This window comes from Patella vulgata, chromosome 1 (genome assembly GCF_932274485.2).
Source record: "Patella vulgata chromosome 1, xgPatVulg1.2, whole genome shotgun sequence".
Taxonomy (NCBI): domain Eukaryota; kingdom Metazoa; phylum Mollusca; class Gastropoda; family Patellidae; genus Patella; species Patella vulgata.
In genome coordinates this window covers 20,777,448-20,849,536 of record NC_065879.2, presented here as the reverse complement: position 1 = coordinate 20,849,536, position 72,089 = coordinate 20,777,448, and the positions used below count along the sequence as shown (strand labels likewise).

The following is a 72,089-nucleotide window of genomic DNA, read 5'->3' as shown; positions in this document are numbered from 1 at the left end:
TTATCTTGGTTCCTTTCTATTTTTGTACATATCGAATTGTAACTTCCTGAATTATGGCCCCTGATTGTACGAAAAATCGCGTTTTTAGCTTGTGGCCCCTCTAGAGGTCACAATTATTATCCGATTTAAAACAAACGTTTGAATATATCACCGTTACACCGTAATTTTGTCTGAGGTCACATTTTTTTCCGATTTTAAAAACCTTTTAAATACATCACCATACCACCATAATGAAGGTTGAATTCGTATTTCGGGAAAATCGAAATGAAACTGCCCGACAAAATGGCCGCTCTTTGTACGCAAATTGTGTTAAAGTGTGTAGAGGTCACAATTTTTATTCGATTTTGATTAAACTTAAAACATATCTTTATATACCAAAGATCTCAATCCCTTTTGATATTTTCACATTTCAGGCCATAACTTTCTGGATTTTTGCCCCTGATTGTACAAAAAACCGCGTTTGTTTTTAGCTTGTTCTCTATCCATCTCTTGCATAATGTGGGCGTATCCTGCCTGGCAGCCGCTGGTTAAAACTTTATACAAACATCAAACTATTAAAGTATTTTATTTTCTGGTGTATAAGCTTAATGTTTAACATACAGCAGCTGATTGAGGTAGGCAAAGGTTGTTGTGCAAACCTTACAGGGAGTAGCGACTTTGCCTTGCCGAGCTACTATGATCAGAGTATGAATCTTCTGACTAGTCCCATTGATATTCCAAGAAGTTGTTTTTCCTTATGTCTTCCAAACAAGTTCAAGGGCGCGGGATGGTGATGAATAGTCATCTTGTTTTCTTTGTTTCTACGTTCCAAATATTAACATTGAATTTATCTCTATTTAAATTACAATGTAGACGGAATAAACCTGGCCTATCAGAAACCGACATTCACAAGTTCTGTTGTTACTGGTCGTTCCAGTGATCAATCAGTAGACGGAGATATCACACCACAAGATTTTGGTTCAAGCAATATCTGTTACCAAACGAAAGATGATGATTTTAACCCATGGTTTATTATAGATCTAGAAGATGTTTATATCATCCGAGTAATTGTGGTTTATAATGCTGACGATTATCGTGAGTAATGTAATTTCTTATCTATCAGCTATACATCAAATCGATTACATACTCGAGTGATTACACATATCATCTGTTAAGCGCCTGATTATAAGAGGGAGAGAGAGAGAGTGAGGGGGAGAGAAAGACAAAGAGAGTGTGTGAGAGAGATCGACAGGCGTGTTACGTATAAGAAGCCGCATAGAAGAGAGAGAGAGAGAGAGAGAGAGATGGGGTTTAATGTCCACTCGACACAAACTAGGTCATTTCGGGACTAACACATAGTTCAAAAATTCGCTTGCGCATAGGGGTCTTTAGCAGTGGGAGGAACCGGAGAAAACCCACGAGGTTGTACAGGCGACCCGACTCCTTGTCACGTACAACCGGGGAATCGAAACCACGCCAGTTGACTCAATGACAGACATTATGATACAGCACGCACGTGCTAACCATCCCCCCCCCGCGATTATTACAGACATTGTGGATTACACATATGATCGATTACCCACCTTGTATATAAGATATCTGATCGATACATATCGGGAGTCTCTTACACACCGGGTCTATTGCACATCTGATCGATTACACACCGGGTCAATTATACATAATGGGGTCAATTACACGCGTGATCGATTATACATAATCGATTACGCATCTGATCGATTACGCATCTGATTGATTACACTTCTGATCGATTAAACACCGAGTGAAAACATACACCCCAAGATGTATTTACAGTAAAACGTCCAAATCTGAAATTCAGATTTCATCCATTCAACTTTTAAGTTACCAAGATTTTAAAAACTTTTTTTATTTGTATTCTGTGTATCACAGCTGAAAGACTCCATGATGTCAACTATGAGGTATTTTCAACTAACCCAAACAACGACCCCTCAGCAGTTCCTAATTGTTGCGCTTCGGTTGCAAAATTCAACAAAGGAAAAAACATTATCAGATGCAATCGAGGGGTGTCTGGAAGATTCCTGAAAATTTCTATCCAAAAATCCCGATTTCTAACTCTTTGTGAAGTGGAGGTGTTTGGAAAAGCTTGTAAGTAGTTCTATTTCTTTAGATTTAATATCACATTTCTAATATTCGGCAAGCAAAAACAATCAGTTTTGTCAGTTTTAAAAAAAATCAATTATAACAAGACACGGAAAAATAGAGATTGCATTCCATTTAGGCACTTTCGCCATCTGCGATATGTAATACAACATTTGAAATATAAATCATGCATTATGTACGATGTAGATAAAAGCTGACAGTCCTTGCTATAATATTTAAACCATACATCATAAAATAGGTAAATTTCAGTAAAAAATATTTCATTCGGAGCGGAGTCATTATCGATCACAGACTAGATTAATTTTTCGCTTATAAAAACAGTTGGGCTTATTCATGAATATATATTTAAGATTGATGGAAACCTTGTTGAAAATAGCTCGTCTTCCCCTTTAAGGCCTAATAAAAGACCTGCAATAGGCAGATTTAGAATAATACCCATTAAATGTAACACACGACAGTATCAAACACTAGACTACAACAGGAGTATGAAGACAAACCTTTCGTAAATATAATGATATTTTGTTCTTGTAATTTGGCTTTCAATGTTTAATTGTGGGTTAAAGATCAATAAATTGTGACACATGGTTAAACAACCGTTTTAATAGAACAATGAAAATCCTGACAAAACAAAGGAATATAACTGAATAGATGAGATTGTTTAAAACTATTTATAATATTCAAACAGCGTATCATGTATGTCTATATAATATTAAACCACGACTTATTAACTCTTAAAGCAAGATTCAGTTATATTTATAAACTCTCAGTTATTGTTAATGTTATTGTTTCAGTGAATGCCATAAACCCGTATGATTGTGTGGATCACCGAAGTTATTCTTGTAGACAATTACCAGGTAAGACAAAAGCCATATATATCTCCTGCTGACAATTGTACCAATACAATTGACATGATTGATTTCTTCGCCCATTTGTGCTCGTGGTGTTAAAGGCCCCGGAACACTGCTTTGCCCGGGGGTCTTTAACCCCCGTTAAGGGACCCAGGATATGTGTTGATATATATTTCATCTGTACACCCTATTTACGCAGAATCGCAGACATTACACGGGGTTGTCCAAAATCTGATCAAATTTTAAAAATCTTGTATTGGATCTCAACACAAGTACTTGTGTGAAAATTATTCTACACAAACTTGTGTTCTTTTGCATTGCATTAACACAAACTTGTGTTCTTTTTAATGCCTAGATATATAAAATGTGCCGTCAACAAATATTTTGTGTTTTTAAAATCAACGCAATGAAATAAAAGACTAAATTCGAACCTCGAAAATTAATAATAAGAAGAATTAATTTATATAGTGCCGACAATTCAACCCAGCGAGCTGCTCTCGGGCGCTTTACATAAGTACAGCTAATATAAACTTACAAAAATCAATACACATTAATCCTTAAAAAAAGACAAACAAAAAACAGAAAACGTTATTTAGTACACATGGTAAAAGTCTGTCACAAACACAGCTAGATCCATATTTAATCAGTTGTATATTTGATTTTGAGATCCCTTTTATAACCTTTAATAGAATTTGCGCTTTTGGTTTCGTCTGATATTGAATTTCATAACTTCGGAGCACCGACTGCGAAAGATCTGACTGGGGTTAGTTTTTGAAAAAGGCTTAATTAAGAGGTTGTCTGACTGTGATCGAAATATTATGCGTGGTTTATTGGTGTTGAGGAGGATTCTAAGGTATTGTGGTGAAGAATCGTCATTTAGAGCAGAATACGTAATAGACAGTATTTTAAATTTTTTACGTTGACGCACTAGAAGCCAATGGAGATCTTTAAGAATTGATGTCATATGTCATATATTAATTTGGTTAAGTCTGCTTTATTTTGAAGTTTCTGAAGTCGTTTAATTTTATTTTCATGTAGATTATACAAATGTGAATTTTAGTAATCGACTCTTGATGCAACCATACTGTTTACCAACATTTTAGTCGTGTCACTATCAATGGAAGATCTATTTTTTTCCAATATTATAAATCTGAAAATTAATACTTTTACACATGGCAGAAATTTGTTTATTTATGTCCAGATTAGAGTCAAAATAAACTCCCAAGATTTATTTACAGATCCTGTTGCTGTAATAGAGATAATGCCAATTTGATAGTTTTCTGTTTTAGATTTTAGTAGTTGCTGCCTGATGCCGACTTTCATTATTTCTGTTTTGTCATCGTTCAGTTTTAATTAATTTGAGTTTATAATATGTGATAAACAGGCCTAAAGTTTGCATATCTTAGATGGTTCACAACAAGGCTGAAAAGATATATAAATTTGAGTGTCGTACAGATGGTAGTTAAAGCCATGTTTACGAATGACACTTCCTAAAGATGTCGTGTATGTAGTAAATAATAAAGGACCGAGAACGGAACCCTGTGGCACGTCACACTTTACAGCCGTTGAGTTGGATGGGGAACATTTGATAACAACTGTCTGTGTGCGGTTATCAAGGTATGACTGGAACTATGTAAGGGCTAGTGCACTTACACCAAAGTTGTTCAGCAATCTTTTAAAAATAATTTGGTGGTATTTCGTGTCAACCGCAGCTCTTAGACCAAGCAGGACTAGTACTGGTGTTTGTTTCTTATCTATTTCGTTTAGTAAGTCATTTTGAGCACGTAATGAGGCGGTTCCAGTGCTGTGTTGCTTTCTATGTGCAGATTGGAATACTTCGTTGAGGTTATTATTATGCAACAGCTTTCTCAATAATTTTTTAAAGGAAAGAAAAAAAGGATTAGAAACCATTCTATGATTCTTTAGTAATTCTTTATCAAAGTTGGGCTTTAATAGTAGGGGAAACACTAACGCCTATTTCAGAACATCCGGCATACAGCCAGAAGCCAAAGAGGTATTTATATTATCCGTGATAGCTGGGGACATCACGTCAATACACTGTTTTGGTAGCCGAGTAGGAATGGCACCTAGAGTGCACAAAGCTGAAGATGATGATCTTATTTATATCCAGATTAGATACGGTGCTAAATGTTGAGAGTTGCACGCCAGAGTAAGTATTACTGTCCTGAGAGTCGTATAGTATTAACTTTGCCAAAACTTCAGAGTCTCGATTTACTGGAAGAGCCTGTTCTGGCCCGTCTTTATTTAGGATTTTATTGACAATCTTGTGAATTTCACGGGTATCAGCACGATTCTCAAGAATGCTGTTCATAACATGGCGACGTTTTTCATTTCTTATTGTAGTGTTAGTATCATTTTTACATTTTATATATATGAATCCATAACAACTCGGACCAATAAGTAATAGTTATATACCTTGTTTTCAAGGTGTATGGGTTGATACACCGTCATTTTTTTGAGTGAGGCTCCGAGGCGAAGCCGAGGAGATCTCCACTCAAAAAAGAGACGGTGTATCAACCCATACACCGAGAAAACAAGGTATATAACTGACTAATACCAAATACTTTTTCGAGAAAAAGAGATTTTTTTTCTATTTTTCCCAGTTTCAAAAGCATTTTTCATTTCACAAATTTATCAAAGTTTCCCATTCAGAGCCCCTCAATCATCTCATCGCAAACGCTTATTTCTACTCGGGTAAATGATGTCAGTACATCACACGTGCATTTCACGGTTTAAATCAGGCCAGGGAATATGTTCATAACAGGGCTATTGATTGGTTGATCAAAGCAAACGTCATCCAATCATTTTGTACAATAGCCATTTCTGGTTGTTTTCACAAAATTCAGGCTGCGTCGATTGTAGTGGATGGCAGAAAATGAACGGGGTATTCGACAAGAATCCGACTTTATAATGTCACAGATGTATATTCCGGAGACCGAGAATATCAGTTCTGCCAACTCCCAATCAACGCGAGACCCCCCCCCCCCCATCTATCACAGAACAAGTAATTTAGAACAAGAAATTCAAGCCATATGCAAAGCAGGTGAGTCGAAAAATTCCAATTGGTGTATTAGTATTTATGATTCTTAGGGGTGTTCAAGAAATAGTTCCGTACACAACAATGGAGTGACTACAAGTGAACGCTTTCCCCCGGTTCCAATTCTATCGGCAGACATACCAGCTGATATTCTCGATTATTGGATGTGTAGATGTGTTTGTGAAATCAATAGACAAAAGGTACACCAAATCCAGCTAGTACATTAAAGAATATATGCATAGGAATAGTGACACTTGCGAGATCAGTACAAAAGATTTGATTTGAACTTTTTTGATGATAAGCAAGGTACTTTTGCTAATTTCCGTGCTACATTACATTAGACGCGCAGATGAAATCATTAAATTCGCGAGGTATTGGCATACACAGAAAACAAGCACAGCCATTAAATAAAGACGAGTTGGAATTGCCGAGTTCTCAAGTGTTTAGTGTAGAAAATGTCAAGAGATTAATTTATAATAGTAAAATATTTGGATTACGTGCTGCGGATGAGCATAAACCGATATCAAAATGTAAAGAAATGCGAGACAAAATGTTTAGAATATGACCGAGAGTCGCACACATTCGAAAAGTGCAAAGAAAGTTGAAAATGATGACTCTTTTACCATAACATGTTCAAAACGGGTTGGTGATGTTCAAATAAATATGTAAATCATGATTTTGTTATTTATGTCCCTTTTCAATTGATACACGGCCACTTTTCATCTGATACACCGTGTATACCCTCCCCTTTTCATCACAGAGTCGAAAAAAAGTATGGGTATAATAAAGTGTTATTTTGATCAATTAATAAGTGTGTTTGTTTTAATATGACTACTCGGACCAATAATAAAGTGTTGTCTTAATAAATTGATAATTATAAAATGTGTTCGTTATAATATGCATCTGTTTTCATTGAAGTAAGAAAAAAAGAAAAAGAAAAAAAGAAAGAAAGAAGTAATACAGTGTTATGTACTTTATTGATTAATTCGTATGTAAATGTACTCACCCGTGTTGCAATCTAATCAAAAATAATGAAGCACATCATGGGAAAACAATTTATTTTTAATTGATGTGATTGGAGTATGTCCAAGCGCTGATATATATATATATATATATATCATTCAAACATATTTTCAGGTGTAAATAATTTAATTAAATCAGCCTGTCCATAATATCATTTTTATTGTATTGGACGTTAAATCTGTAATAAACATCAACAGCATATTTGATTTAATAATAAAATAAATAGACACATATTTATTGTTTGTATTTATGTTTTATTGGTCAGTGTGGTCTTTTGGGTTGGTCCGAGAAGCAAAGCTAAATACTGATCCAAGTGGTCTTACATTATAGATTAATTGGTCCCAGCGGTCTTTGGGTTGGTCCGAGTAGCAGAGCTAAATATTGACCCAAGTTACAATATACATTAATTGATATTTTAGGTTTGTTTAATTTAGCATCGATATTGTTTCTATGTATATAAGTATTTCGTTTTGTCTAAAAAAAACCAAAAAAAAACCACCCGAACAATTTCCCCGGAAGTGCGTGTTTACAATAGCGGACAAGGAAAAAATTGTGGTATGTTATGAAACCGGTTCTGTAATTCAGTAATCTGATGAATCTGTCTAATTTTTCTGAAACCGTTCTTAATTAACATTAGTTATTCGGCGCTACGCCGTTGTTCAGATAACTAGAAATCGCTCGACGGGCCAACAAGTAAGAGCCGGTCTTGAAATTGTACCCAGGTTGATTGGCTGCCATCTTCTTTCAAGGTATAATAGAAATGGCAAAAATAGAAATAAACCCAGGCATGGACTAGATATGTATAATAACCTTTTTCACTTTTGTGTCAGTTGCAATGTTATCTAAATCCAGTCAGTGATGTTAATTGGCTCTTCCAATTATTGAGATTTTGCCAAAAACTCCATAAGGTAAAACTGGTAACACTTTCATTTTTTTTTAAGATTTATTTTTAACAATGTCCTATAATTATTAGTATATGTGTAGATATAATTCCACGAAAAGTATTTATAAACCACTCCAAACATGTACTTGTATTGGCCGAATCAAGTAGTTCACGTTGTGTATGCATTGTCCTACATGTATATCGGTAATCAACTACAACGAGTATGGTGGCCTATCGCTATCATTGGTTTCTTATATTAAATAAAAGGAAAATTAATTCAAATTTAGATTAAAAGTAAAAACGAAATTAAATTAAAATAAAAATCAAACTGAAAATGAAAATTAAACTGAAAGAAAAGTAAATTGAAATTGGAAACAAAGTTAAATCAAAATGAAAAGTAAAAGGAAATCAAAATAAAATTATTTTCAAATTAAAAATAATATGAAATGAAAGTAGTTAGTAGATAAAAGTGAAAGTTATTAAAGAAGCAAAACATCTTCTAATGTATCACAGTTATGATCATTCGTTGGCATGGTGAACTACTATTCCTGGTTTCAGCCACACATTTTACATCATATTGCCCCACTTTATGATCTATTAAAGCTTTATAAGAAATGCACTTAGAATAATGAACATGAACTCTTTTTTCAAAAAATAAAATCTATGATGTCTGATGAAATAATTCTTGCTCATTATGATCCTGATGCTGAGTTAGTACTCTCCTGTGATGCCTCGTCGTTTGGAATTGGGTCTGTTCTACAGCAACGAGAGGGAGATAGTAAACTTAAACCCATATCGTTCGCGCCACGAAGCCTTTCCACTGCAGAGAAAAACTACTCCCAGATTGAGAGAGAAGCCTTGTCAATAGTATTTGGTGTACACAAAATTAGGCAATATTTGCTTGCTGATTTTATGTGTATACCGTTATGAAGTGAAATATGTTTCTTCGAAAGATAATCTGTGCACGGATTACTTATTACGCATATCGTTACAAGACGATAAAAGTGATTTTAACTGTCATAATGACGAAGTTTTGTTCGTAACAAACTCTGCATTGAAAGAGGTTCCTTTAACTTCAAAGGTTATCGCCGCAGAAACCCGAAATGACATAATTCTATCAAAAGTTTTACAACTGTCCCGAGACGATTGGCCTAATCATTGTAATGTTGATGAGCTAAAAACCCTATTTTATCAGAAAGGCTGAACTGTCGATCGAACAAGACTTTTTTTTAGGCTACTCTTTTCTGATTTCCGTTGATTCTTGCTCGGAATGGTTAAGTATCGATGTGCTGAAAGAAACAATTGAAGAACTTATGTTAGGTATGCATTGTTAACTAATAGACATGATCAATGTTTGACTATCCAGGATAAAGATTCTAACTACACGTAACTTTAGGCTAGAAGTAACGTACGGGATCAACGCGGCAGATGATCGACATTGGATTGGTACATTTACATGTATGTGTTAATTCATTTAATGTCTTGTTCGTGTTGTTTTAATAAGGGGGGGTTGGTTCGACGGATGCGCGTTAGATTATTAGATCTGTCATGGTCGTCTAGTGGCGTGTATTTGATTTCTTACATGACAAGGAATACGGTTGCCTGTCCAACCTTGTGGGTTTTTTCGATGTCCTCCGGTTTACTCTCACACAGCTAAATACCCATAGACACGAGGCAATATTATTGAAATAAAGTGGATGTGTCAAGTGGATGTTAAATCTCTCTCTCTCTCTCTCCCTCTCTCTCTCTCTTATGGTCAGGTGGGTTGTTTGCAATTCACCTCCTCCCCTCCCCTCCCCCAAATCACATTGATATAAATCTACCCTATTCCATTTGTTAGGATATCGTGCCTACACAAGAAGGTACACTAAGATTGAACGTTCCGCGAGATTTAGTGTATGCAGTAATGACGGAACTAAATTCAAATGATCTTCAAGAAAGGCGATTATTGAACAAAACAAAGAAGGAATAGTGGCGTTGTTATTTAAAAAGACCCAACCGGATCCATTCATTAGATGGACATGATAAGCTGATGGGTTTTCAGAATGATAATTCCCGTTAGCTGTATATGGCTGTATGGATAGTTGCAGTCGAAAAGTGTTATGGCTCAAGATTTGGACATGAAATAAAAATCCAAAACGTATCGGACGGTGGTAAGCAGGGAGGGAGGTGGGGTATTTTTTCATTGTATAACACAATTTTATTAGTTTTGGAATTAACATTGTTTATTAACCTTCAAGGTGTCTGCTTAATATTGAGTTTGAAATATTAATTTAATTTTTCATATCATTAATGAATAAATATTAATTTAACAAAATTATTGTTATGTCATTTATCAAACATTGCAGTTTAAACAGAATAAAATGAGGGGACTGCATGGGAAAGGATGCTGTACTGAATATAAATTAGTAAAATAGAACACAAGTTTTTGTTGGTGTATATACACAAGTATGTATGAAAAAACACAAGTTTCTGAAATTTCAACACAAGTTTAAGTAATTTCAACACAAGTTTAAGTAATTTCAACACAAGTTTAAGTAATTTCAACACAAGCTTCAGAAATTTTAACACAAGTGATGTGTAGATCTTCACACAAGTATCAACACAAGTTTTGTGTTGTTTCAACACAAGTTTTGTGTTGTTTCAACACAGGTTTGTGTTACTCATAAGGTGTTTTTTTCAGTGTATGATTGTCATCTTTTTCTATAACTTATCAAGTTTGTATAATAGTCATAGAAGCTACTTAGAAGCTTAATTCCATGACACAAATCTATGTTGTTAAAACTTGGGTGTAATTTATTACGAAATAACAACATTTCATTTTACGTTCAAGAATGGGTCGACTGAATTTAAAGTTTGTGCATTTCAAATGATTGCCCAATCAGTTTGCAGTCAAATAAATTGATATACGAAGATGACAGAGATGTTAATATATGTTCTGTTCACACGTACTTATTGGTTAAGCCTAACTCACCCTGTACTACGGTCAGTCTACGGGGGAAATTTTAGTAAACATGTGCGTGAGACTTACGCATCACTTGCGTGTGCTCGACACCATAGAAGATCGCAGACTGGCATATACAGAATGTTCACCCGGTTCTCTGTGAGCCGTAGAGACTTTTGTTCCGGCACATAAACCCGGTTCCTTGCGGCTGCTCTGTGAGTTACCGAACCCTACGACCCGTGCGTATCAAAACACGCACGACAGGTTGTGAGATAGGCCTTAACCATCTGGTTGTAAGGCTACCGTTCAAGTTTAATTAATATCTATTAAATTGAAAAATATTGCCTTTGATGAATCAGATTACCGTCTTAAATCTAATCACGTCAATTATAATCCACCGGGATGTGATTTGAGTGATAAAGGATTCCCTTGCAACCTACAATATTGTATCAGTTAAATTTATAACAGGAATATCAGTCCAGAAATCTCTCAGTTCCGTTTGGTATTTACAAAAACAACTTTGGAATACACCTGAATATTCCAACGTACCCTATTAATTTAAGGTATGTTTCTTTAAATCTATAGGTGGACCAAATATTGCGTATGGAAAACTAACATCTGAAAGTTCATCACACTCGGGCCACTATTCTTACCGTGCAACAGACGGATTGAAACCAGTCAAGTACAATACGTGTACTCATTCAGCGGACGGAGACTTAAATCCCTGGTGGCAGGTGGATCTTTCGACCATCTATAATATAACCAGTCTAACTATAGCTAACAGAGTTGATGGTAAACAGTGTGAGTATATACTGTAGTCTAACTATAGCTAACAGAGTTGATGGTAAACAGAGTTAGTATTTACTATGCTATAACCAGTCTAACTATAGCTAACAAAGTCGACGGTAAACAGAGTTAGTATTTACTATGCTATCACCAGTCTAATTATAGCTAACAGAGTTAATATTCACTATAACAAGTAAACTATATTATATTTGATGGTATCCTAGAATTATAGGTAATCTAGTATAGTGAGTGACACGAAACCGGAGTACACGCAGAAAACCTGCGAAGTTGAACAGAAAACCCAACTCCTTGTCACGGGGAATCGAAACCACGCCACTTAATTCAACGATAAACCCTATTATCGGTTTTAAAGGAGCCCTTATGCTTATAGGGGTAACTATATCGAATTTAAATAATTTCAGATGTGGGCAGTCGTCTATCAAACATCAGTATTCTGGTTTATCAATCCTTGCCATCCGCATCAACTCCATCCACACTGTGTAAATTTATACCAGGAGAATTCGGATGTATTATTAGAACCGTAGAATGTGACGAGGTGACTATTGGACGATGGGTTAGAATTACCAAACCTACAGAAATATTAACACTGTGTGAAGTAGAAATAACAGGTAATATTGAATAGACATCAGAAAGTGAGACGAACATTTGATATAAAAAGTGAGAGAAGCATTTTTAAACACCCACTTTGATACAGTTTGATGTTAATTATTGCACTAACATTTCTTATTAATTAAGATATTAATTTACGTATGCTCAGTGTTTGGTGTTTCTTATTAATTAATTTTTATAATCACAATTATACACGTTATTTATATAAAATCTGACTAATTGTTAAACAGCGTATCATGGTTTCGTTAAATGGCTTCCGTAAGCTAATTGTTACTCGTTTGTATCTAGCACTCTATAACATGTTTGCTTGTATCATTTGATTCATGACTGTATCCCCATTAAAACGTTTTGCAGTTAATAAACTTAGTGAATGATATCCATCAAGCGGTCTTGAGAGAGAGAGAGAGAGAGAGAGAGATACATGGGGTTTAACGTCCACTCGACACAAACTAGGTCATTTCGGCACTAACATATGGTTTAATTTTATTTTAATAATTCGCTTGCGCGTAGGGGTCTTTACTTCCTTTTAAAGTATAACTTTAGTTGTGTGGTTTTTGTTTTAAAAGGAAGCATCCTACGTTTCTGAAGACTAATGTTGCCCGGACAGTGGCGCTCCGACCTACTCTCGCTTCTAATTCCAATTGCAAAGGGCTCATTTATACGACATCGATATTTCGCCCCAAGACTGTTCCTTGCCACACCACTAACAAGGGGGGTCACACCCGAAAGTCCGTGAAATTATCGACCAACAAAAGGATTAACGATCCAACATCTTACTACAATATCGCGCCTCCCTGTTTAGAAAGGAACTGAAAACTTTAAACTCAAGATATTGATGTTGTTGTCTTACCGGGACAAGATGGGATCCTAATATATAATATTTAAGACACCGTGAACATTTTCAAATCAATAGACGAAAAAGAATTCTTCAGAAACGACCCAAAAATCAAAAACAAAAATAAATACCAGGTGAAAACATTCACCTTTCAACTTGGACTCTTCGCGGATATCACTCAATATAAGTATTATACAGATTTTAAAATATGAGTGTAAATCACGTTATATAAACTCATGTTAACATTAATATGTGCTTTTAGATCCATTTTCGTAAATTTTAAGGTTTCAAAGAATGCAGCCATACACCCTTTCAAGATCTCTTAAACTTACTACCAACTAATTTAGTGGGCGTATAAAAAATTCTATTGGTATTTTATTGTACTGCCTCTCAAGCGTCTTCTTTGTAAAATTGACTAATTTCATATTCTATTGTTATTAATAATTATAGCGTGATCTTATATGGTGGAAGACTGAAACATGTAAATAAAATATGAAGTGTCCAGTGTTTATTAATAAGTACTAGCTTTCATTGAAAAATAATTTAAAACCACATTAAGAATAGTTAGCATGTAGTCAGACCTTGCTTTATTTCCCTCGTGTCTAGAATATAATAATTATTACAACTGAATATAATAAACTCTTGAGAAAAGAGGAAGATGAAACAATTTCTCATTATCGCGTCCTATATAAAAACAATGGTTATTAGAATTGGATTCCTTCACAACATGTATCCATAATAATGAAATGAAATCTTTTAATATTACACATATCAAATGTCTTCTAGCTTATTTCTCCTGGGGTTCCATCAATTTGGCTTAAAAAAAATATACATAAATATTTTTGTACAGTACTAACATGTTAGAAGCACCGCTCTCAATGCATGACTATTAGCGAACCAATAATTTGGCGAGAATCAGGAGTCTCGCTCTTGACAAGTGCCTTATCCTGAAAGTTAACGTGAGCGCCAATTGATGAAGTTGATGAAGTACTTACGAGTCAAGAGACTTGCTCTTCCAGTAATTAATAAACATGGTGAACGGTGAACCTAATCCAAATTATCCAGCCATACGAGATTGAATTAAGAAGGGTTACTTAAGGAAATTGAGATAATAGAAATACCTGTTTAAAAAATAATGAAGGAGTCAACAAGGATATAATGGCCAGGGTTTACATGCCCAATCTTACTATTTTACATAAACCCAGAGAAGTTGGCCAATAAATCTCTTATATTTCTAGGCTGCATTTACACAAATGAATCGACCATTCCTGGAAGTAATAATATCTGATAAACATATTCTATTTCCCTGATAAAAACTTAGAATCATATAATTGATATATCAATTTGGTGTCAAAGAACTGTTAACCTAACATTAATCTCTTTATCTCAATATGTTCACGTTGCCAACCAACCAGGTTTCCAGAATATAGGCCAGTAACGATATTTGACATCTTAATAAATATGATGTTTATTTTCCAGTTACAAGTATATGAATATGTCTAATAATAGACATAATAGATGGCAGTTTGTTATGAAACTGTGCAGTGTCCATGGACAGGGCTTGCCATTCTGAACTGTAGGACCGAAATGGGAGCAATTTGAACAAATTACCTAAAACCAATTCTAAAACTACTTGCAAATACAAGCAAATATCATTGAATACAGCCATTGCATACGTCAAACTGTAATGCCGTCGCCACTAGGCAACCACAATTTTTGTCAAACCTATGATGAATTTTAACGTTATTGGTGATTTTGTTTTTGATAATCTGGATATTTTGAGATTTACATGTAGTTATAGAATAAAAACAGAACTTAATGACCATTGAATACCGCTCGGGATACACTCGAGTGTATCTCGGAGCCGCATTCCACGAATACTTTCGCAGGGATTCACTCTCTTGAACCATTGAATAACCCGAGCGGTATTCAATGATCATTGAGCTCTATCTATTTATTCTCTATGCTCACATCCAAATACAAGCAAATAGTGTATCAAGAGAGTGTATCCCCGTGCAAGTAGTCCACGGGCGGTATTCAATGGTCATTGAGTTATATCTATTTATTGTAGAAAGAAATTTAATTTCTAGTTTAATGGTTTGCATTTTAATCTTAAATTAGAAATGAAATGGGGTCCTACTTTTCTGCACCAGGTCTGCTGACAAGACTGGTATACAGTATACTTTGCTTGGACCTCTCTGGATTTATGTTCCTAGTATTATAAGCTTTTAAGTAGGGAGGACCTTGTAGCGGAACTTCACGCTAGAAATTTTGGCTGCCGGCCTATAACAGAGTTTTTGGTGCGAAGAATGAAGTCGCACGAGTATCAAATGCAGACGGACTGCGAGGTCATCAACCAGAACATTGGCGGTCGTTAAAGTGCCATTAACTTGCCATATTTTCAAGGGTTAACGCATGCGCTTTGTATCAGGTGGGCTGTCATTGAATCAAATGGCGTAGTTTCGATTCCCGCTTGCACGTGACAACTGACAAGAAGTAGGGTCGCCTGTTCTCCGGTTTCATCCCATTGCTAAAGACCCCTACACGCAAGCCAATTATTAATTATTGAAATAAAATTTTAACAAATGTTAGTCCCGAAATGGCCTAGTCTGTGTCGCTTGGACGTAAAACTCAATTTTCTCTCTCTGTCGCTCTCGGTATATTTATAAACCAGAATGTTTCCATGCAGATTGAGAAAAAAATAGATACGACCCTTTCCGCACAACAGCTCAGAGCTGTTTGTATTAATTGAATTTGGTCGGAATACTGTCTACTGAATATTCAATGGAACGTCCCCAGAGTTGCAAAATTGCATTAAGTTTAACAATCCATGAAGGAACGAAATATTAATGACCTCCTCTTATTTCGAATTCCGACTGTCATGTGTTCTTTTACGTACACGCAAATGTGTACGCGGAAACTTAGTTTTGTTGTTGTTTGTTTCCAAGGACTCCGATCTAAGAATATAGGCGAACGAGGGGAGATGGGCCGGATGGAGGGCAATCAGATTTTTGCGGTGGTAAGATGGGCAAAGTGAACAAGAAAATTAATATGATATTGGGGGGGGGGGGAGCTTTTTGCCTTCTAGTCGGCAAAATAAAGTGCCTCTTGAATTTTTGATCTGACGACACTCTGCATTGTAATAAACAGGGTCTACCGATACTGCATAGAAAAGTCACCAAGCTCTAAGCACGGCATTTGTTTTTCGGGTATCATCATTTGTTCCATCAGTGACATTTCTAATTTCATGTAAATGCAGCGGCATCAGTCTGATCTTTTGATTTGTTGATTTGATTACATGTGGGCAATATTGGGCCATTCACGAGCACACGCGTTTTCGACCGTCTTGTTTTCAAACAAGTCCTGTGATAGATATCACCACATTAACTCCCGCCTGCCGCGGCTTCGACGAATCTGAGCGGTCATTTCATTTCCGAAATTTCATAACCGCCGTCCCCCCCCCCCCTCCGTCTCTCGCAATCACCTAGAATTCAAGTGTGCGCAGAGTGGAATCTTGGTTCCGAATCCACCTAACAAAGCCTTTAATTGGCTGCTGTACCCAACTCGTGCTTCGCCGGCCGCGATGGAACAGTTTTCGTGCCACTCTACCCCCACCCCCACCAGATGATCGGGCTTGTACAGCTATGTGACAGATTGGACAATAGTATACTTCAATTTGGATACATTTTATTTCGTTTCGTCCAGGAAGGCCGGGAACATCTAACCCTGAACATTTCTTAAAGCATCATCAACTTTATCGACAACCTCTACTGCTTCACTTCTGATATCTACCAACTCCCCTTCTATCAAAGTATCATTTCCTTGTTGAGCTGAAAGAATAAACGAGCGTTCTTTTAAATCGTGAAAGGTGGGTTGGATGGCCGAATGGCTATCGAGTGCGCGTGGCATCATAACGCCTGTTATCGAGTCACGTGGCGTGGTGTCGATTCTCTGCTTGTACGTGACAAGGAGTGTGGTCGCCTGCCTAATTCTTTCAGGTACATCCGATGTGTAACCAGAACTTTGGTTATTCGTTCCATTGAAGCGCGATTAGTCACAGTTCCTTCATCGGGCCCTTCGTCATGAATCACTAAAAAGGGGAAACCGCGCCGAAGAGTCCAAGGGAACCTTTTCGGACATTTTGTAGCAACCAATGCTGAGGTTTATTGCGATGGTCTATAAGCATGGTTAAATTGTTTCTAAATCACGTATACGTCATTGGTTTCATCTAGTAAGTTGTTTCTCCATTCATTTTTATTCAAAACTATACGAAGATGAGAGCCACAGTGGCTCAGTGAGTAACGCGTTGGCTCGCTAACCTCGAGGTCCCGTGTTCGATCCCGTGTTATACATGCAATACTCACATTGTGGTCTTGGAGTAGTGGCATAATTATACCAGTTATAAGAATCAGTACCGGTGTTGTAGTTCTGGGTTGTGTAATCGGGGTTGTAGTTCGAGGTAGCATAATTATACCAGTTATAAGAATCAGTACCGGTGTTGTAGTTCTGGGTTGTGTAATCGGGGTTGTAGTTCGAGGTTGAGTAATACATATTGTATGGATAAGATGAGCTTGTGTAGTAGTAGCCATTGTAGTTGGGTGTGGTACCGCTATTATATTGATATCGTGGACTTGTGTAGTAGTAGCTATTGTAGTTGGGTGTGGTATCGCTATTATATTGATATCGTGGACTTGTGTAGTAGTAGTAGCTATTGTAGTTGGGTGTGGTATCACTATTATATTGATATCGTGGACTTGTGTAGTAGTAGCTATTGTAGTTGGGTGTGGTATCGCTATTATATTGATATCGTGGACTTGTGTAGTAGTAGCTATTGTAGTTGGGTGTGGTATCGCTATTATATTGATATCGTGGACTTGTGTAGTAGTAGTAGCTATTGTAGTTGGGTGTGGTATCACTATTATATTGATATCGTGGACTTGTGTAGTAGTAACTATTATAGTTGGGTGTGGTATCACTATTATATTGATATCGTGGACTTGTGTAGTAGTAGCTATTGTAGTTGGGTGTGGTATCACTATTATATTGATATCGTGGACTTGTGTAGTAGTAGCCATTATATTGATAATGTGGACTTGTGTAGTAATAGCCATTGTAGTTGGGTGTTGTATCACCATTATATTGATAATGTGGACTTGTGTAGTAGTAGCCATTGTAGTTGGGTGTTGTATCACCATTGTAGTAGTAGCCATTGTAGTTAGGAGTTGTATCACCATTGTAGTAGTAGTAGTTGGGTGTTGTATCACCATTGTAGTAGTAGTTGGGTGTTGTATCACCATTATATTGATAATATGGACTTGTGTAGTAGGATGTGTAGCCACCATAGTTCGGTGTTGTTGATTCTGAATGAGAGAACAAACTCCATATATATTTAAATAAAAGTACGTACAGTTTCAGCGATGTACATGTGAAATAATATCAGCACTGTTATAATCACTTGCATATCATAGTCGTCCATTGCTGAATTTCATTCACTAGAATACCTCTTCAAATTATACAAATTTTAAAAGCCAATTAGATTGATAATCTCTCACTGGTAGGGTGCCCCATGCTGCCAAAATTCCCCCTACTCAAAGTTGAACTCCACACGGCGAATGTGCAGGCTTCAGTGGCTTGTCTCGAAGTGATTTATGGCTAGTCACCCGGTGCGATAACACTCAGCACAAGAGTCTATGATTTTATCTACACATCTATCAACTATTACAGGCGTATTGTTGACGATTCTGAATAGCAGTAATATTAGAGGTTTTTTTGTTATTACAGTTGAGCTTTAGAAATTACGTTCGTTTATTTTTTTAAATTGCTTTATCATTAACTGTACCATTGGGAGCGGCATATTTTGGTTTAGTACAAATAATCTCTCTGAAATACTTGCGTTGGACAAGAACCTGATACTAGCAGTAGTTTCATGTCACTTTTACAAGGTTCTTAAAACAATTGTTGAGTTGCCCAACGTGCGTGTTCCTAAATTCAATTTCTTTTTCGAGCTTTCTGTTATGTTTCGTAAAAAAGTAGGCTTGGTTGTCCCGGCCTGTCAATCAGATGAAGAATGGTATGATGTTATGACCGACACTCGTAACCATTTTCCAGTCTATTATTTATTAGTGGTTAAGTGGTCATAGCTTATTAAATACAACCTGATCGTTTATTTAATGACTATAAATGTGCGAAACTCATTTAAGGCTTGGTATATATATATATATATAAATGTTGTGGTGTAATTGTCGGGATATTTGGAGATATTTATTTATGGTGGGGCACCCGATCACTGGTTATTTCTTTATGCCGATACATTTAAGGACTATGACGTCAATTGAGTTAGCTTGATAATATTTTGGGTACATGCAGTGACGTAGTAAATATTTTCCAGAATTCGGTTATCAGAGTGACCCAAAGCCATGTCTATGAATCATAAGATTTAATACTTGAGATGTAATTAATATTTATTGACCTAAAATATACTAGAATACTTGGTATGGATTTAATTAATCTGAAACGTTTCAACACGATTTTACAAGTCACGTTCAAGCAAACATCTAATTGTGAACATTGTGAGTATATGCCTACAACAATGACTTTAGTTATTTTAGTGGGTTTGTTATAATTATAGTCATCGTTCATTGGGATTTTCCGGCGTAGTTTACACTTGCCAGTGGTGCCGGCCATAGTGCATGACAATGACAGTTGTCTAGTCGTTTGGATGGGACGAAAGAACGAGTTCCCGTCCATACATTAGCGTGCAGATAAATGATCCCTTGGCAGTTGGAATTCGATATAAGAGTGGGCCATAGTGCAGCTGCCCCGGCAGAATTCCCCCCATAGCACACTGTATGTGGTATGCCCGTCTTCATTATCCCCGTCGGAGCAGAACAGTAGGTCGTTAAACACCATTTCATTTCATCTATCTCGGACCTTTAACTGGCGAGGGGTAGGAATGCTTTTGGGTATATACTTCGGTTTGCTTTTATTTCTAAAGACCCATATGAGAAAGCATATTTTTGGAATAAATATATACCTATAATAGTAAAATGTAACTGTACCTTCTATAGGTTTAACTTCGAGTTGAAACCCGTTCTGTGTAACACTGCTATCACTTGTGAATTTTATAGTAATACAACCGTCAGTCGTCGGCACTGAAATATGTAATTATATTTAAACACTCTATCGTTCGAAATGTGAACGATGCAGAATATATTACTGACTAAAACGATGAAATTATGGTCAGGCGGTTCGAGAAATATGCCCTGTGGATATCTAGTCGTTTGGGCGGTCAGGAAAAAGCGAGGTCCCAGGTGCACGGTGGCGTGTACCTAATTGAAGCTTCGACATTTGGTATTCGAAATAATAGTACGTCTTAGCACCCGGGCTCAATGTTCCTCATAGCACATTGCATTGTATGTATCCGCCTTGCTTTGCCCTGCTGAAACCGAAAAGTAGGATTTTAAACCGAATCTCATTTCAGATTTTCTGAATTCAATTAACGACCCTTAGAACCATATCCTTGGTTTTGTTTACACTGTGGATAAAAGTAATCAACAACTCAATTGATATGAAATAACTTTACCATTAAAATTCCTCCTGGTCGTTCCACAGTATTTAGTACCTTGTACTGATAACGAATCATAGTTACATGTCGATTGGGCTTCAATATCCATTTGTTTGAAAATAACATTAGCTGTTTGTGTACCCGTACATACTGACCACAAACAGTTATCGCCGTTCCCATATTGAGTTCTCCAAATAGCTGGGTATTCTATCTCAGTGGTTCCACCATTTGATCTAGCGGATGTACAAACTGAAATTAATCAATTTCCTTTTTAGTAATATCAACTACAATTTCATTCTGCACACCGAGAACAGTCTACTTCGAGAACAGATCCCTGCCGAGTGGCAGCAGTATCACACAAATAGAATGCTATTGTGTAATGCTGCTTTACTCCGTTTCACATCTTCGATACACACAACGGCTAAAAACGTCGCTTTAATTTTATTAAATGGAAGTGGAATAAATACTTCTCAAAATGCCTGAAGTATACACAGTGATTTCGACTAAAATCTTAGATTTAAGAATTAAAATGTCTGTCAATTAGCTTAGTGTATGTTTTTTTCAAGTGGAGCTAACTGTAGACAAACAGCGTAAGTTAAGTATGATACAATTCAAACCTGAAGCCAAAGTTGTGGTGGAGTTTATATATTTCAGGACTGAGACAAGAGGACTAACGCGAGACACCTGTCTTTCTTATTTTTTTAAACTTTAAAAACTGCGTGGGTCTTGCAATAGGTAAATGTAACTGAAAATATGTGTAAAACACATATGAGTAAACGACGTCGCTCTGCTCAACATACTAAACCTAGGTTGTCTGACTACAGTTAGCTCCGCTTGAGAACCGACGCTAAGTTAGTTGACCAACATTAAAGTCCTAAATCGACTATTTTAACCGAAAAAACTAAAACGGAGTAGAGCCGCATTACAAAAAAGTATACTAATTTTTGAATATGGCGACCATTTAGGGCAGAGATCTATTCTCGAGGTATAGTTAAGCGCAGAATGTCTCTTGAATAGACGATTTTATTTTATCAATTTACTTTGTGGACTGACGTTTTGAAGTTCCTAAGTATGTGTGCTTTGCGATACGCAGTAATGGTTCCACCGCCTCTGACGTACAACCAAAACGTTTGTAGTATGGTCGGACCAGTAAACCGACGTGATTCGGCTATCGAAAGACATAAGCCTATTGTTTCTAATAACGAAATAGTTCCTTTGAAATATATAATATGGTAATTGAACCTACCACTCCGTTTCAATCTTTGTGAAACTGGTTTATCACTATCCTGAAAGTAGATTTGATTCAGTTACCATTGTTCATGGTTGATTTACAGTCGGTCGTGACCATGGAGCCAAGAATACAATCCGAATCGTCCCTCCCGATTTAGTTCTGAACTCCACACCATAGAGGAAGGGGAAACAATAATATTTTAAAAAATATTTAGCATTAAATAGTAAGTTAGTAGCCTGCGGGATTTGGAAGTTGCCCTTAAGTTGGTTCCCTCTTGTGCCTATTATGCAGCCCAAATTATTCCGAAGCAACCAACCCGTTCTTAAATATTTTGCGACAAAAATCGATTTCGGATGCTGGAAAGCTTTCCGAGACCCCAACATTAATTAATGTGGTTGTGATTAAAGATACATTGCCCCAAAAGTAATTATCAAGTGGTTATTTCCAATAAAAGTATAGCAAATGTGGTATATTTGGAAAGTATAGACACCCAATCTTACACGAAAAATACAGGATTACCCGAAAAACACCCATGGGGCAAGCACTGGGCACTACTAACTGACAACCCAACTGTTGCCTGTCAGATTATTGTGTGTTAGCTTGACTGAGGTACCGGTTGTTATTTCTTGATCAAATGGTTAGGCGGTTATGGGAACACTGAGGGGTGTCAACGTATAAAAGACTCTGCAATTAAACGGCGGAAAAAGAAGTTGTCAGAAAATGATTAAGAATTTACTTAGGCCTCAATATGTATGATAGATGGACAGTAAGTAATGAAAAGTACATTCTGAAAGATGAACCCTCCCACAATGAATTGAACTGACAGACATGGCTTCTAACAATAGTTTATTTATTGCGTGTGGTATCTCCCCACGAAAATAAAGTTTTGAGAGGAATTTGGAGCAAATTTTTAATAGATTAATTAGTCTGAATTATATTTTAGTCCAAATAGATCATCAAACCACACAGTGTATACGCGGGAAAGTCTCTTTAAACTCCACCCCACCCCCTGAAGTATATGTACTCCATTCTCATTTTATGCAGATTACGAATTTTGGAGGGGTCTATATACCATGAATGTGATGAACAAGGGAAATTCCGGTTTACAACTTGAAAGTCCGGTAGTGTGCGATATCTATCTTCTCTATATATATATATTTGTGACTGTCGTTTGTCTGTCTGTCTGTCTGTTCGGGGTTGGCGGCTACACTAGGTCTGCTCCGAGTCTGAAATTTGGGGTATAGGGGTAGCTCGGACCGGGGAGTAACATAGGCCAGGTGGCGTTAGCCTACCACTTCCGGTTTCGGAGTTATGACCCCCGAGCGAAGCCGGGTATCCTGCTAGTAACACATAATTAGTAGGATGACAACATATGGGCCGGAGATTAAACTACAGCCCTCCGCGTTACACTCACAGTGCTCGGTCTATTATTACAGAAATGTGGAAGACAGCGTCAAATTGTCTTTAAATGGACATTTTATGCAGCAAATGATCCAAATTGCTACACATGTTGATTTGATAGTAAATAAAAATGGGAGCTTGAAATGACTGCAGTTCCCTGGCATATTTCATGCAAGCACGAACATTAAGCCTACAGAAGCACTAGAAAATAATGAGTTACCTTGACAGCAATGCTTTTACCATCAGTAACGTGACTCAGCACCAACAGCAGCAGAAGTATCTGGGTGAACATGTTGATGGATCAACTGTTCGTTTAAAGTCTTAGAAGACGGACATTATTTATACCGTGTATGGGATGAGCTCTTATGGATTGATCAAAGCGCGTCATGTCAAATATAGCACGCCATTATCAGGTGTGTTAATAAAGTTGTTTAATTTCATGTTTAAACCTACACACAGATATACATTCACCTGCCTGGGAGGGATAATTAAATTATAATGTTATTTGTCCAGTATATCTTATTTATACAATGTTTTTTAATTCTGTGTTGCGAAAACAAACAATGTGGTAGGCTAACAGTTTTTACTTATTTAAGATCAATATGGAGCCAATTAAGTAAGGCAATGACTCACTAACATGAACGCCGCGAGAATGTTCCTTGGGTTTTTTCATTGGTCTCCTATTGTCAATGGTGTACTGTGAATAACCCGGCAAACGACAGGGTCTAGTTCCACTCGGCACAAACTATACCATTTATGTGACACATATGATTCAATTTATTTCAGCAATTCGCGTGAGTGTAGGGATCTTTGGCTGTGGCAGGGAGTCGAAGGACCCGGAGAAAACCCAGGAGACCCTTCTCCTTATCGAAACCACGTCACGCCTGATTCTGTGATGACTGTTGCAGTCCTAATGCTTGTCCGTATATAGTCGGTCCTATATTATTGTGATCGCCTTTTCAGTCCAATCTTTCTTGGGTGGTCCTTACAATGTAAGTGAATACTGGAAATTATGTATAACTAGCAGGATACCCGGCTTCGCTCGGGGGTCATAACTCCGAAACCGGAAGTGGTAGACTAACGCCACCTGGCCTATATTACTCCCCGGTCCGAGCTACCCCTATACCCCAAATTTCAAACTCGGGGCAGACCTAGTGTAGCCGCCAACCCCGAACAGACCGGCTTCGCTCGGGGGTCATAACTCCGAAACTGGAAGTGGTAGACTAACGCCACCTGGCCTATGTGACCCCCCGGTCCAAGCTACCCCTATACCCAAATTTCAGACTCGGGGCAGACCTAGTGTAGCCGCCAACCCCGAACAGACAGACTTCGCTCGGGGGTCATAACTCCGAAACCGGAAGTGGTAGACTAACGCCACCTGGCCTATGTTACTCCCCGGTCCGAGCTACCCCTATACCCCAAATTTCAGACTCGGGGCAGACTTAGTGTAGCCGCCAACCCCGAACAGACAGACTTCGCTCGGGGGTCATAACTCCGAAACCGGAAGTGGTAGACTAACGCCACCTGGCCTATGTTACTCCCCGGTCCGAGCTACCCCTATACCCCAAATTTCAGACTGAGGGCAGACCTAGTGTAGCCGCCAACCTCGAACAGACAGACAGACAGACAGACAAACGACAGTCACAAATATTAGTATAGCTAGATAAACACTCAGATTCGAAAAAGAATTACAGAATTTGTTTTTATTGGTTTTGGAATGGTACTGGTAGTTAACCCAGGTCGGTGCACGTGGGGTCTCCGTGGTCCCCATGCACATGTTTTATAGTGTTGTGTAATAACTACTGGTACTGCTTTCTGAAATTTAGTGACTTTGTCTCCTATACATTTTTACATGTAGCAAATAGATCGGTATTCATATGCTTCCCACATGCAGAGTTGTTACATGAAAATCATGCCCAACGCTTGAAGGGAACATGGGGTCCAATCGGACCCTTAACTGATAACTCACAGTTAATTTGTTTGCTGCCTGATAGCATATTGCGTATGAGAGAGTATTCTCTCTTTCAGCATCTGCATATGTTACAAATACCAAAAATTAAATGATGAATTCCAAATATTCAATGGTTTTTGTATCAAACGTGAATTGCCATTTAACCTCTTTATCACATAGTACACAAAGTAACACTTTTGTGATGATTATCAAACCTTTTCCATATGTCACTAAAATGTCTTTGGATAATAATTTAGTTGTTTTTCAGATGTCGAATCCCCGGTTGTACGTGACAAGGAGTAGGGTCGCCTGTCCAACCTCGTGGGTTTTCTCCGGGTCCTCCGGTTTCCTCCCACTGCTAAAGACCCCTACGCGCAAGCGAATTATTGAAATAAAATTAAACCATATGTTAGTCCCGAAATGACCTAGTTTGTGTCGAGTGGACGTTAAACCCCATTTCTCTCTCTCTCTCTTTTCAGATGTCAATATGAATGCAAACAAAATCCAAACCACTGCCTTTTAATTCAAATATATCTGTACGTAAAAACTTTGAATTATAACTGGGGTCCATATATATTATGGACCCCATGACAGATGCTGTGTGATTCTCACAACGTGCACCCACAAGGGTTAAACATAATTATAGGAGATCTAAATAATATAAAACGCATTACAGAACAATTCACTATCGGCATTGTTAAACCATACGTGTTTGTCCCAGAGGTAAACAATGGGGAAGTTGACCCCATGTTAAGCCAACAATGCATTGCGGCACACAAGCGATGACGTGGGGCTAAGACTAGTAGAGAAAAGAATCGAATCCTGATACATGACCTCATAATAGCAAATTTCATCTCTGCTGATTGAAACTATGGCTGCTGGTCAGAGTTCTTTTGTTTCATCTGATATGGGATTTAACGTGCACTCGACAATAAATAGTTTATTTCGAGACTAACATATGGTTGAATTTCATTTCAATAATTGGCCTACGTTTACGTCTTGGGCAGTGGGATGAAACCGGAGGACCCGGAGCAAGCCTACGAGTTTGGACAAGCGACCTTACTGCTTGTCACGTACGAGCGGGGAATCCAAACTACGCCACTTGACCCAATGACATACATGAAATGAAATAGAACTGGAGTTTGATGTTCTAATTTTCCGCACCGACTGGGCTAATAATGAAGACAGATATATGAGGGCATTTTTGGACGGACAGCGCCGGTACAGCCTACTCTTATTTCAAATTCCAACTGCCAATGGTTGGTTCTTTTACAGGCACTCCAATGTATAAACTCGAATGTGTACCTCGGTGTTTCGTTCCATTTGAACGATAATACCATTCGATCACCCAACTCCCCGTTTAAACATAATATCACAAGCGTATTCTTTAATATTGGTAATTTTATTGTGCAAAACATATGAAAATTAATCAATATCTGAAGTTTGTTTATGGTACATGAATCAACATTACAACAGTATATTACATTATCTTACACGTGACATCTATTAATAGTATCAAAATATATTGTAATACGGTGAGAAATTTATATTTATTTCATATATTCAATGTTTCACTTACATTTCTCTTCCAACAAATACATACATGCAGTATAGAATCAGAAACGACGAGTTTGCAACATTTTGAGCCATTTGAAAATTAGGATTCTCCCTACTTCAATACCATACGATTTAAGCATCAAATACACAGTTACTATTTGCTAGCTAACGAGACGTGATATCTGATGTTTTTGAAAAAGTATATTTTATATAGCCAGTCTTATACACGACAAGCACCATTAAGTGTAGTAAAGACTTAGACCTGGGTTATAGAAGTAAAAGATAATATGATGAAGATAAACGAAGGAAGGTAGTGGGGTGACTTTGCTCCGCCAGGTGAACAATAAGCCTAGCAGCATAGTAGTATAACAACAAAAGCATCCAAGTGTGGACTAGGAGACAGCGACCTCAATCCATATTGTTGGACTAAATTACTGCCAATGGCATGCTGACATAGTGTGTGCTCGTATACTATTTTCACTGCCGACCAGTTATTTAAGTATAAGAATTGATTACCCGTGTCGACGTCATATTTGTTTATTTCGACTAACTGCGGATTAACGAGAGAGAGAGAGAGAGGGGAGAGGGGAGAGAGAGAGAAAGAGGGAGAGAGAGAGAGAGAGGGGGGGATTAACGTCCATTCGACACAAACTATGTCATTTCGGGACTAAGATATGGTTCAATTTTATTTCAATAACTCGCTTGCGCGTAGGGGTCTTTAGCGGTGGGAGGAAACCGAAAGACCCGGGAAAAACCCACGAGGATGGACAGTCGACCCTACTTCTTGTCACGTACAACCGCAGAATCGAAACCACGCCAGTTGACTCAATGACAGACCTAATGATGCAACGCATATGCGCTAACCATTCGGCCATCCAACCCCCACGGATTAATGAAAATGGGCTAATGAAGACGGTGCATGTTAACGAATTCTATGTTAACTGTGATAGTGCCAATGCAGATCTTTCTTTTGGCCTCAGATATCATATAGTTTATTAATGAGACATTTATTCAAGCCTATAATCAAATCGCAATACCATCGGATGGTTGTGATTTGAATGAGTTGACATGATCGCCATTTATTGATAATGTATTTTAAAAATGAATTACCGAGACTTAGTTTATTATCGCAACAACGGTAGCAATAATAATCGAGACTATGCTATTCTTCAGTCATAACTTCGCTCAGAATGAATTAATTCGACTGAAACTTTCAATATATTCCTTTTACATTATCTGATTTTACACTATTATAGCGAAAGCTGTCCGTTCTTTATCTTTATCTTCCATAATGCATCTTTAATAAATATATTGTCTAATCTAGGACAATACACACCATAAAGCATACATTACGTAAACATTTAAAAACTGGAATTGGTGTTGAAACTAATATAAAGACATCTGTGATATATATTAAAGGAGCTAAATCGCTAACATTTGGGACCTAGAAATTGACAAAAGTGGGTCGCAACGCATATAATACTGTAATATGAATGTATATAAACTGATTTACATTCAATGGTTTCCGTTTTTACTCCAATTTCAAATCGGTTATGTTTGGCGAAATAAGCCAGCTGTCTCAAGCGAGTGCAAATTTCTAGCGTCTGGTTATTCCAGTCTACATACGCCGTTTGATTTGGTGCAATGTGTCTAGCCTCGTCCCTCGAGTCTCTTGATACATCTGGGGCTGAAGCGCATTATGGTACACGATTCGTGTACCAATGGTAAAATGTTTATTTTGTCTTAAATATTGGATATCAAAAGCCCATCTTTTTCCGGTAAGATCACAACATGAATGTTGATTTAATTTGACAAATAAATCGTGTTTTCAATGTTGAAGATTTTGGATAATATTGAGTTAGAGACTTCGCTCCTTTAAATAATAATAATAATAACAATAAATACATAAATACATAAATAAACAATATATATAATTACAATTAAAAGGAAGATTAAAATATATCTTTGGTCACTATTATATATATAAGTTAAGATACTAAATAATAAAATTAGTAGTGAACTATACACATTACTTGATGAATTATGCACGATATTTGATATAATAATTAGTAAATTATACAAATATATACTTGATATAATCACTAAATTATAATCAATGGTAAAGAATACACAATTTGTGATATACATACTATTGAAGTATGCACAATACTTGATATAATTAATAGTAAATTACACACATTACTTGATATAAATAATATACAATATTTGATATACCCACTAGTCAATTATACACAATTATAAGCACTAGAAAATATACACTATATTTGGTACAATCATTAGTAAATTATGTCCAATACTGAATTTAATCATACACACTACCTGCTATAATCACTAGTAAATTATACAAAATACTTAGTATACCCACAAATGAAGTACAATTACTAATGAATTATACATATTACTTGATATAATCAAAAGTGAATAATAATTACTAGTAGTAAATTATACACAATATTTTATATAATTATCAGTAAAGTATGCACATTACGTGATATAAAAAAAACTTGTAAATTATACACAATTCATGATACAATTACCAGTGACTCATTCACAATATTTGATTTCATTTCTACATAACGTCTCATTTAAACTCTAATAAATTGTCAACACTGGTATATCTAAAACAGATACTCATACATTATGCTATTTAATATAAATGGTGGTATATAAGGAATTATATCAGGTGCTTACGAAATTAACAATTCATTTATAATTATCACATTCGTTGCATTTGGAGCCCATTAAAATAATGTAACACGAAAAACGAAAACACAAGAAAATAAAAACAATCGTCAGGTATCAAACTCCGGTAACATCTTTCATCTTACTTAAATTGAAGAGTTTAGCAATGACGTTTCTTCATGAATTGTTTATTCTACTATCAGGTGTCTGAAAAACGGGAATGGTTGACTTGATTGTATAATAATCTTTATATCGATGCGTCATTTGCATTGTACGCTAAAATATCAAATTTCTCAAGGCTAAATCCACCGTACTATGTAATATGTAGATTGATTGATAAACATTTAGATAATCTTCCGGCTTGGATTCAACTGGATTTAAAATAGGCCTATCCACTATGGCAGCGGGCTTATTACATAGCGAGTTCAACATTATCTTTGTAATTACAGAACCAATCTGATTAAAATACAGATCTATATATCGCTTCGTTTTTTTTTCATACTTAGGCTACGATGACCTCTACTACATGAAGATCGGACCAGTTTTAGTGGGAGGTCACATCGGGGTCATACGAGCAGTTATGGTCCTATGACGTCATACATTTGATTAAGCAATCAGCGTTGACGTTTCTAGAAGGATAGCCAAAGTTCCCTGCATGGCACGCCAAAAACTCGCCGCAACAGACCGTTTTTTATTGCTAACCGCTCACAGCAGCCAGAACGCGGGTTATATAACAACTCTTCTAGATCCTAGTGTAGTAAAGACAAATTCTTTCAATGGCATTTAGTAATTGAACTGGAATATACAGGTAACCATTCTATGGAATACAATTACTGTTATTAAGCGACGTTTCGACTAGGCTTCTCTAGTCATTATCAAGCAATGATAAGATGTGAAAATATAACAAGACACTATATACATAGTAAAGACAAGTTAAACGAAATTTTGAACTATAAAAGACGAAACGAAATAGGATATGTGTTTTAATGAGATTGTTACCGAAGAGAATTGGACTATTTTTGGACATTTAGAGATTCAACTGTCACAATATTGTAGTTTGCTCGGGATTCCTATTGCGCAAATATGAAGCGACGAGACTTTACGTGCAAGATAATTTATCTATAATGAGTTTGAGGAGATATGGTTATGAAGAAAGACCAGTTTATCACAATTACCACGATTATCAACAATTTACTAACAATAAATAACAATAATAATAATCTATATTTACATGGAATAGAAGGTAATCACACTAACTTTAGAAGATTAGTATATTTTTTCATATATTATAGACAATAAAAATAAAACAAAACAAAAAAGACTAGCATATAATTGTGGAATAGAGGGACTTTATGGCTTTGAATTTGGGAATCGTCTGAAAGCATCATCGAATTGCAGAGTTTTCGGTATATTAACAAGCGCCCTACATTTAAACAGTGTGGGACATGTACTAACATATTCAACGGGTGGTCTGGATATTAAAGATAATGTAATAGATTAGGTTACCCGGTCACATTACTATATTACTAAAGGCACTGATTTATAAACAAGGTAAGGATATTGATACAACGATGGAAAACTTCGTGAATCACATACATATACAATGTAAATCATGACTTAGAGAGGCAAATACAAGATACACGAACTGATCACAAACTAGAAAGTTAATGACGTTAGTCAATCCAGTCGCACACTTTTTATTGCAAAGCACCAAAAACTGGAGTTATTCCCCTTTAAATATACCCAAAGATTTTTTTTTAATTAACGTGCGTCTTTATCTGCTTTATTTCAGATTCTAACATTGGTTGGTTATTTCTAAATAAAAAGATTGAATCTGTATTTATTCATTTTAGCCACAGGTAATATTGTATACTATGTCTCGATCAACGTCTCTTTCGTTTGAGGAAATTATGTTGACAAGATAACAAAACTTGATCAATAAATAGTTTATATTTTCTTATATTATTGACAAAGTAATTCAGTAAAACCTCGAAGGAAATAACAATTAAGTAAAATACAAAGACAAACAAGAATAAGGTTAATCAACGTGCTAAACTCAAAACATCAAGTTGCACTGTCTGCTTAAATCCTTAATACATATATATTGCTCTCGCGGATTTTGGTCAAATTACAATCACATGCCCATGGTCTACTGTACAATTTAACCCGACCTTTGCATATCAAAATGAATTCTTAAATTGATTTGTTCTACAAGATTAAAGCAACAAATCGGGATTTTATTTTGCCTCGTGGATGATTTTTGTGTAAGAGGAGGACAAATCGGATTATTTATAATTATAATACATAGCAACAATTTCTAATTATTTATATTTGTAAAAGGGCGTGTTTGATTGCAGCGAATCCTACACCTATTTGTTATCTAAATCCCGATGTATCTTAGAAGATACGACAAAGGACACGTTATTTTGTATCTTCAAAATAATATCAAGATTTACACATAACATCATCCTGCTTCTCCGACTGTGTTAACAGGTAACATAATATTAGCATTTAGAATTCTTTAGGAAATATACGGAATGGATTATGTATCTTGAAAAAAATTAGAACCAGATTCGCAGCAACCAAACACGGCTAAACGGGTTAAAGTTGTGTTATCGGTGGTAGTCGGGAAGAATCAATTTTCTTTTGTTGTTGCTTTAACTTGATATCATTTGGACTTTTTTCTAATTTATCCGCATTGATATCAATATCCGAGGCTGATAATACACTAACTACAGTTATGTCACTACAGCGCTGTTCCGCACAATCCTCATCATTTTTTTGTACTGCGTCACAGCTTTTGTTCACAACCTCACCGCTGTTAACAATGACGTCATCAGATGTGTTTTTAATATCATGTTTAACAGCATGTTTTACAGAATGTTTTCCAGGACTATTTTGTGGTTTAGGGTTAGATTTAATAACATCATCCACATGATTCGGCTGCATCTCGGGGCAACTTTTGCCATTTTTCATGTCCTCATGTGGTCCAGTTTTTCCACAAACTATTTCCAATTTACGGGGCTCGGTTGAAGCCTTTTCACCACCCGTGTTTGTGGGCGTTCTTGGTCTGGATTTATCAGTTTTTGGAATGTTAGGATAAGAGTTTGTTGAGGAGATTGAGGCGGGGGCATTTAATTGAGCATTGTTATTATTATTATTATTATTATTCGTGTTATTTTTCGTTAAATCAGAAAGGCTTTGGGTACTGGAACTACTTCTATCACTAGCTGCTGTCTTTGCTATAGACGTATCACTACTCGAATGTTCACTTTTGACTTTATTGGGACTTTTGTGTTTCATCGAGCGATCATTGACCAGTTTATCGTTTTGATCTGTCTGTTTTTCTGTTGGTCGTTTTTCAACGGTTACTTCCGCTTTCACTATGTTCTTTAGTGGTATTTCTGATACCGTGGAGTTTTTTAGATCGGAACTTTTAGGTCGGGACTTTGGTGTATTTGGTCGTTTTGTTATGTTCTTTGTTTCAGGTTTCGGGGAACTAGCCTTTGTTGAAACTGCAGACGATTTCTTTGGAGTGTTCGTGTTGCTTTTGTCTTTTGAGCTCGACGTTTCCTCCTTATCGGATTTGTTCTCAAAGTTAACCGACGTTTGTTCCTGATCTGGACTTATTCTGAAGGAGTTATTCGCCTCCTCCTCGTTAGACTCAAGGATTGGTTCGGGTCTGTCCATGGCCGGAAGTGTCGTGTCGTTATTAAACATGGTGGACAAACTATCTGATGACAGAACAGAGGCAAGACTGAAAACATAAACAGAACAATCAAAAGGTTTTTGATATAAATAATGCTAGACACACTTGGTGGTGAGAGAGAGAGAGAGGGAGAGCGAAGGTGGGGGGGGGTAAACTTCCGCTCGACACAAACTAGGTCATTTAGGGGCTACCATGTGGTTCAATTTTATTTCAATAATTCGATTGTGCGTCGGGGTCTTTAGCTCTAGAAGGAAACCGAAGGTCCTGAGGGAAATACGATTGGAAAGGCGACCGTATTACTTTTCAAGTGAGAATCGAAAACAGGCCTCATAATCTAAAGCCCACGCGTTAAAAAGTTTGACCGCACCTCCTCCCTGCCACACACACACAAACACTATTTGGATATAATTCAAGCTTTTAGACTAGATAATTAGATGACAAATGTAAAGTGTGTACCCATTAAGACCTAGCCTACAAGGTAACATAAATAAAACATAACGCATTTAATTCATGGCCTGGCAAGGAAAGCGTCTAGTCCATCGGATGTACCGTGTATACGTTGATGTGCTCCAAAAATACTTTGACTGTTTGAATTCGATATAAGAGTAGGAAGTAGTCCCGCTATCCCGACAAAATTGCACAGCAGCAGGACGTTAATTTCAATTTTGCATTATACTTCGTTTAGTATGTAAAGTTTTCAGTATTTATGAGTAATATTGGACGGACATTTAAATACCTGTAATGCTAATAAAACATAAATAATAATAATCCTAATAAAGCAAAATAATAAACGCTTACCCGTGGCTATCCGCACTGGAATAACAAAATGGGTAAAAAAAATTATTTAAATGTCTAATTTATTCTTTTTTTATAAAATAAAAGAGTGTATGAAAATACAATGCGTTGCTGTACTGGACCTAATCGAACTAAATGTCGGAATGTATACGTTGTAGTTTTCCTTAGATAGATATTAAATTTTTTTTTACAGGCTAATATACAACAACAATATTGCATGGGTATAGCCAATATACACCAGTAGTATTGTTCCGGGCTAGCGAATATACAATAATTGTAATATTGCACAGGCTGGCCAATATACAACAACAATATTGCACGGAGCTAGCAAATATCCAATTGTAATATTGCACCGGGTTAGCCAATATGCAACAATTATATTACATGGGGTTAGCAATATTGCACGGGGCTAGCTAATATGCATCAGCAACATTGCACGGGATATACTACAGTAATATTGCACGCGGCTAGCCAACATACAACAATAATATCGCACGAGGCTAACAATATTGCAAGGAGCTAGCCAATAAACAATAGTAAAATTTCAAGGGGCTAGACAATATACAACAACAATATTGCACTGGGCTAGCCAATATACAATATACTAACCTTAGATCTGGGGGATCAGGGAGGGGCTTCGTAAATCCTTCTTTTCCAGTCAACCAATAGGTTGGACGTTTTCCCTTTCCCTGAAAAAATACAAATGAACTCAATATACTTTTATCAAACAATTAAAATCTTTACAAATTTCCTAACTTTCCGAAAAGCTTACTAGTGACACCTTTTTATTAACTGGGCAATGAAATTCGGGATTGCTTATAATTTGTGTTTTCAACTTAATTTAACCCGACATAAGCACCATACTAGGTGATTAATTTTAGTGGCTAGGGATTGGAAGTCGACAGATACTCTGGTGCATTCAATAAGAATGAAATGAAATGGGGTTTAACGTCCTGCTCCGACTGGGTTAAATTTTGTCTGGACAGCGGCGCTATGACTTACTATTATTTCGAATTCTAACTCTCAAGGGATCTTTACGTGCACACCAATGTGTACACGTTGGCCCTTGTATAATTTAATGTTAAAATGGATAATCGAGATTTTTTTATTATCACATCAATGGTACCTGACAATCGAGATTATTTACTCTATATCTTGCTAAAACTTCAAACACTTGTAACTTCGTCCAGAATAAAGTAATGGACTGGAATTTTTTGAAAGATGATAGCAAGAACGGTCAGCTCTGTAAGTAACATGGCGCATCTTTAACTAGAGAGAGCATGACTTGTGGTTCGAATGTTCCACAATCTATAGTTTATGAAAGTTTGTAATTTGTAAATGTTGTTTTACCTTTAAATCTGTCATTCCTCTGAATTCCAATTTATATCCACCCAATACATATAACACCTCCTTTGTCTCTTCACTAACATGAATTCGAAATGCTAAGAATAAAAAAAATCAAGAAATCAATCCAGGTATGTAATAGTATAGTACTTGGCAGGAGTCACGGTGGTTCAGTCAATAGTACGTTGGGTCGCTAACCTAGAGGTCCCGTGTTCGATCCATGTGTTGGCGGAGAAAGTCCATCGGAATTTTCCGGCATGGTCCCCCCCCCCTCCATTGTCAGTGGGGTAGGTCACACCATTCCATTCATTAACGACTGTGTTAAACCACACCCTATTCCATTTATTAACGACTGCCTTAAACCACATTTATTAACGACTGTGTTAAACCACATCAACGACTGTTACCCCCCCCCCCCCAATCCATTCAGTAACAACTGTTAAACCACACCCAATTCCATTCATTAAAGACTGTTAAACCACACCCCATTCCCTTCAGTAACGACTGTTAAACCACACCCTATTCCATTCATTAACGATTGTATTAAACCACACCCCATTCTATTCAGTAACGATTGTTAAATCACACCCCATTTAATTCATTAACAACTGTATTAAAACACATCCCATTCCATTCAGTAACGACTGTTTAACCACACCGCCATTTCAGTCATTAACGACTGTTATACCACACCGCCATTTCAGTTATTAACGACTTTTATACCACACCGCCATTAGAGTCATTAATTATGGGGTCATGGTGGTTAAGTGGGTAAAACGTTGGCTCGCTAGCCTGGAGGTCGGGTGTTCGATCCCTGCATTTGCCGAGAAAGTTCGTCCAGATTTTCCGGCGTGGTTCCCCTTGTCAGTGATGCAGAGAGAAGGGCCTGAAAAGGACAGCTGTCTCGTCGTTCGGATTGCGTGTACGTAAAAGATCCCTTTATAGTTGTCCATAAGCCGTGGTGCCGCTGTCCGGGCAAAATTTCCTTCATAGCACACTGTGTGGCTTATACCCGTCTTCAGAACGTTAAACCCCATTTCATTTCATTTTCCAGTTATTAATGACTCTTAAACAACACCGAATTCCATTTATTAACGACTGTTACACCACACCCCACACCCAGGTAACGACTGTATTGAACCACGCCCAATTCGATTCAGTAGCGACTGTGTCATATTACTCAGAATACCATTTAAGACTACTTTCCTCATTAGATATACACATACGACGAAACAGACTAACTGGCAGATGGACTCTATTTACAGGTGCTATTTTAGCTATATAAGTAACAAACAAGATAGACTATGATTGTATTACCTGATCCAGTGGATTCCATTCTTGATGCTGTATTGACAGTGTCTCCAAATAAACAATATCGAGGCATAGTCAACCCAACAACACCCGCAACACACGATCCTATATGAAATTAGAATAAAAAAAATCTATCAAATTAATACATTAAACAAATCTAAGAAATTAATTCATTAAATAAATTTATCAAATCGATACATTAAATATATTCATCAAATTTATTCCGTAAAACAATATTAAATACATTAATCAAACTATTCCAGCAAATACATTTATCAATTTAATACATTAATCCATAAAATAAATTTATAAATGTATCAAATTGCTGCTGAAAATAAATTAAAGCGAGAATTTCATATTTTCTAAGAAAGTTAAAACATAATTATTTCTATGTCTTTTGCTTAATAGGTTATCAACTCACTATTATACGATCATAGGCATTATTTCCCACACTTAAAAATCATTGACACAGGAAATAATAACATAATAACCTCCCTTGTTTTCCTATTCCCCCCATGGAGTAACTATCTTCAAACGTTTGAATTTGAAGTGGAAAATGATATTTTTGCCAATTTCTCAACTGGCAATAGTGAATTATAGGATTAATAGGATTATTATTTAACGAGGTGGGACTGTTTATAGATACCATCTATTTAAGGCTTTATTTTAATAAATTTTAAAAATATAACTTAAAAATATGAAATTCTAAATTTAAATACAATACTGATGAAAATAAACTAAACAGCATTAACTATATGAAGTCCTCTAAAGTATATTTACCTGTATGCAGACCGATTCGAAGACGAAGAGGCACATCCGGCATATGACGTATTTTAAACGTACCACACTGACTGAGGAGATCTAATGCCATGGTGCTTATCTCCCCTGCATGTTTATACCCAATTCTCGTAGGTAGACCACTTACTACCATATAGGCATCACCAATAGTCTCAACCTAGTTAATAACAAATATATTTAGATTCTCTCAACCTGCCCAATGCCATACACACTGAAATCAGAGGGCATCCCATTTCCATTCAAAGTTGTCAAGGAAAACAAACATACGTGTTAGTGAATTTAATCCCAAAATTATCGTCTTTCTTATTGGTACAGACACGTACATTTGCCATTTGCCATGTGTTTGCCAGTCCTATATAACGTTGAGTGAATCGGAACTACATATTATGTAGGCACATGGACGAGTAGTTGAACTAAAGCACGAGGGGAAGTCATCCAACACGAATACGTAAAATGAAATGAAATGCGGTTTAATGCCCTAATTATTTACATCAACGGGGATTATGAAGGCGGGTATAATTTATCCAGTGTTCTACGGCCTACTCGGTGTTTCGTAGCATCCGAATGACAAAGAGGAAGCCACGCTGACCAATTCCATTAGACAGCACATTACCCTATAAACATCGTATTGTTCAATATATAGCACATTACCCTAGAAACATCGTATTGTTCAATATATAGCACATTATCCTATAAACATCGTACTGTTTAATATATAGCACATTACCCTATAAACATAGTATTGTTCAACAGACAGCATATTACCTTATATACATCGTATTGTTCAATCGTAGCATCAAACATCGTATAAAGATCGTTTAGTAGATCAACAACTTGCATGGGTGTACTCATAGCTGATATAGTCGTAAATCCTACGATATCACTAAAATATATCGTTACTTCGGCAAACGTTTCAGCTTCTACTGGTTTACCGCTTTTTAAATATTCCGCTACAGCCCTGTTCATAGAAAATATATAGAAAGCAGTCAGATAAGCATCCATGAGATAAACTAGTATTGTGGTACACCTGGCGAGATTAAAACGCCAGCGAATTAAACCCAGAAATGGAGGCGGCAGATTTCCAAAGAAAGGCTAGTCTGTGATACCAACTTAGATAGAAGCGGACGAGTTAAGCCCCAAAATAACAACACACAACTAGAAAACTTTTGCTTCAAATAACCAATGACTATCAGTGAAATTTGCCAAAGATAAGAGTTGGTTGCAGAGTACATGTATCAATTCGGTTTGGTCTTAAAACTGTCGACTGTTAAAAACAACTCTGGTTATAATTTAACATTGGAGGAGGACGTATCTAACATAGTTTTGATATCTGTCACAACAAAATTAAAATCACCATCTATGCGATATAAAACACAATGTAAGACAGATTGTGTGTTGTTCCGACTGAGTTTGCAAATTGGTGCTACTTTGGTTGTATATGGTAAAACTTACGGAGGTAACATTCTAGACAATAGCTGATCTGTTTTCTTTTTTTCTTCTTCCAACTGAACCGTTCTATCATTGACAATTTCTTCTAAATCGTTGGAGTATTTTTCTAACATTCGAAACATGGTGTCCACTATATTAGCTTTCCTGAAAATATACAACATGTTATATACACGTGATGTTGATATACTTATAAACACCAAGGATATCTCGGTGGTTTCCGTGATGTAATAATAATAATGAAGTTATTTATATAGCGCCTAGTCCATGCTCTAAGCGCTTCTAAATGTCACTCCGGATACGCTTGTTTTTAAGTTTTTCCCGAAGTCAAGTAATGTTTTGGCACTTTTGATGGAACTGTTCAAGTGCCTGTCATTCCACAGAGTTGGGGCATCAATGTTAAACATTCGATCACCATAGGTAACTAGGTACACGTACTACGATATCTCGGTGGTTTCCGTAATGTACATGTACTTTTAAACACGAGAGATATCTTGGTAGTTTCCGCTGTACCGTGTGTATCATAAAAGACCATTACGGCGGATATACGCGTAAAGTGTCAATGTGTCATAACATGTGACGTAGTTTCAGAATGTGGAATATGAACGACTTCCATTGTCATAGTCTGTATGTGATAATAGTGGCTGCATTATGGCGGGAAGAGGGAATTGGTACCTATGAATGGTCGTTAGGTAGCGGTAGCAAAATCACTGTCTGACAAACCCAGACCCCGTTAGCACGTATTCACTGTTAGCATGCTAGTCTCAAAGGGGCCATATTGTTTTGTCACGGAGACGTTAAAACATATATATCCCCTTCCTTTTTGTAGTGGTTGAGTTGAAATTTTATCTCAAAGGCAATAATGCAAATCCATATATTTACCATTGCTTTTAGTATGCAATGTTTTAAATATAAGTAAATTTTATATGTTTATGTGTGTTTATTCCATACTCATTACCCATGTAAACTAAATATTCATACAATGAACACTATTGTTTTGTAGTTAAATTAGAATACGTGATTGTAGTTAAATTTAATAATTCTTAATTACCCGTGGAAGTGCTAATTTACGCGGTTTTGGAAATCTATTACCAAATCATTGTCTATTTTAAACTATCCCTCGCAATAGTTGACTGGTCTGCACCGTGATCTTCTCCTGTAGGTCAACACCCTTGTCATTTAACCAGTTGATTTTCTTTGGAACGCGAAATACTTGACGAGAGATTTCTTTTTTTAGTTCCTTTGAAATCTTTCATGAATCTCAAATTATCTATACATTCAAATCAGATGGCGTTTTGACTGAGAACATTTTCTAAGACGAAGATTCTTTAGGAACATTAAGTAAGAGGCCGACATAAATATAGGCTATTGAATAGTTTTAGAAACCAGAACGCGTTGAGAGAAAAGTGTAGCCTACGAGCTTCTGTCTGGTTGAAGCAGAACCAATTTACGCTGCGATTAGCTAGTCTGGATAGTCAATAGAATCACTTCAAGTCTTTCACACAAAATATTCAATTCTCCAGAGACATAAGTAAAGGCCAGCTAGAGGACCTCTGACGACGTAATATCGATTGAACACAGTTTTATATACAAAGTTGCAACTACAAGCAAATGTGATGTAGTAGTCCACTGGGTGTTCTAGAAACAACACACGTCACTAGATACGGGTAAATGTTCAGAACATGGGTTTAACAAACCGAAATTAATTTGTTCCGTGGAGGTTAATGGCCAGTAGCATGGTAACCAGCTCAGTTGTTTTACTCCAGATCTGTTAGCTATGTGAACCAGGTGCAGAGGTGGTATCAGGTGGTATATGCACCGATCAAAGGGATAGTTGAATAGATCGGGATTCCAGATACGTATTCTTTTTCCAAATAGCCATGTCCATGGGGTATGAACAGCCAGATAGATTATCTTCTTCTCACTATATAGGTAAAGGTTACTCCCTCGGCTGAATCGTGCATACATGGGCCAATATATAGTGTCGTGTTTTGTTGTACAGATAGCGGCGGAAGATTGTATGCGTTATGAATATGGTTCACTCCACCAGTATTAAAGTAGGCCCAACAATACTTTGTGATATTGGGATTAACTGGCGTAAACAACCAACGCGAAGTGATGTTAATGGTTGTTGTGATAGCTGTAAACCACGTCGACCTTAAATACGTTGATAAACTGTTCATTAAAGTTCCAAAAAAGAAATGAAATTACGTTTTAGTTTATGACTATGGAAGTAGACATGACAGCCATTTCGTACATGGGTTATCACATAAAACTACATTTGATCTTTTAATTCACCAGAAAATAAAACAAGTATAATATATTTCTTGACATAGTCGGACGGATGGGACGAGAAACCAAGTCCCGTGTACACATTGGCGTGCACGTAAAATATCTCGTGGCAGTTGGAATTCGATATAAGAGTAGGCCGTAGTGTCGCTGTCAGGGCTAAATTTTCCTCATAGCACACTGTATGACGTATACCCGTCTTCACTAGCGCAGTCAGAGCAGAACAGTAGGACGTTCAATTCATTTCATTTCATTATATTTCTTGCTATATTATAATTAGATTACCCCCACATGTTATGGATTTAAAACCGAATACGTGAGCATTAACTCGCGCAGTCCTACAACCACAAACAACAACGGGTGGGCCTTTAAAGGTCATATTTCCAGAGCCTTTTGGCTATGAAAAGGGTGACTAAATCTTCTATAAGTGGCCATCCACACATAGAAATACACTCTACTCCAAGTTAAATCCACCAAATGTCGACTAATCGCCAGAACTTATTATTGATTATTGGTTTAATTAGCACCACGGATGCAGATAATGACCGGTCGACGTTTGTTGCGTCTCTAATTTAGAGACTATGGTTCCGTATCGGGCTACTTAGTGAAATCTGTATATTGGCTAAATTAGTGGGTTTAAGTGTCCAGTTAATTTGTAGCTTTAGGTACAAAATCTATAACTAACCGGAGACATTTTGCTTGAAGAAATAAAATGATGATATTATAAATTAATAAGCATTAACATCTGACAGATTCGCCTATAAACAATACATATTTAGTCGAGTATGAACAGAAATTGATATATAATTATATTTTCCTGCAACATCTTATAAAACATCTTCTGTTACAACCAGGGGATCACGTGGCTACGTGGGTAAGGCGCTGGCTCGCTAGCCTGGAGGTCGGGTGTTCGATCCCTGCATTGGCCGAGAAAGTTCATCCAGATTTTCCGGCGTGGTTCCCCCTTGTCAGTGATACAGGACGGAGGGCCTGACAAGGACAGATGTCTAGTCCTTCGCATGAGACGAAAAACCGAGGTCCTGTGTATACATTGGAATGCATGTAAAAGATCCCTTGGCAGTTGGAATTCGATATAAGAGTAGGCGATAGTGCCGCTGCCCGGGCAAAATTTCCCTCATAGCACACTGTATGGCGTATGCCCGTCTTCATTAGCCCAGGTTAGGAGCAGAACAGTAGGACGTTAAACCCCATTTCATTTCTGTTACAACCAGTTAAATGAAGACGTGTAGTAGTGTGCTATGAGAGAAATTACGACCAGATAGCAACGTTGATGTTTACTCATATTTCCACTGTCTTACGAGTGTCACACCTCCAAATCCCTCCGCTCGGAACCACCGACAACCTATGCATCATATAAATGAGTATTCACTGAAGCAGATGATGGGCCAATTCGGAACAGTGGGACGTTAAACCAATTTCATTGTATTTCCTTCCACTAGGACATAAGAGATAAAACAAGGCGGAATAAATAAAATAGAACTCACTTCCCGCTGGTTATCTTCTTAAACTGGTCGTAAATTTCTTCCACTCCAGGTCTCATATCAGGTGCTTCAGACCAACATTGTTTCATTAGTTGTATATATGGTGGAGGCGCGAATTGAGGGGACACGGATGGACGGATTAAAGGTGGCGGTTTCTTCAACTTTCTAAAAATTTCTGAAAATAATAAACAGTTAACATTATCACAATCTGATTAAAACACAGATCCAATTTCGTTTCGTTTTTATAGTTCAAAATTTCGATTTTACTTGTCTTTACTACACTTGGATCTGGAAGCGTTGTCATTTAACTCGTGTTCTGCTTGAAATGAGGGGACAGCCAATCAAATGGTTTGTCGAATCGAGCGTTTGACCTTTTTTGCGCGGAACTGTGGGTAGACATTAGCGGCAATAGAAATCAAAACAAAGCAAAAATAGATAAAAAATACATGTCGGTCGCTAATTGGTTAATCGAATGACTGACGTAATCGGGTCAAATTGCGCTTACTTGGTACCTGACGTCATAGAACGTGAACTCCCACTATAACTTGTTATATCTACATGTAGTGTAGGCCATCGAAAGTATAAAAAACGAAACGAAATATAGATCTATATTTTAATTAGATTGACATTATCAAACTATTAAACTTGAATTGGAACTATCTAATATGCATTGCAAGATAACTTGTTTAAACCAAATAGACCTCCATTTAAAGATGCATTATGTAAGAGATAAATCTGCCTATTACAGGTTTTTATTTTGGCTTCAAATGCTATATTATTATCTAGATATTTATTCACATAACATGCTTATAATCAACTCTCTAGGCCATCGGAAGAGTTCTCGATTAACAAGTAACGATGATACGATAATAAACATTATATGTCAAAACTTCAAACAGTGATAACGTCGCTCCGAATAAAGTAATTTGAATAAAATTTTCAATATATTAATTTTAAATTATCTATTTACGATTTATTATAGCAAGAACGGCCAACTCTTTATCTAAATCTTACATAGTGTATTTTTAAGGTAACCGAGCGTTATTTTAATGTATCCCAAAGTTTACATGGATAAATGAAATGAAATTAAATGGGGTTTAAAGTTCTACTCCGACTGGGCTAATGAAGACGGACATCTCACATGCGCCATACAGTGTGCTAATGAGGGAAGGTTTGCCCGGGCAGCGGAACTATGGCTTACTCTTATATTGAATTCCATCTAACAATGTACCTTTTACGGGACTTATGCTTTTCGTCCCATCTGAACGACTAGACAGCTGTCCTTGTCAGACGCTCCGTCTTGCACCACTGGCCAGGGGAAACTACGTCGGAAAATCCCGATTAACTTTCTCGGGCTTTACACAGCTAGATCTTGGGTTTATGTCCCACCCGGTAGAATAGACACACGATCCATGTCAGCTCTGCATCGGCTACCAACAACACGAACGCTGTCTGTAAGTCTACCATACCGACACAACCAACATGGCCAAACCCACGTATTCAATCTTTAGCCATAAATTCGTTTCAAGCAGTCGGCTGATTACAGAAACATGGCAATTAATTGGTACAAGTGATGAAGCAATATTCGTTTATAATTAACATCTATCAATTGTTCTTAATACAAACGAACAGACAGTTACGTACATATAACAATATGATTGTTTTACTTTATCCTGTTAGCGTTTAATCACTTTAGATCAATACAGAAAACGTCGTAGTCACAGAAACATAAAATGTTTTCAAGTTTAAATAAATATGAATATTAATATAATAATAAATAGTACAGAAAAACAAATTAATTGGCGTCAAATAAAGTTCAACAACGCACGTAATAGAAATCAACAAAAAGCAGAATCAGACAATACCCGTCTTCTTGTATTAACAGACATTGTTTAGTATATGAAACAGTTACCTCCCCTGGGTACATGTTTTATAACATTATATTACATTACTGTGTGGACTGTTGATCTTATGTTTATAATCTTAACGATAAATAGATTACTAATAGCATATTTCCGTAAAATATTTAACCTTTTGGTCTAACAAACAAGCAAAAATGTGTGTTAAGTAGATTGAGGATACGTATGTTATAATATGTGTTTTATAACAATATTGAGTTAAGACCCATAGGTGTTATCGGTTTCTCATATTACACATACTTCCCTCAAAACTAGTCAACAAAATGATTTAGAGAGAGAGAGAGAGAGGGGGGGAGAGCGGGGATATGGTTTAACATACCATCAACACAAACTATGTCATTTCGGGACTAACATAATGGTTCAATTTTATTTCAATAATTCGCTTGCGCGTAGGGGTCTTTAGCAGTGGGAGATAAACGGAGGACACGGTGAAAATCCACGAGGCCGGACAGGCGACCCTGCGTCATGTCGCGTACGAGCGAGGAATCGAAACTACGTAACTTGACTCAATGACATACCTTATGATTCAACGCGTTTATTTTAAGATTATGATTGTCTAACTGGGGTAGCCCCATGCATGCTGATAGTACAATCACTGACGTTTAGTTTGGGTTATTGTGGTGATACTGGGTTATATTTACTATGGTAGAACAATAAGTATGTTTATTTTGAGGTTATGGTGGTGTCGCCAAATTATCTCCATTATGATAGAACAGTTACCAAATGTTATTTTGAAGTTTGGGGTTATGGTGGGGTGACTGAATTATCTTTACAGTTCTAATGCAGCTACCAATGTTTAGTTTACGGTTATGGTGGTGTCACGTAATTATTTTTACAATGATAGAACAGTTATTTTGTTTTTGTTAGGAACAATATTTTATTCATAAATGAATAGGACTGGCGAGCGTGGTGTGGACTATTCAACCCCATCTTCTATAAATATAAATAATTCAATTTTAACATAAAAGATGACAAGTATAATCAAATTAGCGGAGTTGGAACGTTTAGTGAATTTACTTATATAAATATGTGTTGCCTGCTTTTACTCTAATATTGATCAAAAATTCCTAATCCTAGTCTAGTGGGGCTGGCGAAAAATGTATGAACTTTTTCAAAAATTTCATTTCAGTCCGATATATTTTTAGTGCCATCATGGCGTAAAGTGTGTGATGAAATAAAAACTGTGGACAGGGAAGCTTTTGGTCTTTTGCGTACCTCTGAATATAGAGGACAGTGTAATACGTATCCTCAAAGTAATGACAGAATTACTAATTGTTGGGTTTTGATCAATAGTTCTTGACTTTTACTTTTTACCCAAGGGAAGAAAATTAGGTAGAGGTGCTGGCGATATTATTGGATTATCTCTATAATGGTGGCACAATTACTAAGTGTAGTGGCATTAGTGAAAGATAATAACATTGATTAGTTGATTGGTGTTTCGACACCAAACAACACAAAAAAGTACTGTATTGACCTGTTATTTCTCGTCAATAGAGATGGAAGTGATAAATGAAAAGAAAAACCTAAAAGAGAATAAAATGGCCTAATTTGGGTTTCTTTCTCTAGAATTTGGCACACAGAAACTAAAATCTTGAATAAATTAAAACTGACCTTTAGGTGCTAAACCTGTTGTACTATAGGGGTCACTTCTTAATGCTACTTCCTGCATTATTATAGCGAAACTATATACATCTCCCTTTTCAGATCCCTTATGAATCTGGTTACCTTCTAGACGTAAATATTCTGGTGCTGTCCACAATAAATCTATAAAATAGAATAAAAAATAATACAATGGCGCTGCATGTACCAAATCTACAGTAAAGCAACAAAATAGTAAATGTTATAAACATAATAATATGGCTCCGACTGTGCCAAATCTACCAAATAGCATTTATTAGTAACATAATAATATGGCTAGGCCTATACCAAATCTTACAAATATAGACAAAGCCCTATCTAAACATCCTTTCCATAAAAAAAATATCAAATAATGAACAAAATAGCGTAGAATCACATATATTATGACACTATCTGTACCAAATATATACAACACAATTTCTAAACATAGTTTCTGAACAACAAAATATATACACAAATACAAGATTAGAAGTAATGTGGTACCCATTCCAAAATAATTTTGTAGTATCCCTCGATCATATATCTACAAATACGTCACAAGGGCAACAAGTGGTGGACTGATAAAGTGCCTGTGGATATGGTAAGCCCGGGGAACCTATGTTTATGGCCTCCCGTAGTTTGAGGGACTATTTGTATCTTAATTGTACGTATTGTTGATAAATTGGTAAGGTTAGGTTACTACGTGAGAGCATCACGGGACCAGGACACATTATGTACGAGTAAATGTGTTATATTTTCAAATAAACATAATGACAATCCACGAATCCCGCTGAGAAAACTTTGTGCACGCTACTCATCAACCCTTCTCTCCCCCTTATCCCAACTCTTCACCCACATCACATCATTGATCCATATCAACTATTACACCTGTAACGTAAGCGAATATTGATTGCAGGTATTTAAAGCATTAAAGATACAATACGTGAAATGAAATGGGGTTTAACGTCCTACTGTTCTGCTCCGACTGGACTAATGAAGACAGGTATACGCCATGCGGTGTGCTATGAGTAAACTTTTGCCAGGAAAGCGGCGCTACGGCCTACTCTTTTATAGAATTTTAACTGCCAAGGATCTTTTACCTGCACGTGAATGTGAACACGGGACCTTGGTTTTCCGTCCCATCCCAAGGACTAGACAGCTGTCCTGCACCACTGACAAGGAAAATACCACGCCGGAAAATCCCTAAGAACTTTTTCGGCCAACACCGGGATTGAACATGCGACCTCCAGACTTACGAGCCAGCGTCTTACTCACTTAGCCACCAATGCATTATGCAAGAACCAAATCTGCCTTTTACAGATATTTATTTGGGGTTCAAATTTTATATAAATCATTATTTAGACATTTATAATCAAGTCTATAATCAACTCTCTAGCTTATCGGATGGCGGAGATTTAAACGAATTGAAATGCCATTGTCATTTAATAAATCTCGATTAATAAGTAGTAACGTTGCTACGATAATATAAAATCTATGACACATCTTGTCAAAACTTCAGACAATGATAACTTCGCTCAGGATAAAGTAATTTATATGAAATTTTCAAAGTATTACTTTTGAATTATCTATTTCGGAACAATTGTAGTAAGAAAGGCCAGTCCGTTATCTAAATCTTACATAATGTATCTTTAATCGTTTGTTTACGTAATGTAACATTTAAGTATATTCATTATAACGTTTACACGATTCACTGGTATTGGCAATTGTCTTTATTCAGACTGAAGGCAATGTTTGAATTATTCACCATCACGATCTAGTATTTATGTGGCTTTTATTTGGACCATTACAATAGGTCAATTGTCTGCAACTCTAAACACTTCCTCGAGCTTTGATCAAATTAGAGCCACCATAATCACAAACCCCACGTGAATTCGATTCTTTTTCACAAATTACTCAACACGTCATGTCATATGGGGTCGGATGACTGAATATTCTATGCCTTCTTTATTGTCAACATGGTTTGCACAAAGCTACTACAGTACCTCCATGTACAGAAAATCCGGGGGGGGGGGCATGGACTTTATATCATAAGATCTGTAACCGAGTCACGTGGCGAGAATTCGACCCCAGACTTGTACTGGACGATGAGCAAGGGCACTCTCCCACTCACGTAGGGTTTCGCAAGGTCCGCTGGTTTAACCCTAATGCTACAGCCCCATACGACCTACCAGATTTTTGAAATAATACTGTTCCATATGTTAGTCCCGAAATGGCATTGTTTGTATTGAGTGGGCGTTAAACCCATATTACTCTCTTTCTCTCTCAATAGTGTTAAAACAAAATAATATATCTTCTTGGTATTCAGGGCCCTGTTTCACAAAAACTTAAACTAAAATCACTAAAATAGATTTTAACTAAAATCAAAATGAAATTTTAGATTTTATGCGTTTCACGAAGATCGATTGTAACTTCAAATGCAATTTTAATAGATTTTAGTTAAAATTGCTTGCGCTCGCGCAGTGCACAATTCCGACGAGGGCACATAGGGCGTAAGCATAAACGCTTCGGAACTAAAAACTGTTGACAGGTTGAACTAACCGTTACAATACCAACGAGGAGAGTTTCATACGTTGTAAGAATGTCTGCACATGGCCAGACAGTCGTAGATAGATGAAATAAATAAGTTTATTACGTATTATTCGTTTTGTAATGTATCAGTTGGTTGGCCTTGGACTTGCATGTCGCTTTCGTGACCTTGGCATTTGGTTTACTCGCAGGTTTCAATGGAAATAATGCGTATCGATAAACTAAATCGCTTGAATTTCGTAGTTTTATGGTATTTTGAATAACAGAAACTATTGAAAATTGTCACAAACATGTGATATTTCTGCCTAGATTCGATAAACTAAATCGCTTGAATTTCGTAGTTGTATGTGATATTTCTGCCTAGATTTGAAATGTCAGTCCCATATGGACCCTTTCAATAATACTTTTAAAATGCCAAAGTGCTACACTCCTTTGGATAATGCCTATCTATCTTACTAAATTAATATTGATTTTTTCCCCAATATAAAATACCCTTGGCTCTAATATAAATCATCATAACCCCAAAACCATAAATACTTTACATATGGCGTATCTAGAATTATAGGACTGACGGGGTTTCCATTCCCCAGTTGTACGTGACAGGGAGTAGGATCGCCCGTCCAATTTACTGGATTGTCTCCGGGTCCTCCGGTTTCCTGCCCGAAATGACCTATTTTAAGTTAAGACAAATTTTAACTTACAATATTATCTTAGTGGATTTTATCTAAAATGCTTAAAATCGTTTTGTGAAACGCATCTATCTTAAGTTAGGATGGAATTTTAGTTTAAGACAATTTTAAGGAGATTTAAGTTTTTGTGAAACAGGGCCCCGAGTAACACTTTCCATTTGCGAAGTTCACACAGCAAAGATAATCTTACTGCGGCTTTGTACTATATGCAATGATACCCATATTAATTTGTTTTTCCGTCTTTATTAACCCAGTCTGATCAGAACAGCAAGACGTAAAACCCCATTTCATTTCATATTACTTTTCTTCGCTTATATATTTATCTTTAAATTTATCCTTTCATAAATCCTCCTATTGTTGTTTTTACTACATTCAATGATACCAATGTTAGATTTCTTTGTTTATATTTTCGTTTAATTTATTGATTAACAAGGTTTTTTTCTGGTTTAATGTATTGCTTAAAACTTATACTTGAAATAAATCTGATCTAGAAGAATAACCTATAGGGTGAATCAGCTTTACTTCACAATATCTATCCATCTATACAATACTACTAAAATATATAATCCATATTCAATATCGGCTGTCAACGTTTTTAATCCTTGATTGACGTTTGGTATTTTAACTTCTATCGACATTTCTAAAACTTATACAAGCGTGCATAATGTACAACAGACAGACAGATCCATATACCATAGATAACTTCGGCCCACGATGGCTCATTTATCAAGGCGCTGGATCACTATAACAGTGCGAGAGGGAGAGAGATGGGATTCTGGCGCGTAGGGTCTTTAAGCCGTGGGAGGAAACCGACCGGAAGGCCCGGGGAAAACACACGAGGTTGACACTTGACTCAATAACAGACCTTTTGGTCCAACGCGCACCACGTTAGTACAAAATCTATACAGCCTTCCCGTTTCACATACGTAAACCCACGAGGTTAAACAGGCGACCATACTCCGTGACTTGAACAAGCGTGGAATTAAAATCCCGCCATCTTGACTCAATGACAGACCTCATGATCTAAGACACACGTGTTAACCATACGGCCACCTACCCCGCATGTAAATCAGATATATCCATATATCATAGTTAGCATCGGGACCACGGTGATTCAGTTCATTAACCGAAAGGTCATATAGTTCATTTCGAGGCTTGTATTACGTTATATACCCTTTGATGTTGGCCGTACCATTATTTCAAATAACGTACGCACAACATGCAAATTGTACATTAGATGATACCAGATGAAATATCGGACTCGGGTGACGATTTCATTAAAATACACCTGCTGGATAGTGTCTGTATTTTAAATTGTTCAATGGTCTAAAGCAAGACATTGTGTAATATATAGATACAACTAATGTTCTCGTGTAATATCAATATATTTCTTAATTTCTAATTCTCGGCCATAAACTACGGTAATAACATGAACTAAAATGGGGTTTAAGGACTGCGCCGACTGTGCAAATGAAAACGGGCATACGCCACGCTGTGAGCTATGAATGAACATTTGCCAGGACTGTGGCGCTACGGCCTACTCTTATTTCGAATTCCAACTGTAACGGGTTCTTTTACCAATCTCGTTTCGTTTTTTATAGTTCAAAATTTCGTTTTACTTGTCTTTATTACACTAGGATCTGGAAGAGTTGTTATATTACCGGCGTTTTGGTTGAAGTGAGGGAGAGAGAGAGAGAGAGAGAGAAAAATGGGGTTTAACGTCCACTCGACACAATCTAGGTCATTTCGGTACTATTGAAGTGAGGGATAAGCCAATGAAACGGTCTGTTACGGTGACTTCTTGGCGTACCATGCACGCAACTGTGGGTAAACCACTAGAAACGGCAACGCTGATTGATTAATCAATGTCTGGCGTCATAGAGTCAAAAGCCGCTCGTACGACCCCTGACACGACCTTCGAGTACAACTTGTCAGATATTCGTGTAGTGTAGGCCACCGAAAGTATAAAAAAACGAAACGAAATATAGATCTGTATTTGAATCAGATTGGTCCTTTTTCATCCAACCTACAAGGTTTTCGCAATCACTTATAGATGTGAAATAGATTGTATAAGATATACTGAAATTCAACATTTAATTAAAGCAAATTATTGATCAAGATATAGTGAATCCAAGAGACTCATGTTGACATCAATAACGTGGAAGTATTATTAACCGAAAGTAAATATCATTCACATCAGACAAATTAGCAATTATATTTGATCTTTAGGTTTACAATTCGATTGAATGAAATTATATTATACAAAAAACTATAACTTGAAGAAAATATAAAGGGAATATTGTGATTATTAGATTTGCCTACATCTGACATGGGCCATGCTGTGCAATTAATTGCATTTTCTTTTCACTTTCTACGTTTCTATCGAATAAAATGATTCTACCTTGGATAGTCCTAGTTTGATGTAAGCGTACCAATTAATAAAGGGATGGTTGGTGGTGTGATTGGTTTTCTGAAACCCACGCCGTATAACATGCAGTCACAGATTCGACCCCATCCTTATATATATGACAAGCAATAGTATCGCTCGTCGAAACTCGTGGTTATTTCTCAATTTCATAAGGGAATACAACTGTTCTTTAACAACAGAGGAATGAATAATCAATACATTAATTTTCTGTGCCAATTTAGACGACAATGCTAACGCTTCTAATGTCCGGTTTCAAGCCTTCAAAAGCAACTCTTGGGACTTCAAACATTCCAGGAGCAACCCTATTTATTTGATCGGGATAGATGTACAACCCAAACCATGAGCATATAATACGAATCTAAATCAATTTTTGACTATGAAATATTTATGTATATAAATATATAATTAAATTTAGACCATTTTACGTTTCGTATTAAGCACTATTGCTACTCGTTAAACAGTAATTATATTGGATTGTTTCTTTATTCCCATGGATTTGAAATACTGTGTGTCAATGACTGCTTGACCATGTGCACTACTCTCTACCAATATACCAGGATATATAACGACCGGTTTAAGTTCTAGTTTATTTGTAGGATCCAAGTTGATTTGTCTGTACTGTATAGTCTTTATAACCACCTGTTAATTCTAGTGTCTTCACTGACGTCCGTCATTAATCACCTAACAACAAACATCTAAGATGAAGTCTGGCTCATGTTTCACCAGACTTGATACATTGTTTGTACAGAAGAGAAGCCGGGGCGATAAAGGGGAATTTCTAATAAATAACAGGGTTGTCCCCGGGGGAATCCCTTCGATTAAAGCTATTATCGATTATATGTCCTGCGAGTGGGAAAGCGACGAGACTCAGTTTTCTCAGATTCAACGTGCTGTACTATTATCCCACAGTTGTAAATCTTCATTTCTGTAAATACCATGACTCACTTAAACGGTGATACTCGCGATCACTTGCCCTACATATCACTGATCTATATTATCAGAAGGTGCCAGTCAATCCCACGTGTTATATATGTTTAAAACATTATTCACGGTGAAGTAACAATTTCCATTCAATACTTCCTCGAGCAATGTCACACGTACTGCGTAATTCGATGGCATTTTATAAAACTTAAAAATGGTAATTTGTCCATTGGTACAATCATCCAAATGCCGACTACAGGGTATTTGTTTGTATAGTGTCACTCTGTATCTCAAGGACAACCCCCAATTTAAATTTAACAGAAATGACCTGATTTTCTCTACCAATCAGTCTGTTGAAGATGGACATACGCAATACAGTGTGCTGTGGGTGGGGACAGTTTGTCCGAATAGCGGTACTCTTATTCTAAAAAGTTATTTTATGTGCACGCCAACGCGTACACGTGACTTCGATTTCTCAACTAGACACTGTGTTTTGACAAGGGGAACCACGCCGGAAAGTCAAGATGAATGTTCTCGGCCGGCAAGGGGATCGATGTAGATCCAAATTTAAATCTAACAAAACAATTCATTGTCGCAATAACGAGAAACTTAATGCTGTTGAATTTGAAAGCACCACCATTGACCATTTGTTCACGCGTTCCACAATTCTTACTATCACATTTTGTCACTGAATATATACTACAACTGTGCCTGATTGATGGCATCAACTTGTTTTCGTGGAGTGTTTTGGTCTTTTTCTAGATTTTGTTGCATCATTAGAAAATTTGCATCTGAGTTTGGTGCCGCCATATTGAGATTTAAAGGATTAGGAATTGAAATCTAAGTGATGACTTTTACATTTAAAACGATTTTAACAAACAGCATCTAGCTTTATAATAGGGCTCATTCTAAATACTGTTTAGTATCAGTGCTTTTGTAGAAAGGGACTGGTTTTATATTTGCTTCCTTGGGCGGATACTGGTAAAATTGTCACTAAACAAATTGCCTTAGTTTTGTAACCATATCATGCATTAATCGTGTAGCAATCTCTTCCCAAATATCTCACAATTATTTATGTATCAAACGTGTCAACAAACTTCGATGCAAGGTCAGGTCTCGGATCGCATACGGGGTGCACATCCCGTGTACATATTGACATGTACGTAAAAGAAAACTTGACAGCTGAAATTTGATATAAGAGTAGGCTGTAGTGCTACTGCCCGGGCAATATTTCCCTTATAGCACACTGCATGGCGTATGCCAGTCTTTATTAGTCCCGTAGAAGCAGTACATTAGGACGTTAAACTCCATTTCATTTCATTTTGTGCCAATGGTTATCTATAATATTTGGATTCAAAATATAAATAGCTATATTAAATCAACCCCTTGGTGGTGTAGGATAAAGGCCCTGACAAGACAGCGTCTAGTCGTGCGGATAATACGACAAACCGAGGTCACATGTACGTGTTGGCATCAACGTAAGAGAAAACCTTGACAGTCGGAATTCGAAATAAGAGTATGGACATAACATTGTGTAGCTTATACCCTTCTCGGTTAGCCAAATTGGCACAGAAAAGTGGGAACTTAAACCGCATTTATTTTATTTCAGTTATACATCGTCCAAGTTGTAACATTGTGGCCCTGTAACACATGGTATCTATTCCGTTTCTGTTGAATTAATTATCCGATATTAGGACGTATCGCCCGGTTATTATGTATCTATCTGTCCATCTAGCAGACTCGACGGGTTCTTATTCGGCACCGCGTCAAATATTGTAATTATACTAATCCTCGGATCATTAGCTAGGGAAGAACGGAATTAATAAGTCACTGGTTCAACATCACTCAGACATTTTACCGATATTACTCAACGTCTGACCCCTGTGGCGAAATGTTGACCTCGTACTATCCTGATAGACAAGTTCGAATTCAGTTACATTTTAGACCACTGAAGACCACTAATTAAAACGTATATGAAGGCCAACCTGTCTGGTGAAAATTAATCAAAGATATCATTGGACTGGTTTTGGATTCGGAAAACGCACCTTTTAGTTTCAAATAATCTTACGATACTGGTAAATATCGGGTCAAGGCACAGAAAAGCTGGACAATATGAATATCACAATAACTTATTTGTAACTTTGTGAGGAATTATGAAGACATTGAAAACAGCAGAATACTCAATTTCAATCCGAGTCATAAGATAGAACAACGACAGCTCGTTAGATGTGTAGGGGATGTTTTCGACGCCTTATATCTTGATAACAAAACACCAAACAGTCCGTTTATTGGTTTTAGAATGGTGTTGTCAATGTCTGCCCCCTTGGGCCTTTTATTGATTACTTGCCGGTCATCGAAATCCGCGTATTTCAACACATTGGGTACATCATTTAGATAAGGAGGTCAGTTGAATTACAATTCTTTATGATTGCTGTTCTCTTATCGTCATTTAGATTTTTCAGACATTTGATTTTCAAGACTGAATCCACGCTATGTACTCAGAATAAGTATTTAAAATTTGATTAAGAAAAACAGAAGAAAAAAAAATCTTACTTTCAGTGTCCATTGCTAAATAGCGGATATTGGCTAAATAATTCTTTTTTTTTATCGGATTCGCTCTTATAATTTATATAACGTAAATACTTACTGTTTATGTATATTATTAACTTTTTATACTTTAATCCTTTATTTATTTTGTCAGTGTTCTATGTCATAATATTATGTTTATTGTGAAGCATCTGTAAGTACATTTGGGGAAATGGCGCTATACAAATGCTTGTAAATAATAATAATAATAATAATAGTGATAATAATAATGATGAAGAATTGTTATCCGGTATGCGTCAGGTTTATTCCAGCTCAAATTTATGTTTGTTAAAAAAAAACCAGTAATCATGGAGCGGAGATGTAGAATTTAGAAATGGCTAAACGACGACTTCATCACCCTCCATGTCAGTACTATGCAGTCGTTAATTAATTAATGTCAAATGTTTTATTCTAAAATGATTGTAACGAAAACACCCAAAAATCTTCCAGCGGAATTGGAGATTTAAAGAAATGACTTTAATCTTATCCACGCCATCGTTGGTCTTACGTTTGATTTGACATGACGTCGGCCTTACAGTTCCCTTTGCCAATCAATCTAATTCGACACATTCTTGCATTGACTGGTCGTTGAAAAATCTTATAAATCCTCGAATTGCAAAAGTGATCTGCATGTTTTATATAAAGAAGAGTATACTGTGTAATTAATTACTAATTCCTGTTTTTCTATATTACCGTTTTTCTATATTACTGTGTAATCATATATATGTCTTGTATAAAAAAAATGAATAAAAAAATAACAACAACATGTGTCTTAAAATCGATAAATATAACTCAAAATTGTTCTCGTATTTTGTACTTTTTACGCTGATCATTTTCATTGGTCTCAACACTAATTATAGAAAATTATTACTTATTGACATTTTAGTTGTTTATACGTGTATAACTTGAGACAATTGTTTCCAGTATGTTATGTGTGGTGTGGGAGTTTTACCGTGGTGAATATATCAAATGGGACATAAAAATAGAATTTATTGGGCATTCCGGTGAAGAGAAAGATCATCACAATAAAACTAGAATGTCGAAGCAATTAAGCGGATAAAGTAGAGTAATGTCCCCAGGTGAAGAAAAAAAATACGAAGAATAAAAGTAGAGAATAGAAACCTATCTTCTGAATAAATATATAGCAGTCGTTCTTAAAGGTCAATAAATCTCGAAGTAGCATTAAGACAAAATAATGTAATAACGGTAGATGGACTTCACCGAGGTATCATGGAGTATTAATGGCGCCTACGTCATTCAGTGTGTGGAACGCTGGGTTGCTGTTTTAACCAAGAAAGTTTCTCTGGATTTTTCCGGTGGTTTCCCCGTAACCCCGAACCGCGGTAATTCAGTGTGTAAGCTGCTCTGTGGCTAACTTAGAGATACCCGTTTCGGTTCCACTGTGGCTCGAGTAAGTAACTCTGGTTTCCCCTTATCATTAGTGTAGGATCGGGTGGGGGTGGGGAGGTAGTGTCTAGTTGTTCGGGTGTTACGACCCTAGTCAGTTCGAATTAGTAATGCCATTTCGACACAGTTCGGGCGACATACTCATAGCCCACTGCTAGCCTATGTCCGTATTCATTCGCGTGGGTTTAACAGAACAGTAGGACGTTCAACCCCATTTCATTTTATTATTTTCATGGCACAATAGTAGCAAGTGCGACGAAAAAAGTAAGCATTATATACCTCTAGCACGATAACCTCCACTATATTTTAACACACAATTAAGTTAAAACAGAAACTCAAGTTAGTAAATTGTCCTGCTCTGCACGGAAGGATTAAACATTTAATTTTTGAAAACAGATGTCTCAATGTCTCATGTGTTTTGATTTGAGATTAAACGTAAGATGTAGTAAAGTATTACAAGATAGGAAAGATTACAAAAACCTTTTTTACACAACTCACAAAAGAAGTTTAATCCGTGCAAAGTCGTCTTGATCAATCCAAAAAATGGGGATTTTGTAGCACGCGATGGTGATATTAGCGTTTGGAACTAATATCCCGTTTTACTATGTTGCAATATCAGCTTGTGTCCGACAAAATTGAAAACCTAGGACGCTTTAGTGAGTAGTTAATGCCACTCTTAATGAAACCAGAGCACCTCAGGCAAAGCGAATCTCTTTGTTGTTGGATTTCAAACCGTTCACAAGTACCAGACGCACTTAGCTTTGTTAGTTCATTAATGGTGTCAAAGTCAACTAGCTAAAAATAAAACGACAATAACGGTAAAAGGAAAACACAGACACAGCATCTGTATGGAAATACACAGAGGTAGATATAGATGATGTCCTCTAGACTATTCCAGTTATTAGGCCCTACCAATCACCCACCCTCGCGACAAGAAAAAGATAAAAGTGGGTTATAGAATTGAGCAAAGCCGGGAATGATGCCCGGTGTTTAAGACTACAGTTGTTGAAAGGAAGTCCTATGTCCGCGTCAAAAATATCTAAGACATTGGTTGCCCCCCCCCCCCACCTCAGATATTGTGGCCCTATGGCACAGCATATTCAGCACAACCATAATCGTACATGGGGTCATGCAACAGCAATTCAAATGTGGACAATATTTAGATAAAGATGGATTTAATTGCTAGAGAAGTTGATGTCCCTGGCTTTATAATGTCACAATTTGAACAGCGTTTCAGTGGCAACTAATAATTCCATAATTAATCATTACAATACGCCGTACTCGTAGAAGAACGGGATTAATCGTTACAGGACACCGTACTGATAGAAGAACATTACATTAAATACAACTGAAAACACAGATCGAAAATACAAATCACAATGGTAATATGGGTGGATAAAAAATAAATAATATAATGATTCTTACCTAAAGTATCCTGTTCTCGGATTTGTTTAGCTCGTCCCAGAAACCCAGGTAATCCATAATCTGTTAATTTTAAAACCCAGCGACTGTCTATAACACAATTGGTTGATTTCAGATAACCATGCCATTTTAAACTACTGTTGTGTAGGTATCGTAAACCCTAAATATATATATTATTAACATAATTTGCTGGTTTCAGATAACCATGGACTTTTAAATATTATTAAAGTAAACAAAATAATAATAATAATAATAATAACAATAATAAAAACATGTACGATCGCACAATATGTACCAGAAACCGTAAATGACGTCACCGCCGCCATCCCGGAGTAGGAACGTGATATCAAAAGTCCAAGGAACAAACGTGTCTAGTGACATGATGATTATACTTGAAGTGGGTGATCTATCGTCCTTTTTCGAAGCGCGTCGCTATCTAGACGGGGGCCACGTCGGCTAAGTGAGTAAGACGCTGGCTCGCTAGCGTGAAGGCCGCGGGTTCGCTCACGGTGTTGGAGAGAAAGTTCATCGGAATTTTCTAGCGTAGTTTCCGCTTGTCAGTGGTGCGAACGGAGGCCCCAACGAGGACATTGGCGTGCACGTAAAAGATTGCTTGGACGTAGCGCAGCTGTCCGGACACAATTTCCCCCATAGCACACTGTATGGCGTCTTTCCGTCTTTATTAGCCCAGTCGGAACATAATTGTAGAACGTTAAACCCCATTTAATTTCCTTTCTTTTCATTGCGATCAAGATGATGATGATAAACAAGAAGATGAATAACGCTGGGTGACCAGAACCTGCGCGTCGCCATCAAGATGAAGAATTTGAAAAAAATGAGTGGTGTTTGGAACTCAGTTACTGGACCAGAAGAAAAATTACTAATAATGTTGGGTGATTGGGTGGTTTAAGTCCTGCGCGTGAAATCTTAAGGTCCCTCAGTGAGTCAAGTGGTGTGATTTTGATTCCACATTGTACAGGGTGTAGTGTATGTTCCTGCAGCAACGACTGTGAGTTTCATAACATCTAGCCTTGCTTCTTTACTTCACAATTCCCGAACTTATAGCTATGTTATCTACAGGCACGTGAGCAGTAGCGTCCAATCAGAGGTTTTGACATCGCGACCTTCACGGAAACCGTGACATTGAATGAACCTTGAGCTTTGCAACTCAATTATCACAGATAGACATTTTAGCTTGAAAGCGCGAGACTTGGTATTCGCGACGATCGAGGCATCTGATAGGCTCACAAGTTGGGCTTGTACCCAATCGAAATTAGTGCCGATATATGCGGGGCATTACATGAAGGCCTTGATAAAATGTACATAGTTAAAGCCAGACCAAGCCTTTTATTGAAGATGTGGGTAGTGTCGCCTGTCCAGCCTCGTGTGTTTTTTTCCTCCCATCGCTAAAGACCCCTACACACTAGCGAGTTATTGAAATGAAATTAAAACATTCAGAACTGAAAAGAACTAGTTTGTGTCGAGTAGACGTTTTTAAACCCCATGTCCCTCTCGGGATATCTTGTAAATTTAATTAAGGAGTGTAGAATCTGGTAGTAGATACAGGATTAATAAATGATAATATACTTTACTTAGCGGCATTTCTACTAGAACTCTCTAGTCGTAATCAATAAATGTCATTGATGCGATTAAAGATGAGTATCGATTCAAGATTGGAAACATTAGACTAAACGTTGATTTTTAAGAATGGTTAAGGGTAAAAGTAACAACTAGTATAATCGCTTGAGTGTGGGTGTGACGTATAATGGTACACAAATGGCGTCAGAATTGTACGGGTTATGAAATAGTGACAAGTCTCTGTAGGTTGACCATGCTAATACGAAATGGCGGTATGAAAGTCAATTCTTAATTCTTACTTGCCTATTTACCAAAAAAAAAAAAAAAAAAAATCAAGAAGGAACAAAAACGAAACAAAAAAACCCCAGTCGCATCTTAATATTTATCCCAATATATTTGTGTTTTCAGATGTCTACAAGATCCAAAAATTTTGTTACCTTTGCATGCACATAATCTTTTATATTGAAATACGTCGATATTTTTTCTTTTAAAAAATATACAAGAATATTTATGGGATAACAGTTTTCTGGTGTTCAAGTGATGATCGAACATTTACTTGTATGTATACAGTAGGCTATACACGTCAGTAGATCGTCAGTATTAATTGGGAACAATTCTCTATTTGATAAATATTTTTATTTGCGTGTGAGGAACGAGCTGCACAAATAACAATGTAGATGGTGTCAAGATACTTCTGACGTCACTGTTGTTCATCTATCTACAGTTACAACGTCATCTGTCATGGCATTTACCTAATATTGATCAGTTATACTCTAAATCAAGACGTGGTAATCACAGATCATTTCTTATAGCTGTCTGGTAAAATAACATAGATTGATGAACTATGGAACTCAGCTACTGACATATTTAAATTTACATTAATGTAAGAACCATAATAAAAAAAAACTGCAATAGGTAGATTTCGCTCTTACAAAATGCATCTGTAACTAAACCTATTAATATACATGGTTTAATCTAACAATATACAATATACATTGTACATATATTTTGTAATCTATGGCAAGTCAAAGCGGAATTAATTGGAAGACCGTTTTTCTGCATGGAAAGAGAAAAAATCGAGTATATAACAGTTTTTTTCATCACCTTCTAAGCATTTTTTTTCTGTACAAAACGACGTATAAAGATTCAACAAAGATTATTTTTTTCCATTGCTGCTCTTGTATTTTGTTATAGTCAAGTCAATTTATACTGTTCACGGAAATATTTTACCACTATATTCGGTTTTTATAAACAATTCAAGAAAAAAAAATACACATGTCAAGACGAAAAAATTCATATGTCAACACTAAAAAAATCACATGTCAAGACGGAAAAATTCAAATGTCAAGACGAAAAAAAAATCATATATCACGAGCACGTGACCCTTCAAGAGCACGTGACCACAAAAACCGATGACGTCACTGCAAACAAAGATGGTTGCTTTTCATTTTTTCTGGCCGATATTTTTGCATTGAACATGGCACGGATAACACCTCATCCAGATGATGAAGTTGATTTTCTTTTACCCCTTCCGGGTTTTGCTGCTGAGGCTGGCGCACAATGGGACACATTCGACTTGAACAGGGCAGGGGACAAAGTTGATGACGTCATCGGTTTTTGTGGTCTCGTGCTCTTGGAGGGTCACGTGATCGTGATATATGATTTTTTTCGTCTTGACGTGAATTTTTCCGTCTTGACATGTGAATTTTTTCGTCTTGACGTGTATTTTTTTGTCTTGACATATGAAAAATAATTTTGTTGAATTTTTTTCTAAAAACCGAATATAGTGATAAAATATTTCTGTGAACAGTATAACTGACTTGACTATAACAAAATACAAGAGCAGCAGTGGAAAAAAATAATCTTTATTGATATGCGTCGTTTTGTACAGAAAAAAATGCTTGGAAGGTGATGAAAAAATTGTTATATACTTGATTTTTCTCTTTCCATACAGAAAAACGGTCTCGCAATTAATTCCGCTTTGGCTTGCCATATTGATCTAACAATATACAAGATACATTGTTTAAACTAACAGTATACAAGATACATTGTTTAAACTAACAATACAAAATACGTTGTGCAAACTAACAATACAAGATACAGTGTTTAAACTAATACTATATAATAGACACAGTGTTTAAACTAATACTCAACAAGATACATTGTTTAAACATACATTATGCAAGAGCAAAATCTGATTATTGCAAGTCTTAATTTAGGCTTCAGATGTTATAGAAATTATAAATTAGATCTTTATTTAAACAACAAGCCCAAAATCTACTCTGTAGACCCACGGATGGCTCGGCTACAGCTCGGATTTAAATAGGATTTCACTTATTAATTAATTCAAATATGGCGCATCCTGATGAGAATACGTCAGTTAGATCGAGGCTAAATGATAGAGTGTACTTAGCGAGGCCGCTGTAGAGCGTTTCCGCATGCCATTGAAAACTTTACTTGATAATTGAGATATGTAGGTGGAGTTAACACCTGTCAATCAAACGACCGGCCTAGGTGAAGGCACATTTCACTACCATTTCTAGTCAAATATTACAACGATGATAACTATGTTCAGAACAAAGTAATTTGACTGAAATTTTCAATATATTCTTCTTTCATCATCTACTTTTGAACTGTTATAGCAAGAATGGCCAATTCTCTATAAAAATCTCCCATAATGTATCTTTAAATTTACCCTATATACATCGTTTAAACTTACCCTAACTAAGTCTATCACTAAACTGTATTTAAAATCCCAGTCTAATTTTATATCTTCATTTCTTATAACATCCTGGAATAGAACATAATTATAAACGATGAAGATAATGACGTGCAACGATACATAACGTTCACCTTGTCTGCAAGGACAACAAAGATATGCTGTCATTTAACTCCGGTGTAAATCTAATCTTTACAGTGAGCCAAACAGCTTCGGATGTAGACTATGGTTGCGACTACAGTCTGAACTATAGTATGGTCACGACCACAGGTTGAACTATAGTACGAAAATCCGTGCAACCGAAAGTTGCCCTTGATGTAAACTTGCATGAGCTAGACCATATAGTTTTATGCACGGAACAGCCCTGTAATACTTTTAACCCATTAATTAGCAGACTGTTATCAAACAACATCATGTAGTAAACTGTATAACACTTCAAATATAAAAAACAACAGTTTTCATCTAGGTGGATATTGATATCACATGATTTCTCTATCCATATAACACGTCTATTTACGGTTAGATGAATATGGTCTGTCCTGAAGAGGAAGTAGACTAAAAGAAGGAACGGCAATGCTTTAAAAGAGCATTGATTGTATAGGGATATGGTTGGGGAATTTGGTCTTTCGGTCTGGCTTTACTATTATCAACATGTGGAGAAAACTGTTTCATTTTACTAAATATCCCTGATTTGTCCCAAAGCGGGAATGCACTATACGAATCTTTGATTGTATAGGAATGTGATTAGGGAATTATCTCTCCATTTGACTAAATATCTCTGTCGCAGTCAATTATGTCCGTCAACTAATATACTCCCAGCTAGCGACAAAAAGGTAATAATTGTTTTAAGGCGTTCAATTGTTTTATGTTTGGCCCAGACAAGAGATGTTTCCGCCAACTATTCTCGTTGGTATACTTATAACATGTCTATCAATCGCACCCACCTGTTATGTTTTGTAGACTTTTGGGTAGAAAATCATTCGAATTTACATTTTACGTAAGGTGCGTGATAGTTAAATCGCCACAGACTATTGACCTCTCGTAGGAAATAAATCCATTCAAGATTTGTATCCGATAATTAAAGTATGTTAGGCTTTTTGTATACCTAATTACATCACCTAACATCATCGGAATGTTCAAAAATAATTTTTAGAGTCCGACACATGACGGTGACTTGATATTGAAGTCAACTGGATGATAATTACCAGTCTGAGAGCTGTCGGAAACCCATTTTCTTCCTGAAAGAGTCACTTCGAGATGGATGGCCGAATGGTGAGCGCGTACGCGTTGCATGATAAGCTCTGTCATTGAGTCAACTGGCGTGGTTTCGACTCGCCGGTTGTACGTGACAAGAAGTTGGATCGCCTGTCCCACCTTCTGGCTTTTCTCCGGGTCCTCCGGTTTCCTCCCACTGTTAAAGCGAATTATTGAAATAAAATTGAACCATATGTTAGTTCCGAAATGACCTAGTTTGTGTCGAGTGGACGTTACCCCTCTCCTCTCTCTCTCTCTCTTTCTTGAAAACAAAAATAACATTTTCATTTCCCCTCTCTCTCTCTCTCTCTCTCGCTACGCAAATCGTTTGGATTAAAGCTGACAGTTCTTTCTCATCTGACCTCCATTTTGAATGGCCACAATCTGCCAGTTGACGTCATGAGTTAGAACTTTAACTATTTTTAACAATAAGGGTGACAAATCCGGGCGGAATCTCGAAACACCTTAAAAGAAATATATAATATAATGCAACATTCAGATTCTAAGCCAAAGAGTCAACAAACATTGCACAACAAAAGAACAGCAATAAGAAAATACGATTTGTTGTAAATAGTTGGAATACATTCAGGAAATCAGAAGATACAATTACTTTTCTATATCCTGTTTCTGCAACTTAAATTTTACAAATGGCCTCTCTTGTCTGTCTAACTATGTCCCCGAATTTACTACCTTTGGCGTTGGTTTAAACAGTATTTATTTCGAAAATATTGTACACTTTGAAAGGGAGAGAGTGAGAGAAATTGGGTTTAACGTCCACTCGACACAAACTAGGTCATTTCGGGACTAACACATGGTTCAATTTTATTTCAATAATTCGCATGCGCGTAGGGGTCTTTAGCAGTGGGAGGAAATCGTAGCACCCGGAGAGATCTCACGAGGTTGGACAGGCGACCCTACTCCTTGTCACGTACAACCTGGGAATCGAAACCCCGTCAGTTGACTCAATGACAGACCGTATGATACAGCGCAGTGAGCACGTGCTAACCATTCGGCCATCCCCCCCCCCCACTTTAAAAGGCATAAAGAGTAGGATACACAAAACAAGCCTAGTAGGGTGTATAATGTACAATATCAAGTAATATGTCATATAGACAAAGCATAATTACAATATTCTAGTTATTGTACACATAAGTCAGTAAGTTTTGTGTTTAGCATTATGATAAGTAAGATGTCCAGAACAATATGTATGTCTCATTTAATGAATTTTTATCAAATGGGTTAAGTTAACGTTCTAATAGCTATACACGCGATTATTTAGATCATACTTCAGACGATCTCAAAGGACGTTGACAAATGCCGTTTACCTTGGATGCCGAAGAACGTCAAAAGCCTACTTGCCATTACTCCGCCATTAAGATTTGGTGCGACGATAAACTACTTGATTGATCTGAATGTATAACACCGGCTTTGGGAATAGATTCAATAATCAAACAGAATTCCACATTAATGGCGACCTCGCTACATTTTCATCTGTTTACACCACTGTGATTTAAAGATGAAGCATTGCGTTTGGAGACGTTCGCGGTTTGGTGACATAACACATTATTTATCACTATACTTGTCTATATAGGGGTGTTAAAACTAGATGTCCTATTTCCATTTTTGTTTACGGGCCGAACTGCAAGCCATTAAATTCATATTCTGGTAGAATAAATGGAAAGAAACATTCATGTCCAATACGGAATACAAAATCAGATATAATCGAAGTTTATCAATTAGAAAGTGTCTTGTATAAAATTAATGTCTAATGGTATTTTATCGCACCGCACGCAAACAATTTAATGTCATCTTCTGTTGCTACTATTTTTTCACAATATTCTATACAGATATTTTAACATACAATATTCCATACAAGGTGTTTTTGGTATGTAACAATATTAAACATATGTAGAGGATATAAATATATTTATATGTATATTTTCTATCGTCTACTAAAGACGGTATTGGTGTACAGGGACCGATACATTAAGTACATCAACCACTCATCTCTTTCGCAATGTATTTGGGTAACGATATGTTCACTTTATGTCCAAACTAGAAGTCAGAGAAATGTTAAAATTTAACGACTATGAATGTAGCTCTATGTTATAGTCAACTACACAAATGTATTTATTATAATATGACGAATTGTTTACTTGAATCTTATACAGCTGCAGATAAAAATAATATTGAAATATTGATTTTGTGTTCCATTTTCGACACAGTACGTCCAAATAGTTAATCACAAAATTGACTTCCTCTTAAGCGTCCAAAAGAAACATTTTAATTGTTTAAAGCTTGTCAAATCATTAAGCTTATTTAATTCGTTATTTTGCCCTAATGCTAGGTTTCCACTTAACTGTCGTGCGATGCGTTACGATAGAATTGTCCTTATTGAGTCGACGATTATGTCGGTATATTAGATTCAAAATTATATCGTGCTATCGTCTATATTCATGTAATTTTAATCTACGACCATGTATAATCTAATCTTTTTTTATTTGTTTCGCGTAGATGGGGATTCTAATCTTGCAATTCTTATTCTATTTCATGTTATTTCTATTATTGTAAAGAAAATTTTCTTTTCAACGAGGCTTTACATGTTTAGAATAAACATTGAACTTTCACCTAGCAACCATCATTATGACATCGTTTGGTGTGGCCACTACATGCGTATCTATCCTTGCAATTACGGAGAACGCTCGTGCATTCGGAGTTCTTTGTTTGACTGAGTTGAACAAAGAAGACTTTTGATTTTCAATTATTTCCAAAAAACTATAAGCTTATAGTTTTGTGCTCTATTATAAATTTGAATGTTGTCTCTGTCTCTGAATAGTATTAAAACAATACCAGCTCCTATCCCATGCAAAATTTTAATTTTCCTAGGTTCAAAATCAGCTATTGGGTACCTGTCAAATTCTATTTTTACAAAACGGATTAGTTTAGTAATAGTATGATTGCTGTACCAGGAGAACGAGGGCCTAGTAATTGGGTGTTTCAAACCCTTCAGTAATACGCAAATTGGTCAACCCCAGATTAACCTACTAATCAAGGCCTGAAAATTTTGCATAAAAGATGAAGAAAATAAATATAACAGAAATAGTATAAAATAGAATAAATATAAGATTAGAAGCACCATTTACGAGGAACTAATAAAGAGATTAGATTATACATTATCTTAGATTAGAAATTACGTGAATAAAAGTTAGACGATAGCACGATAGAAATTTGAATCTAATATATCGACATAAGGACAGTGGCTACTGGCTAGTTATTCGGATGGTATAAAGAGACATTTTTTTAAAGCAGTGATAGCATATAGACCAACAGTATATAAGTATTGTAATGTTCAAAATCTACATATGGCAATATAATGTGTCTGTGCATACATGCAGTATATTAAGTTAAATGTGAGTTAATCGAGTCTAATTGCATATTGTAGGATAGTATCTAGTGTCTTGAAAATCGAGTCAGTTGCTTAGCAACCGAGCGGATGTTGTGAACATGTGCGATGAAAGTAAAGATGAAAGTGCGTGATGTGAGCTGGTGACAGCGTACTGTTTTCTACCGCAAGTTAACACGAGCCAAAACGCTAAGATTATCTATGTATGTATCTATCAGAATATGACTTGTAACCAGTGAACCTTTGTGAAATAACTAATGTGATGGTGAATAAATAGTTGTTATGTTGCAGTTTCATATTTCTTATGGACACATCATGGGGTTTTATCAAAGCGGTGACGCGCGTATGTAACGATATGCTGAAAAGGGACTAGCTTAGATTTGTAGCGGTGTCATGTGAATAATTTAGTGGGGTGAACTTCATCGAACTAGTCTTCACCAGCTCGGCATCCACATAATCAAGTAGAAAACATCTGAAATTGACATTTCGATGAAAACATCGTGTTGTGCGACTTTCACTTTTGTGACATTAATTTGTGTTTTTCTGATGTCTGGAATGAAGAAACGTGAAGCGGGAAACATAACCCCTCCTCCGCCTGTCTTGGAGCCACACATAGAAATTGTAAGTACAAATTCTAGTCGTGAAACTGTCTCGGATCCTGGATTGATTTCCGATGATGTGATACAAAATGACATTGAAGTAACTGAGAATGACGACAGGCCGACTGGCCTGCACGGGGCCGGTATTCATGACGAACAAGTGACAGCAGCACGTGCGCCACATGGGGCCGGTACTATGTCTTTGGTTGATGATAAACCCACTGTGAATCCCGAAGATAGTATCTCGAATATTAGTAGTAAAGGGAGTAAAATTTCTTCAGCCTCTAGAGCCAAAATGCGTGCAATTAAACTAAAAGAGGAATTGTTTGCTTTGGAAGAGTCCAATCAACTAGAAAAACAAAAACTTGAAATGCAACGAGCCATGGAAGGAGCCATGGAAGAAATCAACAGAAAACAAAAAGAAATACGTCTGCGAGCACAACTTAAAGCAGCAACAGAAATAGCAACAGTGTTAGAAAATAAAAGTAGAGTGTCAGATTCAGAACTAACATTGAAACAAAAACCTATAATTCCTGAACATTCTCCCAGCAGTGTTTCTAATCATGTGACTGAACCTGAAAGTTGTGTGAATATTGAACCGGAAATCCCTGTGAGTTCTGATAGTTGCCCTAAAACGGCTGTGAATAATGTTGACATATCCGATATATTGGCTAAACTTGTTGAAAATCAGAGGGACCAAGTACTTCCTAGTCAGGAATTACATTATTTTGATGGAACTGATGTGTTATCTTATCAAACATTTGTGAAGAATTTTCAATTTATTATTGAACGGAACACTAGTGACCCTGCCAGACTTTTAGAATTTATGTTAAAATACACAAAGGGTGAAGCACACGAACTGATCAAATTCTGCCCTTTGATAGAACCGCCCGTTGATGCGTATCGTGAAGCAAGAAGACTGTTAGACAGGGACTATGGTAATTCGCAACTCATAGCCTCTGCATTTGCATCAAAAGCTGAACATTGGTCGAAAATTCAGAATGGTGATAAAGTGGGGTTAAGAAAGTTTTCAATATTCTTAACCAATTGTGTTAATTCAAAACAAAATAATAAAGACATGAACTTTCTTGATGGTTTTGAATTTATTAAGACATTGTGTAGTAAACTGCCTATAGCCATACAACAAAAGTGGATTTCGGAAGTTGGTCGACTCCGTGAAAAGGAGAATCGTTCTCCTACTTTAATTGACTTTGAAAACTTTGTGGGTGTTTTATCAAGGAACGAGAACGATCCGAGAGTTAGTGGATTGGGTTACCAACAGAGATCAAATTATCAGTCATTCAGCGTTCAACCAAAAATCCCACAAAGGAGAGTGAACGCAACAAACATTCAACCTGTGGTACAACATGGTACGAAACGTGAAAATCTAGCAGCAAAGTCGCCATGCCTTTATTGTGGACAGCAAACGTATCATTCTTTATTGCAGTGTAGACGATTTGCTGGAATCACTCAATCTGATCGTGATATGTCAGTAAGAAAACTTGGTTTGTGTTATGCATGCCTAAATCCTGGTCATATGAAGGATACATGTCCAAATCCTGAATGGTCAAAATGTGACAAGTGTACGAGAACTCACCAAACTGTTATGCATGATCCTGCAAGGGACAGGAAAAACTTTAATAATAATAGTGAAACCAGTGTCAAGAAAAGTATTGATAATACGAACTACAAAATAACTTCAGGTTGTGTTAAAGCTGAAATTATGGGTGGAAACCCTTTAATGGCAATTGTTCCTATCTGCCTAAAACCAAAAGTGAATGACGATATAGTTTCAACCTATGCCTTCGTAGATAATGGCTCGGGTGTGTTATTTTTTAACAATGAGATTTCATATCATCTGAAACTCAGATGTAAACAAACTCAAGTTGTGTTAAAAACCATTAATTTGGAAGAGACTATAAACACTAGTATAGTGACTGATCTTGTACAAGTTAGTGATGTTTGTGGTAAAGCATTTTATGATTTGCCTCCAGCGTACATAAGGGATGAAATTCCAGTTACTATGAAGGATGCACCTCAACAGTCCGATATCAATAAATGGGAACATTTTAAGGACATTAAATTACCTGATTTGGGTGGTAACTGTATACCCAAAGTGACAGTGATGATTGGTGTGAACTTTCCATTGGCGACACAGCCACTCGAGATTCGTACAGGCAACCTCGGTGAACCGTATGCTGTAAGATCACCTTTGGGTTGGTTGTTCTACGGTCTTAACGGGAAATTTGAAAATCATATTAGTGTTAATTATTGTCATGTTGACCATAATTTAGAGCTACAAGTTAAAAGGTACTTTAATCTCGAATTCGTTGAAAGGCTATGTGATGACCGACAATTCATGTCAGTAGAAGATAAACGGTTCATCAATATTATGGACAATTCTATAAAATTAAAAGATGGACATTATGAAACCAATCTGCCTTTAAGAAATCGTGATGTTGTGATGCCAAATAACAGGCTTCAAGCCGAAGTGTTCGCTTATAAACTGAGAAAGAGATTAAGTGTCAATGAATTTCTTCATAAACAATATACCGATTTCATGAATAATTTAGAATCGAAAAACTATGCCGAAAAAGTGCCAAAAGGTGAATTGGTGAAACTAGATGGTAAAATATGGTATTTAAATCATCATAATGTTGTGCATCCAAGAAAACCCAATAAGGTGAGAGTGGTATTTAACTGCCCTTTGATGTATGATAATACATCTCTCAATGAACAATTATTGTCAGGCCCTGACTTGACAAATAAATTACTCGGTGTGCTTTTAAGATGGCGACAAGACTATTTTGCTGTCATGAGCGATATAGAGAGCATGTTTTATCAAGTCAGAGTTAGTAAATCTGATGTAGACTTTATGAGATTTTTATGGTGGCCAAAAGGGGACATAAATCAAGCATTAACTGAATATCGTATGTTAGTCCATTTATTTGGAGCTGTCAGTTCTCCGAGCTGTTCCAATTTCGCTCTCAAACGTGTAGCAAGCGACAATATAGGTAAAGTAGATCAAAGTGTCATTGACTCAATCAACAATGATTTTTACGTGGATGACTTTTTAAAATCGTTGCCGAGTGAACCTGAAGCCATTTCCTTAGTGAAAGATATTCGTACTGTATTAAGATCCGGTGGTTTTAATTTGACAAAATGGGTCAGTAACAGTCGCAATTTGATGAAAACTATCCCGGCATCTGATAGAGTTGATGAAACCAAAAACTTGGATTTCGACAATATCAATGACAATTTACCAGTGCAACGTGCATTGGGTGTGAAATGGGGTGTCGAAGACGATAAAATTGAATTTAGTGTGAGCTCTATGAATCCAAAAGCAACTCGTCGTAACATTTTATCGGTTATGAGTTCTGTGTACGACCCGTTTGGGTTCGCTTCTCCGTTCGTTCTCCGTGCTAAGTTAATCATTCAAGACTTATGTCGCGAAAAACTTGGTTGGGATCAAGAAATACCAGAAAAACATGAACGCGATTGGAGAAACTGGGTAAATGATTTACCGAACTTAGAAAACGTGTCAATTGATCGCTGTTTAAAGCCGAAGTCTTTTGGTAATATTGTGAATACACAATTGCATCATTTCGCAGATTCATCGCAAAATGCATACGCAATGGTTACTTATGTAAGATTTGAAAGTGACCGTGGTGAAGTACATGTGTCATTTGTGATAGGGAGATCACGTGTTGCGCCCATTAAACCGCACACAATTGTAAAGTTGGAATTATCAGCTGCTACGTCAGTTGTAAGAATTAACAATATGTTGAATATGGAATTGACTATACCAGTGAACCAAGTGTACTTCTGGACAGACAGCCAGACGGTACTGAAGTATATCGCGAATGAGAAAGCGCGTTATCAGGTGTTCGTGTCTAATCGCTTAGCAGTAATACGTGATGGATCGGAAATTGATCAATGGAGGTATGTTCCGTCTAAGCAGAACCCCGCTGATCATGCCTCTCGAGGTCTTAGTGCAGATGCCCTTAAATCTGTCAACTGGATAACGGGTCCAGGTTTTCTGTATGAGTCATCTGAGAAATGGCCGCCTATGCCAGTATTTAGTGAAAAACTTGACAATGAAACTGTGAGTGAAATAAACGTCGGGTGTATCAAGGTAAATCAAGACGATGTAAACAAGTTATTTAATCATTATTCGAACTGGAATCGTCTTAAACGCGGTATATCGTGGTGGTTAAGACTAAAGGCTATTTTAAAATTGAAAAGCCAAAAACTCGAAATTCCTGACAGTTTAC

At 36.7% G+C, this 72,089-nt stretch overlaps 3 protein-coding genes across 3 annotated transcripts in view; 1 reads left to right on the top strand and 2 right to left on the bottom strand.

Moving 5' to 3' along the window:
* The window catches only part of LOC126816528 (uncharacterized), a 23,906-nt gene extending 11,285 nt beyond the window's left edge, over positions 1–12,621 (top strand). The window contains exons 2-6 of the mRNA XM_050543161.2: positions 853–1,074; positions 1,888–2,103; positions 2,910–2,972; positions 11,460–11,675; positions 12,083–12,621. Coding sequence (XP_050399118.2) covers positions 853–1,074; positions 1,888–2,103; positions 2,910–2,972; positions 11,460–11,675; positions 12,083–12,303 — 938 coding nt within the window. The 3' untranslated portion in view covers positions 12,304–12,621. The remainder of the gene's footprint in view (positions 1–852; positions 1,075–1,887; positions 2,104–2,909; positions 2,973–11,459; positions 11,676–12,082) is intronic.
* A 4,174-nt stretch (positions 12,622–16,795) lies between these two features.
* LOC126816480 (prisilkin-39) lies at positions 16,796–23,621 on the bottom strand. The gene is made up of 6 exons (XM_050543101.2): positions 23,542–23,621; positions 21,936–21,975; positions 20,708–20,938; positions 20,184–20,276; positions 17,490–18,485; positions 16,796–16,955 (listed from the first exon to the last, which is right to left on the bottom strand). The coding sequence occupies exons 1-6, from the start codon at positions 23,611–23,613 to the stop codon at positions 16,846–16,848; spliced, it is 1,542 nt and encodes a 513-aa protein (XP_050399058.1). The 5' UTR covers positions 23,614–23,621; the 3' UTR covers positions 16,796–16,845.
* A 5,283-nt stretch (positions 23,622–28,904) lies between these two features.
* LOC126811621 (retinal guanylyl cyclase 2) lies at positions 28,905–63,687 on the bottom strand. Its single transcript, XM_056098336.1, has 13 exons — positions 63,673–63,687; positions 62,560–62,631; positions 58,266–58,422; positions 46,257–46,409; positions 42,730–42,901; positions 38,942–39,082; positions 38,255–38,447; positions 37,472–37,646; positions 36,698–36,796; positions 35,387–35,478; positions 34,646–34,725; positions 34,040–34,054; positions 28,905–33,289 (listed from the first exon to the last, which is right to left on the bottom strand). The coding sequence occupies exons 1-13, from the start codon at positions 63,685–63,687 to the stop codon at positions 32,134–32,136; spliced, it is 2,520 nt and encodes an 839-aa protein (XP_055954311.1). The 3' UTR covers positions 28,905–32,133.
* Between the last annotated feature and the right edge of the window lie 8,402 nt (positions 63,688–72,089).

Coding starts and splice junctions, on each gene's coding strand:
- LOC126816480 (XM_050543101.2), bottom strand. CDS start 23,613: ATGTTCACCCAGATACTTCTGCTGCTGTTGGTGCTGAGTCACGTTACT. Junction 21,976..23,541: donor GTAAAAGCATTGCTGTCAAG/GTAACTCATTAT, acceptor ATCTACTTTCAG/GATAGTGATAAACCAGTTTC. Junction 20,277..20,707: donor GACCAGGAGGAATTTTAATG/GTAAAGTTATTT, acceptor TACATATTTCAG/TGCCGACGACTGACGGTTGT.
- LOC126811621 (XM_056098336.1), bottom strand. Junction 46,410..58,265: donor CCGAGAACAGGATACTTTAG/GTAAGAATCATT, acceptor TCTATTTTATAG/ATTTATTGTGGACAGCACCA. Junction 42,902..46,256: donor AACAGGTTTAGCACCTAAAG/GTCAGTTTTAAT, acceptor TATTATTTTCAG/AAATTTTTAGAAAGTTGAAG.